The sequence below is a fragment of the Maylandia zebra genome, linkage group LG2 (genome assembly GCF_041146795.1).
Source record: "Maylandia zebra isolate NMK-2024a linkage group LG2, Mzebra_GT3a, whole genome shotgun sequence".
In the NCBI taxonomy this organism is placed as follows: Eukaryota; Metazoa; Chordata; class Actinopteri; order Cichliformes; family Cichlidae; genus Maylandia; species Maylandia zebra.
In genome coordinates, this window is record NC_135168.1 from 44,309,739 (window position 1) to 44,364,608 (window position 54,870).

A 54,870-nucleotide genomic window follows, 5' to 3' on the forward strand; every position below is an offset into this window, starting at 1 on the left:
GAGGGTGACTCCTGGGGAAAGAGAAGAGCTGAAAAGAGAGCATAGAGAGAGGACAAAACTTAATGATATGTAGTAGTAAAACCTCCTCCCAAGGAGTCTGAGCCTATACCAGCATAACTAAGGGATGCTTCAGGGTTGCTTGATCCAGCCCTAACTATAATCTTTATCAAAAAGGAAAGTTTAAAGTTTGATCTTAAAAGTAGGAATTCAACTTGGGAGTTGGTTCCAATGGAAGGCCCCCCTGCCTTCCATTGGAACCAACTCCCAAGTACTTCTAGAAACAGTAGGAACTTCAAGTAAGCCTGCTGGGATAATATGAAACTATGAGCTCTTTAAGACTTTGTATCTGATGAGGTTTTATTATCAGAGAGACATGAAAGGTACCTACCGCCCTGTGACCCTAAATTGGTTAAGAGGTTAAGAAAATGGATGGGTGGATGGTTGCATGGTATAGTATATATGCTGTGTTGGTCAAATAGCTCTTACATCTGGTCTGTGAAGGACCTGGTGCTTAGACAAAGAATTTCCACTGAAGTGAGGGTCCCACCTGGTGTCCATGTATGACAAGCATAATCTGTAACGTGGCGTTTGAGGTCTGCAATGCAGTGGGAAAAAAATCTGTCTTCTAACAAAGGCAGCAGTGTGTCAGCATCATTTGAGTCTCAGTCCAGGAATTTTCTTTCATGTGGAGCTGACGTGTTTCCCCCAAATAGCAAAAACATGAAACTCGGGCACTTTTACAGTCTAAAATATGCAAACTAGTCTAGAAACGTGTTTATTTTCACTCACCAGCACCCAAAGCTGGCAGCTTGGTTTCCAGGCTTTAGCCCTTTGTGACCTTTGACCAGAATCGGCAGGTACAGCTTAAAGAATTGAACTAATGCTGGCAAGCATAACAAATGGTTTCAGAAAGGAAAGATATATCACCACCATCTGTTTTTTTTTAACAGCTTCTTCCTTTAACTGAATATAGCGGCTGTTCCTTTTCCTAAATACTGAACCATGGACAAACTTTGAAATGTGTGCTTAACAACGATCTGCTAATCAACCACATTACCAACAGGAGACAGGTGGGACACTGGGAGGCTTTTTATACACACTGATTTATGCAGGATAACAAACTGAGTAAATTGTACCAGAGAGTTTCAGTCATGTGTAATAAATTTGAATACAGCTGAACAAATACAGGCTATAAAAGCTTTTGGGGGAAATCAGGTTTTCTACTTCCTCTGAAGGGCATATTACTCTACTGTAATTAGAGGACCACTCTCACCCCAGCAACCAACTGTTTGAACTATTACCGTCAGGCCGACGGTACAGGTCACATAAAACCAGGACAAACAGATTCAGGGATAGCTTCTTTCCCAGAGCTATCACCGTAGTAAATAAGCACAAAAACAATTGAACCTATTCCATACCGTCACTGTCATTATATTATGCTGCTATTCATACTGTCATTATATTAATGCTGCTATCCTGTATATATTGTACATACTATTGTTTGAGTACTTACGATTGTTTTTTTTTGTACTTTTTATATTTTACATTTATATTTATTATTGAAACTTGCACAATGACAATAAAGGCTATTCTATTCTATTCTATTCTATTCTATTCTAATTCTACTTTAGCTTTTGCTAACACACCTAGTAGCACACCTTTTTTCTTCAATTGAAGGATTTTTTTTTTCATATTTTGAAAGGTAAAATCACACCTTTTATCTTAGTCCACACACAGCACCTCCAAAGTTCACTGCTTGTATCACATTTATTTAATTTGCTTTAAGTGTAGAAGGTGAAAAGTTATCTGTGGAACTTCTAAAGTGGTGTAAAAATACAAACTATGATTGTTATTATTATGCTTTAGCTTTTGCAGAGATTTTGGGTAGCTGTAGAGTCTGTTGGTAGATTTTATCACTTGTGGTTAAACGATGGCCATAGTGGAGATGATACAACCTACTGACACGACCTTTGACACTGCACTCACACATTGTTTGCACACAAATTACCACCGGCTGCAGCAATCATCAAGGAGAGAAATAAAATCGTTCTTATTGAATTGCAGGAAACTGCAGAGCCAACAGTTTATATTTGATTGTGCATTCAACGTTTCATAAAAAATGCCTGATAATGTTAAATGATTGTGTATTAATTACTGCACTTAATAACAAAATTATGTACAGCTGGGCTGCATAATTACTGGTGGTTTATCTTTCTAATCATGCATGTAAACATTTGGCATGCAACATGTGCAGTGATGGTTGAAAATATAGATTTACAACAATATTATGATGGTATTTACAAGTTTTGATAGTATTTTATAGTACTTGCCTGTAATTTGCATGAAGGCCACCAACTTGTCTGCAAACAGTCACCAGCTACTCACCAAGCAGTAGTTGTGTTATTGTAGGGTCATTGCCTTACAATATAAAGCACCTTGAGGCAGCTGTTGTTATGATTTGGTGCTATATGAATAAAACTGAACTGAAATTGAACGGAAATAGTGGATCTGTAAAAAATGCTATCCGAACTGGAAACTGAGAGCATTAAAACCTGTACTGCAGTGCTACAGCCAACACATTTGAAAAAGTGCAACTTTTACTTTGAAAGAAAATGGTCTCCGTTTCCAGTTTGCATCGCATTTTTCACAGTTTCACAACCACTTGGAGAGTACTTGGGGAATGTTTGCAGAAAAGTGGGTAACTTCCGTTTGCTAGTGCCCAAAGCAATCACAGTGAGGTTTTTAAACCATCTTTGCAACCAATTTCACCTTGAAACTCCCGACAACCACTTGCCAACCAGACTGGGAGTACAGATTTGTGGTTGCCAGGGGATCACTGACTGGTCTCTAGGCCTGTCTGACTGGGGCCTGATCACTTGATAGTGTCACACGTCCAAAACAGCAGTCATAGTTATTGTTGTGTGGTTAGCAGTCATGTGACTGAACAGAAATTACCCCTTTATTCCAGTCTTTGTAGTAAGCTAAGCTAACAGGTTGGTGTCTGGAAATCAATACTTTGCAGAGGGGTGTTAATTTCCTCATCTCCGCGCTGGCAGGAAAGCAAACAGTATTTTACATAATGTTTCTGGTAACATGTGCATCTTCTGCCCTGTTTAATTTGAGCAGAATGTTTTGTGAGGAACATTGAAAAGAACAGGACGGAAAGAGAGAAATTCCAGAGAGAAACATAAGCCAAGCTGCTTGGTGCCAAACACACACATGCGAACACACAAAACTTCTTGTGCTCGCTGCCTGTAGCACAGAGACAGGCAGTGATACCATCTTGCTTACAGAAATTGCATCAACACTTCTCTAGCTTTTTGCATGCTATCTTTCTTACCATCCTTCATATCTCAGAGGGAATATACCTTACACTCAATCTGTCAGCACTATAGTTCTCCCTGAGCACCAGCTGAATGTCTAATTACAGAGATGAGGAGCGGGTTGGGTAGGTGTTCTTCTCGGGTGACATTTGCTCTGAGGACAGCAGCGACAGACAGACTTCTGTCTTTGGTGGGAGATTCTTTGGCTTCCCTGAAAGCACCGTCTCTGTGACTGGGAGCTCTGTTTTCTGCAACAAGTCGTCGAATAGTGTCACTCCAGGGCTTCCCAAATTCCACAGGTTGACAGATTCGAAAGACCTCTGGAAATCAAGGTCAGAGGACGCGGTGAACTCTGCAGCTAACATGCCCTAACAGTCGTCTGCCTGCCAGCTAGAGTGTCTGAGTGCGCTGAAGTTGGTCTTCAAATTTATCTATCTTTTGGCACGCATGAAAAGTGTGATGCCAGGAACAAGATTTTTCTTGCTATGGTGTAGCTGTGGGCTACAAAGCTCAACACCAGACACTTATTATGATATGAAAATGAACACTTATATTCTGTGACTAAGTCGGTAGAGGAGAAACAGTAATCAGGAATGGTGATTCATGGAAGTGAATGTTAAGTCTTCATGTCACAACAGAGCTACACTAAAGATATTACAGTGGGGAGAGTGTTATGGAAAGAAACAGAAAGAGTTTTTCTAATAAAGGGAATTTCCCATTCCCTCCAAAACGACATATATAAACTATATGTCCAGTGAGACTTATATAATTTCCCCCATGCAACAAACAGAATGCTCACATATTTAATACTAAGTCATATAATTACATGTATAACAAAAACTTAAAAAGTAGGCTGCTTTTATTGGCGATTTATATACAGTTATGCTTGGCAGCTCACGTGCACTCACCATGGGCATGAAGTTTGAAGACCAGACTTTAAAAAAGTGGTGACACATCAGAATAACTGGTACTGACATGTTATTTTTTAAACTGATGATCTTGAAATCTGCAGTTGTTTAGAAATGGCTCAGCGAGACCTTCCAAGCACGTGTAAATCTACAGCTCTCCTTCTTATGTCTTCACTGAGGTCCTTGGACTTTTCCATTGTTCTGAGTTTTGGTTGATACAATGAGTGCTGTCAAACAAATCCCTTTTCCTTGCTGGCAAAGAGAAGCTATCAGTTGTGTTCAATCATGATCACCAATGAGACTCTAACAGGACAAGTTTAGAGATATTGTAGAACCTTCTGCACCACTTAAAAGATTTAAATTATTGTATGTATGTGACCCTGTGTGAATGAGACACAATCTAAAATAAACGTAAACTTATGCACACATTGTTTTTTAGAGTCATTAAAGATGCATGCTGTAAAAAGCCCCAAATTACCATGACATTCACGCCCACAATGAGTGCATGCAAATGTCTGACCAGAACTGAAAGCCTTAGGAGATTTACAATATGTACTGTCGCCAATATACTGCTTGCTCAAAGGGAGTTGTTTGATTTTTGGGGTTTTTGCTCTATTATTGTATTACAATATGAAGCACCTTGAGGCAACTGTTGTTGTGATTTGGTGTTATTTAGCTACAATTGAATGAAATTGAATTGAACCGAAACTTTCTTGCTTTAAATTGAAATTTGTGGGCAGCCTGAGGAACATTCAGTAGAAAGATGATTTGTGATTTGACATTTATCATGTAAAACTTTTCATGTATTTTTTAAAAGAAGGAAAACTTTATAAACCGTTTAAAACCAGTACCATTCAGCACCATTCAGTCAAAAAGTCCGTTTAACTTTGTCTTATGATTAAACCTGTAAAACTACAGCGCGTGCTGCCCCTCGGCACCCTGGCAGGCGGGAAGTTGAGGGGCACTAGGACCGCGAGGCCAGCCGGTGCATGAAGAGAAAACACTTGTTTTCAGGCTCGAGGTTTTATTTGTGGCGCTCAGGCTGAGCAGAGCAGGTTTCACGGCACGCCCCGAGACTCGCTCCACACCTGGAGCTGCATGTGGACGCGCTGTAAAAGAGCCTATGAGATTTACCTGTCGGAGGTGGGAGAAAGTAGCTAACCTGTCAGCGCAGAGGTGGAGGACAACCTGGGGAAATGATCCCGAAGGAGTCGTCTGATGGGGAGGAGAACTTGACTGGGATGTAAACACGGACTATCGATCTGTAATCAGGAGGTAATAATGGGAGGCTTGGCTGAGAACTGCTGCTGTGTCTCTACTGGGACACATAAAGCGCTAAACTCGAGTTACATTCACATTTACGAATTATTTTTGTACGTGAACAATTTCCTGAATGAGGTGGTTGAAAGATTTTCTAAGAAGTTTTTTAAGCAAACTTTGAGCTACGGTCCATCTCACTGCAGCATATGATCTATATGGACTAGATCAGATGCTGATCGGGAAGTTTTCTGCAGGGTTTTAGATACTTGCCTTGGATGATTGTAGATATTTAAACTGTTCTAAATGACTTGTTGACCTATAATCAGCTAAACAAGTCTCTCACGAATGATAACCAGACATTTCAGGAACAAGGTAAAAGCTGAAATCAGTTTTTGGCAAGGTGATTTTTATATATGCTTTAAAAAATCTCATTGAGATTAAAAATCTTCTTTTCTGGAAAGACCTGGGGTCAGCAGAAAGGGCAACAAATATGATATAACAGCTCTATAAATATATTTTAAGTGTAAAAAAAGGAAATGGATTGTCTGTAATGTAGGACACAGCCATTTCTTTATCTTATCCTAACTGCTTACCAAAATAAGTAAAAACAAATCCAAACATCAGGACTCACTTCCTGTAAGGGCTAGACTTTGATATGCGATACAAAAACTGTTTGCACTTGGTCTGCTCAAAGACACACCATGATCTCAGGTTACTGCAGTGGCCACAAAGCCACACCTTTCCCACCATCTTTCCTCCAGATTAATGTGTCTTTTCCCGTGTTTTCATCTTTATTTATTTTCTATCAAAATAGTTCTCTAAAACATTCAACATTAAACAAAAGGCTGTGAAAAGACAACTATTTCATTTATTTTACACCCTAAAACGTGGATTACACGTCTTCCCAGGCTGTTACCACTTTGAATGTCCTCACAGCTGCCATGGAAGGATATTTGTACTTTCCCAGCTTACAGGATCCCTTTGCTGCAGCTCTACCTCCGTTACAGTGCTTTATGGGGCAGCTCATAGGTGTGTGGACAGGCCCCACCCTGTCTTTAGTTAGGAGTAATGCTCTGTTCTGCTGCCCTGCCTGGACTTGTAGCCTTTTCACTTTTTTTACACACCTGCTCTCTTCGTGCCATGAGTGCCTGGGGATCCACAGTCTTTAAAGGGGATCAAGTGTCTGCTTATCCCTGCTAATCTGCCCTGAAAGCCCGAAAGCCTTGTGTACGCTGTAACATAGTTAATGTTTAATGAAAAATACCTCCTTACATCCGAGTGCCTTTAAAAACTCTCAAGTTTGTTAAAGAAGTTTAACAAACGTGAGTTTTTTAGAGCTTTTTTTTCTGACTCTTTCACTGACTTTTCTTTGTAATTTGTCATACATTAAACCACGTCTCTGCTTCCACTGGGCTGAAATCCCATTTTCCTGGTAATCTATATTGAAGGAACAAGAGGTTCATTGTTGCCTCTCCACACCACATGAAGTTCAGGCCTGCGTTGCAACATAAAACTTTCTAAGCTGACCTCACTTGTGGTGTGATTTACAATCAATAATCATCTGAAAACAAGTGCAGATTTATGAAGGGATTAGAGTTTGTGTATTTCTGGGGCATCTTGTTTGGGAATGTTTTCCACATTTGTCGTTCCTGTCAAACGTGCAGGAATCCATGCGATCTCAGAGATGCCTGATCATTTTCTGTGTCCTTTCAGTGTTTTCCATCACCACGATGACGCCGTCTGGGAGCTCCCTCCTGACTCACCTGTTTCTTCAGCTCCCCCTCACCTTCTCTCTCCTCCACCCTCCTCCAGCCCACGTCCCCACGCTGGTCCCTCACGCTCCGACGCCTCTCGCCCGCTCCCGCTTCAGTGCTTACGCTCAGCTGGATTTCACCACTCACTGCAACGCAAGTTGCTTCCACAGAGGAGAGCAGGAAGAGCAGCTCATGGAGAAACTGGCATTCGAGACCCTGTACGCCGACGGCTCGCGCACTCTCACCACGGTAGATGTGGAGGATGACGCAGAGTCAGGAGGAGCTCACCCTTCGCCCTGGAGAGTGAAGCCCAGGCGTGTGAGACGGCAGATCTATGGAGCGGATGGCCGCTTTAACATACAAGGTGACAACTTCCTGTTGGATTACCCCTTTTCCACAGCTGTGCGGATCTCCACCGGCTGCACCGGCGTTCTCGTGTCTCAGCGGCACGTCCTTACAGCTGCACACTGTGTGCATGATGGGAAGGATTATGTCAATGGGGCGCGAAGGCTCAGGGTGGGCTTCCTGATCCCTCCATCTATCAACGGCACAAAAACACACTTCACTTCTGCCAAGAAGCCTCTGGTCCACTGGGTGCGGGTGAGACGCACCCGTGTGCCAAAGGGCTGGATCCAGGGTCCTCAGGAGGTTAGCATGGAGTTCGATTATGCCCTGCTGGAGCTGCGTTGGCCTCACCGTCGTCCCTTCATGCGTCTCTCTGTGGCTCCGTCCTCTGACGATCTGGCAGGCCATCGTATCCACTTCTCCGGTTTCGACAGCGACAGGCCCGGGCAGCTCGTGTACAGGTTTTGTCCCGTGGAAGAAGAGTCCAATGACCTGATATATCAGCACTGCGATGCCCGACCTGGAGCCAGTGGCTCTGGAGTATACGGCCGAGTGTGGGACAACAACTTAGAGCGCTGGGAAAGGAAGGTCATCGGCATCTTCTCTGGACACCAGTGGCTGGAGATAGATGGCGAGAACCGGGATTACAATGTGGCCGTGCGCATCACTCCTTTAAAGTTCGCTCAGATCTGTTACTGGGTTCATGGAAACCGGCTAGACTGTGTCCAGGACTGAGAAAGACCAAAGGCAGGAGGTTTAAAGCAGAGCATGAAAAACACAATAAAGCTCAAAATGACTTTAAAAAAACACACACAGGGTCAAATATCTGATCCATTTCAACACTGAGTTATTTCTCTCCTGTCTTTAATTTGCTCCCTGTAACCTCTGGGCCTATTAAATAAACCAGCCTGTGAGATCATCAGAACGGCATCTTTTAATATGTTTTCACTCGCAGTCAGATTAATAAGTCAGTGTTTCCACAGCATTAACAGAAGCCACTTTTAACAAGAGGGGGAAAAAAACACTGTAACTCATGTGTGTGTCAGTAGCTGCACATTATTTTCCTACTGTGGACAAATGTAATCCACCAAGGCTGTATTTGCATCTTTCCTGCTCTGGCTTTGGGGACTTGGTTTTTGGTATCTTGAGAGCAGAGACCGTTTGCTGTTCTTGGTCCGGACTGGAAACACAGAGTTTTGACTTTATTTTATTTTTAAAAAAATGCTTGGTATATTTTAATAAACAGAGATTTATAACTGTGTGTGTCCATAGTCTTGACTCTGGTTCAGGAGTGGTGCTGTGCTGCCCTCCTGTGGTCATAACACCTGCTGCCGCTGTGGAGGAGTGATGATCCAGTTAGAGGAGTCTGCAGAACTGCAGAACAGAAGAGGCCGTGCCTCAAGCGGAGGCTCAAACCTGTCTGACGGGCTTTGCAAAATGAAGGCGATGTGCATTTTGGACGGTTCTCATACCAAAGCACTCTATACTACAAACCACATTCACTCACACATTTATTTGTTTTAGTCTATGCTTTTAAGCACTTTCTAACTATCATTCTTTTGCACTGGGTTCAGTTTCTTACCCAAAGCTGGAGATCGAGAAACTCAACATGTGATCGGTAGGGGACCGACTCTACTCCACTCTACAATGAACCATTAAAGACAGAAAATTGTGGTTTTTAAAGTCAATAATCCATAAAAAGTTGCTGTTTTTCTTTTTTTTAAATTGTGGGGCAGAGTTTAGGTAATGAGCTGCCAGTTATTATGGCAGCATTTCTTTGTAATGTGCAAAAACTGAGACGTCTTACTCTTATTAAGATATCTCAGGCTAGGTGGGTGTCAGTAGTTCACATTTAGATGTTCAGATGTGAACATTTTCAAAATCTACTTAAAATTTGTTACGCTTAAATAAAGACAAGCAATTTTTTTCATTTGTTTTTTTTTTTAAGGGTTATTAAGAGATAGTTTCGCAGACTGATCCTGATTAAGACAATTTCGGCTATACGTGGCCCAGGAACTAAAAAAAGATCGGCACTCCTTGTTTTAGGCTGAGGAATCCAACACAGGAGTGTCAACATGTGACCTGGATGGCTATGCAAACTAAAGACATTAGTGTTAAATTACATGATTTTATTGTATTTATTTTATGATCCGGCTCATTTTAAGGTAAACTGAGCTGTCTACCTGGCTCAGAAACTGCAGTCCAAATTCCAGGTTAGGACACTGTAAAATGCAAATAAAAACAGAACGGTTAACAAATCTCATAAAGCCATATTTTATTTACAATAAAAAGGCTGGGCTAAATTGTGAAGATTTTTGAATATTTCATTATCTACAGTACATATTATCATCCACAGATTAAGAGAATCTGAAGATATCTGTGCGCACAAGGAACAAGGCTGAAAATGAATATTGCATGCCTGTGATGTTCGGGGACTGAGGCAGCGCTGCTTTAAAAACACCCACGATTCTGTCATGGAAATCACTGCACAGGCTCAGGAGCACTTCCAGAAATTATTGTTTGTTAAAAAAGTTCACTGTTTAGTCCACAAATTTAGCTTAAAGCTCCATCATGCAAAGATGAAGCAATGGAAGCATACATTGCTTCATCTTTGCATGATGGAGCTTCATTGAAAGCTTGCATATTTCAGCAAGACATTGCTAAATCACATACTGCTTCTATTACAACAGTATGGCTTCACAGCTGTAGAGTCCGGGTGCTGAACTGACCTGCAGCCCAGACTTGGGAGTGGCTGAAGCTCAGGAGGTAGAGCAGATCATCTGTTAATTGGCAGGTTGCCATTTTGATACCTGCTTTGAGTAGAAACGTGCTATGCAAGAACCAGTCATTCTACCGCCAACGGGAAACATTTGGAGACTCCATGAGACAAAATAAATGAGAGGCTGATGATCAGCTGGAATCTTTCCTGTGTTCTTTTGTGAATAAATTTTGTGTTTAGGATTTGGATCATTGCATTATGTGTTTGTTTTTTCATTTTGATTTTACAGCATGCCCTCAGTGGGTTTATTTTGGTATTCACCGACTGTCGTTTGCTGGCAATATGTCAGTAAAGATTTTCAACATGAATATTTCATCAAGAAATATTGTTCAGTACATTAACTGAACATAGGACACTTTCATGCAAAATGATATAGATTTTCTTGGACTGGACATGCAGGTTGTGCTTTAAATACTGGTCCCCCATGACCATGTAGCTACTAAAACTAATTCTGTGTCACACATCATCAAAAAGCCAAAACACTGTTGAGAGTAAACAAACTCAAGAGCAGCACGTGTCAGTAGTTTAGTGCTTTTTATTAGAGATAAGGAGACGATACAAAACATCCACCATTCAGTATTCAGTCTAAACTCTGACCACTGGTCTTTCATATACACATCGCTCCCCATCAGACCTTCATAACACCAAAGTTTTTAAGTTGAGGAAATCCTGGTTTTAACGAGTACAAGGAATGTCTGTTCACTACATCAAATGTCATGTTTTTTTCTCACCCGGAACTGGAAATATAAAGGAATTGCTCAAGTTTTGGAACCTTTCAAAAACAAAAAAAAGAACAATGGAATAACAAAACAAAGAAAAAAAATTATATATATTTAACCGTGTTCCCCCAGAGTGTTTTTATACAGCTCCTGCAATCAAATGAATTAGTTCATTACTACACCTACTCAACTATACACACTTACAAAACTTAACTAGAAGTTTGGCAAAAAAAACAAAACAAAACAAAACAAAACAAAAAAAACAAAACAAAAAAAAAACAAAACGTAGTTGGAACAATTATCTGTCAGGATTCAGTGGTTGGGAAACTAGAAGGTTTGCTGACCGTCTCTTTCTCTGCAGTCAGTCAAATGGAACCTGGAAAGAATGAAACCCTGTCCTTAAACACGAACTGTGTGTATTTAAGTTTTAATCATCGTCATCATTTTCCTTCTTCAGTTGTATCTTAATGTTTTCCTTTATGTTTTGTTCATAATCTTTACGTTGCATGAACTGGAATGACAGTCTGATTCGTTGTTGTTTTATTTTTGTTGTTGTCGTTTTTTAAAACTGTCACTTGACCCCAAAAACCCACCCATGATATCCCTCCCCGAGAGTCCCACGAATTGATGCTGGTTCTGCTTTTGCCCTTCTCCACACCACACTGGAATGAACAGCTAAACCCGACAGATGTGTCTGAAAGGCTTTAATCGAAGCCGGAGAAGAGGGGGAGGGATATTTATAAAGGAGCTCCTTCCAGACTGACTACCGATGAGCCACCGAGCTTTTCTGCCAGAGTGTGCCGGTCTTTAAGATCTTCAAAACCGTTCACCTGCCATTCGTGCTTAATACCTGCAAAATAGACAGGCAGAGTTATGCATCAAGGGGGGAAAAAACTCAGCAGGTGAGCTCATTTGATGAATGTACACTGACAAACAAGTTTAACAGGAGAAAATATTCACTCATCCTACAAACAATGCCTGACATTTGGAAGCGTTTCAAATCCACTTCATTTTAATACAAAATTACTTAAATAACAAACAAACAAACAAACAAAAACCTAAGGTGGACAGACACACAAAGTCCCAAATGAGCTCTTAAAGAACTCATGGTATCATATTATCCCAATACAGCAGTCCCCTCTCAGACTGCAGCCTTACTTGTGGTTCCTGAGTTTCTAAAAAGTAAAATGGGAGCCAGATTCTTCAGCTATTAGACTCCTCTCTCAGTTGGGTTCAGGGGACAAACACTCCTCTCTGCTCACAAGATCAAGCATTAAACTTTCCTTTTGATGGTTAGAGCTGTATCAGCGGACCCTGAACCACTCTCACTTACACTGCTATAGACTCAGACTGCTGATGAACTTCCCATGATGCACTGAGCCCTATTAGATGCCACTACAGCATGCCATTAATTCTTGTCTTTTCTCTCTCCTGTAGCTTGGCCCTGTTAGTTTCTCGTGTTTTCTGCTCCTCTTTTCATTTTCTTCTTTCGTCTTCATGTCAACCATCACCAAGCATTTGCTCATAGGGCAGTGGTTCTTAAACATTTTATGGCTTGCAAAAAAACAACAAACAAAGCTCCTTCTTGTGTCACAAATCTTGTTTTTAACCTTAATAAAATACTGGGACCATGATGAGTTTAAAATCATATAAAAGCTGGGTGCGACACCATCAGCAAACTTATTGATCAAAAGAAACACTTCAAGTCATGTTTCACTTCATGATCGTCTCTGGCTGACTGCAGCCCGGCAGGGGGTACCTCTTTATGGAAGTGCACTGTGAAAATGACCCTCTGTTCCCTCAATCTGAGACCTCAGTAAACACATCCCAGATGACTTTACAGACTTGACCACTAATTTCATATGTTAATTAATAAAACATGCAACTTGTGATCATTATTAGAATCAGAAAGCTCATTGGCTAATAAAATGACAATCATAAGTCTTGTGCAGTGCTGGGTTTCACAGTTATATCCACCCTCACTAAACACCACAATTGCAACAGCGTCTCTACTCACCAAAAATCTTATTTTCATCTTTAAGCTCACATGTGGCCACATTTAAAGGATCCACCCATCGCATCTATGAGCAACAACATCCAATACATAATTTCCCTATGGATCAATAAAGTATTGTGATACTGGGGACTGAGGGCTCGTCACTTATAATACTGACATTATTAAAACAATATTAAAACAATTAACTCAAAGATGCATTCATCCTTTGTGAGCTGAGGGCGACAGCAGAGTCAGGTGATACCCTCTGTTGTGTTGTCTCGAGAGCGTTTACATAATTCAGGTTTGAGTGTGGTTCAAGATCAAGTGTGAATACTTGTTTCTGATGATTCTCTGATCACAACCAGACACTCACCTTCAAATTTCCTCTTGATGGCATCTTTTGAGCTGGCATAGATCATCTTACTCTTCAAGGGAGCGCTATCTGGAGCCCTGTGACGTAAGGAAAACAATTTAACTCTAATGTCAATTTAATGAAGCTCAAAAACTTTTAAATGTGTAATAACGGTTGCTTTCACCAGAAGATAAAGACGAGGTCCTCCTTCTTTGTTTCTTTGGTCTCGTAGGTGGCGTCATACAGAGCATAGCGGCAATCGTTTGGGGGCAGCATCTTCACAAAGTGCTGGTATGGGTCCTGCACTGTGGTTCCCAAGTCGCCCACGAGGATCTCTTTGCCGTCGTCCAGAACAATGTTCTTCAGGTCCTTGCTCAGGCAGAACAGGATGGCCTTCTTCCTCTTCTTCTTCTCGTCCTCATTTGGCTGAGCCTTACGCACCTTCATGTCATTGAAGACCGTGATGACTTCATCTGTGACTTTCACACCGGAGGCCTAAGGATCGAACCATGTGTTAATACAGAGTCTCATATATCAAAATCACGACAGCTGCCCTAAAACAACTCTTGAAAATTCAAGTAATTCCCTAACATGCCTGAATAGCTTCAGTACAGTATATAACTCATAATTCACAAAATACGGAGAACAATACAAAATTAAGAACAAAATGTTATTAATGTGAACTGACTAATGCGTCTACTCATCAACAAGTCTGCAAAAAATGCCTTTAACTTTTCAAATGTGAGTATTATCCACATAATAAAAGATCGATGCAGCCACTGATGTCATCCACTAGTTTATGAAGGCTTGTTATGAAGCCTTGAACTAAGCGTCTCTGCCATCACCATCTTTTGAAACCAGATGCGAAAAGCAAGAGGCGGATCTGACAGAGAAACAGGTTATCCAGGATATTACCTCATTAGGAAAGTTGTGATAACAATGTTTTACCAAACTATCTAATACTAAAAACTAAAAAGCCATTTCCTCTAAATTTGTTTTTCATTTTGTTTAGTGTTCCAAGTTCATATACATCACTTGAGGTAGCTTTAATGTTTTTTTAAAGTATACTTTTTATTTCAATTGTTTACAATGAATTAAAAAACTTTTTGATCATTCAGAACATAAACCAAACACTAGATAGTTTACACAAATATGTTATTCAGACTGGAAAAACATCCAACAGAGAAAGTTCAAAAAAGGTTCCGAAACCTGTTTCCTCGCCCATCACTGGAATAATTATTAATTTGTTTGTCTGACTCTGCACGAGTTTCTTCAAAAAACAATGCCATGAACATTTTGGCATGTAAAACACCCACGTTCATTTTTATTATAATTGTGTCCTCCCTGATACAAACCAAGCAGAAATGGCTTCAGGTCTGCTGGAATTTCTTTTCTTCAAAAAAAAAAAAAAAAACCCTGGAATTTTTCAGCACCTCTGCATTTACTATAAAAGGTGATGGTATATTTTTACAGTAACTGTTTAACTTGGCAGGAGATGCACAGGAACTGAATGTATTTTAAGCTTGAGTCAAACAAAAGGGTGGGTTTTTGTCATTTTCTATAGTCACTGCTTCGTCAACGCGAGGCTGTGGTCTTCAACAGGCCGAACGTGACAACTACAGTAAATACAGACATCGTTAGGCTGAAGAATGGCCTGAGAGGGTGGCATGTGACCATCACACAGAGAGAGAGAGAGCAGGAACACTCCCAGTGACTGATGAAAAGGCTTGAACGCACAAAAGATGTGGTGATTACCAGATGTGGGCTGGATAAAACAAAACTGAATATTTTCACGAGTTTCAATTAAATAAACACTGATGATTTTGTCATAAAAACACAATTTCCTCAATAATATATAACAAGGGAATAGTGAAAACAAAACGGCAAACTGTGGCCAGTCTAGACTGTCCAAAGTCCACACTGAACATAAAAAAACCCTGTAAGTTCAGCTAACAGGTGTGTCTACACTTCTGTGACTATGACTGGACGAGCAGTTATAAAACATTACCCAGCTTCGGCCTTTCTCCACGCAACAGGCATCTCTGCTATAAAGATGACCACGTGGGTGAGGGTGTGGTCAGGATTTGAGCATTTCAGCGTCGCCCTTAGTCATGAACAATGAAGCTTCTGTTGAAATGTATAATACAGGCTACCCAAGTTCACTGTCACAATCATGTCTTCTGACTCTGTTTAAGGCCCCTTACAGGAAAGGAAAAAAAAAAAAAACAGATCCCCCAAGCAATGGGGGAGAAAAAAAAGACAATGAAAAGGAAATAATGGGGCAGGAAACATGGAAAACTGGGGGAGCAGCCCGGGGCAGACATTGTATGTTTGCTCAGGGCGTTAAAGGCCTGTAAGATAATGAGAATTCCAGAGTAATAATTAACCAGTGAGCAGCCCTACTTAATAAAGTAAGACTGGTACTGCACCATTTCTCCGTGCCTTTGCAGTTTGGTCAAGTTCACACACTATTTTGCACATGAGAAAGCACAGTCATCTCACTGCATTCTTCCTCGAAGGAAGGGATAAGGACTACAACCACCAAACATGGCCTGCAACTGTTAAATAATAATAAAAAGAGATGGTACTAGTTTTTTTTTTTTTTGTGGAACCGTTATGACTGCGCTCAGACCCAGCTCTAATCTTATCTAATGATAATCACTGACGCCAAGGTTCAACTGAATCAGTACAAAGGAGTCACAGTCCAAGTCTTCCTTATCAGGATTACAGGCCTCTCACCTTTATGCTGCAGGACAATTTCACTGGAAGACCACGGCAGGCTTATGTCTAGACTCTCGGGGTGATTTAGTGCACGTCTGTGAGGATAGCGAGGAAAATGGCGATAGTACTTAGATAAACATTATTTTTCCCTTTGGGGGCGGTGGGGGAAAACTATCCCTGCTTCTCTAGTGTTTCACATATGAATGAATGAATGAATAGACATCTATTTATTTTCCCCCCGACCCGCGTGAGTAAACAGCTGTATGAATTAGATGCGCAGCGCAAAATAAAAGATGCGCAGCGCCGAACGTGAAGACACAGCGGCCCCGCTAGCTTCTAGTAAGCGGCCCCTAACGCTGCCAAATTGGTGTTTCATAACGGTAATAATCCGGTCAAAGATGCGGTTCCTCCCTGAAGAAACGGAGTAAAGCTACGGGGGGGCAGTTGCGATAGGTCCAATCTAATCGCTGAGACATAAAAAATAAAAAAAATACAGCCCCAAACAAAATGGTCTTTGCACCAAATTCAGGGTGGGGCCATGAATGCAGCACACGCACATGTGAACGCTAGCTTGCTATATAAGGCAAAACTGCTCTAAAAGGGACCGGTCGTCTGTCAAATCGCACATTTATTCTCACGGCGTCCCTCCACCACAATCATGCGGTTTGTGCTTTTGCCCTCACTGTGGGATAATATAATAATAATGCTTTACGAATGCACCTGCACTTAAAACAACAGCGTCAGTATGGGAGCCGTGTACAGACAAAGAAGAAAATTTCAGCTAGCGCCAAAATGGGTGTCATTTCTGGCTGCACTGTAACGCAGCTACTCCGGCTAACAATACAGCTAGCCGGGCAGCCCCGGAGGCACGGGTGCTGCTGCACCTGCCAGCGCCGCAGCCCTGTGATGCGGGAACACGGGCGAGCACAGGTGAAATAACTGAAACATGATGCAGTGGAAACACCGGAGCAGTGTCATGGCAACGGTGCGGACGTTAACTCAGACAGGGGCCCCTTGATAAAGCGGCTTTTTGTCGGCGAAACACTTGGGAGATGAACGAAATGGCGCCAGTGGCTTTTACTTAAAAAAAAAAAAATCGTTAGTGATTAACCTAGTCTGTTATCTCCATCGTGTGAAAATTGCCGCTCGGAAAGTTCACTGAATGCGAACACTGAAAGACTACACTGCGTTACGGCATTATTAGCCATCCAGTTTCCTAGTCAGCTCCCCAGCCTAGCCAAGCGCTAGCACAGGCTCCTGCGGCATACAGCCGGCTCGAGTGACGCTAAAACACTTACAAATTAAACCCAGTTAAAATTCCCCGCGGGCTTAAACTGAGTCATTATTAGGCAGAAAAGCCATCGAGAATGCATAAAAAACACAAAAGTACGAAAAGGCTGTGTTAAACCTACCATAGCTGTAGCTCTGGATTCGTCTGCGTCTCGTAGAAATTGAAAAGGCGATTGAATCGTCGCTCTTGCTCACAAACACTGGATGCGAAGCGTGAACGCGCCCTTAAGCGCGGCCCCGGTTAGACCAAAGTGCACGAGCGGGAGTGAATGTCTGTTAACCGCGGTAGTCCGGCTGTTGTGCCTACTGGTCATTAACAAACATGACGATAACACAGAGAGGGCCTCGAATCTAATCCACGCAAAATGAAACCAGGCACTAAGTGGCGCCTGGTTTAATTGTCAACTCATTTTTAAATATATAATATTTTTAAATATATAATATGTATCGTTTCACAATTTTCCCATTGCCATCTGATATATGTATATTTCATTAGGGTGGTGGCGGCAAGTGTACGTGAACAAATCAAACATACCAAACCGATAACAGAGTGCATTATGGGAATATGTGTTTTTCTTAAAATGTGAAAAAACCTACAAATCTCGGCAAGTGAGACCTATTTAACCTTCAGTGGTACTTAATGATGAGTAAAATTAGCACGACTGCAGCGTTTATTCCAGTTGCCATTTTTAACTGCCCTTTAAAAGCCGTAATAATTATTACATAAACCGCGTGAGGGGTGTTTGATAGTTGAGACCAGTCTGTCACTGTTTAATGACCGACATTCATCTCCCAGCCGGACGCGGAGCGGGTTTCCAGAGTGGGAGGAAAATCTTCATCATCCATCCTCTCTCCTCTCCTCTCCCCTGCCCTCCCCTCCTTGCGGTTTTTGTCGAACTCACTTCCAAATATGGAAGCGAACGGTGAGCGGCGGCGGCGGTTAGTGCACGCGCCTCGCTCACAGTTTCAGGGAGGGGCCAGGCTGCGACGCTCATCACCATATAAGGAAACAAGGAACCCGAAATTCGCTGTAGCGGAGTTTTTGTACGGACGGCGTCGGCACGCAGTCAGGGAGAGAGGAAAGGACGAGGGGCGGATGTTCAGGCAGAACGAAGCCAGCGTGGAAAATGAATGACGAGAATGACACGTGAGGCGGATAGCAGAGTCCGTGCATGTATACAGGGTGTGAAATGAGGCAAAAATTTCAGTTCGTGCACGCAGACTTATGCGGAATATGGGTCGAGTTACGGCGATGCTATGTAAACACGCTGCTTGCAAACTGACCTACATTCATTACGCGGAATAAAAACAAAGATGGTGTCATGGCCTTTCATTCATTGTTTAAAAAAAGAACAACACTATATATACATTAAAGACTACAAGAGAGGGCAGCAAAGAGATGGACAGTGTTTCCTTTATCGCTGTGGATCTAAGTCATTAAAATGAAACACATGTCAACAAAGCTGTCCTTTCTTATGGCTTGTATACATCCCGAGTTCCCTCACTGGTGGGTTAATGCTTTCTATGAACATATAAAAGGAGAAGTAAGGCTTTCACTTATTCAAAAGGATTATATTGCCTATAATTTTAGGCATCTCTTTTACTGCCAGCTGGGAATGGCTCCAGGAGGAGAATTTGATATATTTTAAATACAACATAATTATTCTCATGTGATGTTAAAGTGCTACAGAAATGAGGTGCCATTAGTGGAATATCTTTCCCTTTATGTGGGGAGTAAAACTCTTGAAAGGATTAAGAATTTTTATCTTATCTGCAAGTAAAACTTACTATAAAATCCCTGCTTTCTAAGGGCCTAGACCAGGGATGTCAAACTTTTACATTATGGGCCATATTTCAAGTGGGCCAGACCATCTAAACTCCCCTTTCTGTCAGTGTAAAGAATTTTAACTACACATTAGAGTACTGTTTTTAGTAGTAAGTTCAAATTAATGAAATAAATCTGTCAGTGGGACTCTTTGGACTTAATTTGTAAGAAATAAATGTGTAAAATTACAAACAAACAAACTGTTGCCTCATTGCCTAGACTGTCCTGTAATAAACAAATTCGGGTACAAGTTAATCTTGGTTTTATCTGCCCATGCGTTTCCTGGTACATTGTTCCAAAACCTCTGCATTTCCATTCATGAAGGTGTGGCTTGAATTTAGACCTTGACAATGATACACTTACCTGCTTGAGAGCGTTCCTGACTTGGTTTGATGGTATGAAGGTGTTTTTCTGAAGCATGGAAACAATTCTGTCATCATGCACTTAAATTTTCTTGTGTGGTCTTTCCAGCCTCCTTCACCTGTACTGACATCTCCTTGGTCCCCATATTTAAAATTAAAGCCAAAGCTGTAAAATATAAATTTCACACACTGAATCAGGTTCACACAATGTTTGCTTCATTTGTGATGAAATAAGAGGGACCAGGTTTAACCTGGCCATGAAAATAATTGTCAGTCAACTGTCCAATTAATTGTTATCCTCAAATTTGGGAAAACGGGGGACTGTGTATAAAAAGTATTGTAATTTCTAACCAGTTAATGCAACACTTCAGATAAATATCTTGAATTAAAGTCTAAAATCCAATCCCATATTGATTGATTTAAAATCCACCGTGGTGGGGTACAGAGGGGAAACTATAAAAAATACAGTTAGTTTGTTGGACAAAGATGCAACACATATTAATGGAGACAGCTACAATAACTCATACAGTAGCCTACAATTTATTATTGTTCATATTGTAGCTACATACCTACCACATAGTACCCACTTTGTATTACTAGTACATATACTTTACACGCTACATGACATACTGTATTGACTCATTGTTTATGTGCATTACTCGTTCATTGGACTGAATATTACATAATGTAAACTGCTTGATTATTTGTACTGTAAACACACATGTATCCTGTACTATTACACTTTCTCTTTATCAGTGTTTTGCTCATTTGTGCAATAATCCGTGTTTAGAAGACCTACATTCACTTGAGTACTGCTTGCACTATGTAGTTTTATGAACAGCATTTTGCTAGGCTCTCGCTGCACGATGACAACAGAGTTTAATGTGATTTAATCTAATCCAATATCATTCAAAAGCAATCTGTGGCAATCAATTCTTTGGCTGCGCAGTTACATCAAATGCAATGGCGATGTAAGAGCTTTGCATAAGTAGTATTTTTGTAACTGTGCTGATTTGCTTATTCACAGAGGCAAGCCTGCTGGTGGAAAGGGCAGAGAAATGAACAGACCAGAAACGCTGGATCAACAGTTTGAGGCTCCTGTTTATTCTTTATAAAACAGCACTTCTCAAGTTAAAGCCACCATGCACCTGCAAGAGATGACTGCATTAGCTGGGACTACTTGCATGCATTTGCTCGCCTTTGGAACAAGCTGTGTACAAAAAGCACCAAAGAAGAGGGGAAGTGCAATAATAACTGCTTTTTTAAAAACAATTTAAACAGTTCCCTCCTCTTGTGGAAAGAGACAGAAATGGAAAGTGCAAAATGATGGTCAAAAATCACAAATATTCAATATCATATTCAATTTGGAAATGTTTGGCCCTTTACTATGTGGATTTGTATCATTAAGAGTAATATGGTATCACTGTGAGAATAAAGCATCACTGTACAGCTTTTTGGAGATTTTTTTTTTTTGGAATAGTTATTAAAGTGCATACTGCTGCATAGTTACAGGAGCCATCTTCATGTTATCATGCACGTTATCATATTTAGAGATGTAGGGCATAGCTACAAATAATCATCGTCCTTTAATCCACTACCTGATTTACTCTGAGCTGGCTGGAGCAGCCCCTGCTTGGCCCCACAAAGACAAACTAAAATATAATAAATCCACTGAGTGGTCCAGCTTTTTATTTCTCAGTACAACTTGCTGATTTGCTAAAGATTAAATGTTTAACTTGCTGCATGCAAACAAGAATGTAAGAATCAAGCCCATATTGATTATTTTTCTTTCGCAGTAAAAGTCAGTCATATGAAATGGTAGTTTTGAGCTGAACTGGGAGCCAGGTAACTCCAAGTTTTACCTCACACAGCTTAACAAATATTTAAACAGTCTTTTTATAGAACAAATTAATGTGAAGCAGTTTAAACATTAATTTAACTTACAGCTATTTTACCAGTGGGGCTTTTGAATAGGGTGGGGTGTCACAATGTTATTTCTCTGCTGACAGTATAGACCATTACCCGTCACTTAAAACATCACAAGATCATTTGAGGGGAAAGCATGACTAACAATATCATATGTTACATGATAATAATCCGTCTAAGTGTTGCAGCCCTCGGAAAAATGAAACACTTGTACAAAAATTCAGGATGACAGCTGTGCTACAGTTTTCTGCTCATTTCTCCTGCTTTTTTGTTCTATTCATACATTTTGCTTGCCATTAGTTTCACGTATGTCTCCAATTAAATTACTAGCATGTTTAAATGTCTTTAAAGAGACAGAATTATCTTGTTTATGCTGTGGACTGTATTATCGCTTAAACTCACTGATTTTTGACATGATTAAAATTTTACATTAGCGCTCACAACATAATGAAAGCAGTTTATTTGGTCAATCAACAGTTATCAGCATTCTAATACTGTCTTTCGTTTGGAATTTTTTATGGAGAGTATATATATATATATATATATATTTTTTTTTTTTTTTTTCATATTCCATGTGGTCTATTATTTAGTACTCAGATCAACAAAGTATAGCATATTTCCATAAAAGAACAAACAAGTGAATCTCCCATTACATACAGCCTCCATGCTGTGCTGTGTAGAGCAAAAAACTGTTTACTCTCCCCTCAAAGCCTCCCAAGAAATGCTAGTTCATGTTAAAATATGAAGCCAATCTACAAACAAGCTGGAATGTTTTAAAGTCAATGAGTGAAAACAAAGAAAACCTCACAGGAACCTGAATAAATGTATACGCTTTAAAGCTAGCATTTTAGGAAACTATTTCAAGATACACTGCAGAAACCCTGTCTTAGCAACATACGGCCAACGAAGATGCATTAAGCTTGAAGTAGAAAATAAAAGTGTTTTTAGGTTTAAGGTAAACTTTGACTTGTCTATTAAGACCAATTGTAAACTTGTAAAGTGATGGCAGTGTCAATTTAAGACATAAAATACAGTTTACGTCCCTGCCTTAGAGAATAACAGAACCGTTAACAGGCAGAATATTGTGCATAATAGAGATGCTGGTGAAGTGGCATCATCTCGCTACCCCGTGTCAGTGTTGTTGAGTTTGGGTGGCATGATAAGGCTTTGGGTGCTGACTGTGTGTTTGCTGTGGGCGCCGTTTGCTTTGCATTATGAAGAGAGTGTGGAGGTCTTTTAACGGGTTTTCTTGTGCTCCACCATGCTTGTCCCTCTCGACTTGTTCAGCATCACAGTGGCCTGAAAGGAGAAAGAACAGGAGAGAGAGAGCTGATATGAGTGCTTGCAGTGTTCACTGACTTCAGTTCTGGTTGCTGTATCCATCACCGTTTTTAAACTCTGCCAGCGATGGCACGGTTGAGGAACTTGTAAGGAAAGTGAACTCAAGATTCAAGAATGGACTTCAGACAGCCTCTGAGGGCTGGAACACTTTCATTTTCTGTTTCAGTCCTTTTTCATGTTGGATACATACATCATACATTTTTATTTCTATCTGTTCTTAATAATCACCATTGTTCAACAAAAAATATTTGTGAAAGCATTACAATAATCCACAAAGAGCACCATCAAACTGGCCTTCAGTAGTTCATTGTTGAGGCTTCGTGGGTCAGACATTTATTGCATGGTCATGGTTCAGTCTCACCTCTCTTATCAGCTCAGTTACAAGAAGTAACAGTCGAGCCACTTTCAGAAAACAAGCCCTGATAAGTCTGCTGTATGTAGGCCATCAAGCTCCAACACAGTCTGCAAATAACTGGTAAAAACTGGCATGTGTTATACAGTTGGACCACAATGTGATAACAAATATACTCCTTCAGCTTCAGCTGCTCGTCAGATGGCTCAGCAGCTTCAGACATGTCCGCCCCACACAGCAGCTCAGTGTTGGACTGCTCCAAGATGAGCTCTATAGACTCTAGCAGCTCAGGCCCAGCCACACCCAAACACACAGACAAATTAACCGTGTACACTTATATAAACAAACATGCAGGCCAATCATTCACACACGCACGCACACGCACGCACGCACACACACACACACACGCGCGCATCCCCCCTCTAGAGTGCGGGTGAACGGATGCACCCTCTGAAACAACATCCCACCCCTACACCGGGTAGGGTGCAGGAAACAGGGGTGTAGCACCCCGTCCACTCCCCTCCCACATTGGTGTCCCCAGTGTTAGACTTTCTGACATTCATGTCCACGTCATGCTGGTCTGCTGTGGTAAAGGCGTGAACGCAGCGCTGTCCATAGACTAGTAGATCTAACTCACCTATGGCCATGAGGGTAGGGACGGAAAGAATGAGATCACAGATATGAGCAGCGGAAATTAGCTTCCTCTGGAGCAGGGGTATCAACATAAGGCCTGGGGGCCAGAACTGGGCAGGCAAAGTCTCATGTCTAGCCCGCTGATGGCTTTGAAACAACTAAAGGATAGCATTAATTTTCATAAATTTCGCAGCTTTTCCAACTGATAAGGGACCTTCCCCACTGCCATGTCTTGGCAGAGAGCTACTAGAACTTTTGTAATTTTACAGATTACATGTGTACATATAGTTACACACGTAATCTGTAAATATACATTTTTATTTATTCATACTGACAGATTACTTTCATTTACTGCAGCAGCAATTTCGGGTATCTGACTAGGATGCACCCCAGGTGAGGTATTCTGAAAGGAGACCATGTAGCTGACCTAGGATGACCTATAAAAAAAATTGGCTCGAAGTCCCTCAGAAGAGCCACAGGCGAGAGTCCAGTGGGCTGGATATCCACTTCATGCTGCCACCAGCCAGGTGAATGAAGGCAAGAAAATGGGAAGGGTTTAAACTTCTCCTCTCACAATTCCTGCCTGGTGAACAACCAAAGCCAACGATGTTAATGTCTTCGTGGAGAAACCAGAAAACACATGCAGCTATCTCCATAGGTCAGTCACATTTGTGTGCAGTTTGTATCAACTACAAACAATTTTGCTTTCTCACGTGGTTAAAAATAAGAAATAGTAATTTTTTTCTAATTTATCAGCCCTAAGTTAAGAAATGTGACCACAGGAGAAGTTTAGAGGGCAAGGAAAAAAAATTCACAGCTTTTTGGTGATTATCAAGTAATGAATCAGAGTCGTTTAAACACAGTTTAACAACTTGAGGCGGTCAGCTTTCTAGCAGCCCACATAATTAACCTGTGTGGTCCCATATTCTTTTTGAAGGAATTTATAATTTTTGCACAAAAAATGATGCCTGATGTTTCTGATTCTGTCATTTTTAAAATGCATTGAATGTTTTTCCTTTCTTCACCACCTCCTTATCGATTTTCTGATTAAAATCAATTCTCGCTTGAATAACATGATATCGATTTATTAAAATCCAACTTTTAAATATAAATTTATTTTGCCAGAAACACCAGAATCTCAGGTTAAACCTCACAAAATCTCAACAACCACCAAACAACTTAAACAGTAAAAGAGAGCAGGTACAAGGATTCTGCACAAAGACGTAAACACAAAGCGCGGACCCACCGATGCATCAGAATCAGTGAGATGTGGCTTTCTCACGCCGCTGAGGCTGAAAGCCGACTGCTCACGGATTCTGATGCGTTGGCGGGTCCGCACTTTGTGTTTACCATTTTTTCGCGCTAGATTCTGAAGCTGCAGGTTGTCTCAAAACCAGCAGCAAAAGAAGACCTAAACTAAGCTTCACATTTCGCTTTACATAAACATCGTCATGAATTCCCTCTTACTTTTGCTTCCACCATGATAAAAATCACACTTCCTGCACAGCTCTCTCTCTCTCTCAGTGTTCTTCAGGAACAGTTTCCCATCTAAAAATCTGTTTTCTGCATTATTCACTTGCTTATTACGCACCAGTCTACTGTTGTTTACAGCACTGTCGCTGTTTGTTTGTTTGTTTGTTTTAATTTAAATGATTTCCAACAAGAAAGCCTAATTTCTGCTGTTCAATACTGAAGAAAGTTAAACTTTTTAAAGTTATGCGAAATTGCAAAATGCTTAGCTGAGCCTCTAATTAAACCTCTGCAAACCTTTGCTCTGCTTCACTTCAGCAGCATCAGGTAATGTTTGTGTGTTGATTCATGGTTTTCTTCCGTTTTTTGTTCTACTGCCGAATATTTTTACGGTGGTAAAAAGCCAGGCAAGGAAAATCCCCTTTGGGGTTGTGTCAGGAAGGGTCTCCAGCATAAAAACCTGACAAATCAAACATGCAGCGCTACCCGTACAGACCCCCTTGTTAATAAGCAAACAGCTGAAAGTAACTTCTACTTTTACAGGCATTTCAAACTTTCAGACTTCACGTTACCAACACTTTCCAAGATCCGCTTAGTGAGGGAGCTCCACTTAGTGTCCTCGTTGCTAAAGTTTTTCAAGTTTACTCTGAAAAGGTTTGAACGCACTTTATTCAGGCTCAGGAAAACTCCTCGGGCACAACCGCTTTAACTAGTTTGTGAACTTTCCCCAGATCCCTGAAGCATTTAAGCTTAACATAGGACAAAGCTATCTGCTCAGACACTTAAACCTCTAAACTAGCACTAAAGTGGAAATTCACACTATTCAAATGTGTTGTATAAGCCGTTTTTATTTAGAGAACCAGACTTTTTATTTTTAATCCTGGTGGTTTTGTTGCTCTCTACAACAAGCACTCCCTCTAGTGGCTGTAACTGGTGCATTACACTAAAACAGAATCCAGCAATGAAAGCTTTGAGACACAAATGCCTCTCTCCCTTTATTCTCACCTGCTCCAGAACGACGCCGGCAGCCTGGTCGATGGCTCCTCCCACATTTCGGTACCGACCCGAGTAGCGGATAAAGGCCCACGTCAGCATGGCCACCATGACCGCACCAAGAGTGCAGTCGCAAAACATGGCGAAGGTGGACAGGCCGATAAAAAGAAGCAAACCAGAGAGCACGTAGAGGAGGCACACCAGGACAAAGAGCACAGCAGGAGTCCGGAAGGCGCTGAAGAGGTTTTTGGACTTTGAATACAAAGAGAAAGAGCAAGTGATCAGGAACAAAACTGAAATTAAATCATGTTTGACCACGTTTTACCTTCATTAATTGATTTTTATACTTAGATAATAAAAGAGGGTAAAACAAACCACTCTTTACCTCGTTGTGCTTCAGGTATGACTCCCACATTTCCAATAGCTCCTTTTCCAGTTTCACCTGGTAACGGTTACAAAACTCCTGCCCGCCCATCTTCTTGGTGGATGCAAAGACGTGAAGAGCCTCCCGGAAGAAAAACTGATGTTTCTCTTCCAGGGAATCTGGAGAAACATAAGGCAGGTCTCCTCCACACACCTTAGTAAAAGCACAGAATCATAAAGAGGGAGGGTGTTTCAAATTCAACATTACAGATGATATATGTAACCCCCTTTACTCTGTAGATTACTGAGGCAACAAGCACTTTAAAGTAGTGACTAATGGGAATGATAATAATCAGGGATCACCACAGAGATTAACATGAACTCACCTTCTCCATGTTCCTGTAATACTGGTCTTTGGCTGACGCCACAGCTGCCAAGTTATTGGCCTCTGCTGTGGCCTGGTGAGACAGACACACACATGGTAAAGATGATAAAGAGTGACCTACTCAAGAGCAACACTAAGTGCCTGGTCAAACTGGCGTAAACAGTATACGTACCATGAGCATAGTCTTTGGCTGCGGTAGGTCTTCTCCCTGATAAATCTTGATATAAACCTGGTGACACAAAACAGAAAGGACTGTTCAGACACAGATATGGAGAACCCTGAGTAGAGAAATCCATGACAGCAGCTGTCTAGAGAGACAATCATCTACTTTGTAAGAGCTTACCCAGGAACCATATAATCCACTCACACACACATCTGTTCCACAGATACCGGCAAGATGGAGGTACACTTTTTCTTCTTCTTAGCATAATATAACCATAACTTGAAATAGATTAGACCTTCTTTTGTGCCTGTGAGATAAGCCACAGATGCTGACCGTGTTGGTGTAAATGTAACATACAAGGAAAAAGTTTAATAAAACTTAATTTGAGCTTTTTTAAATATCCTGGTGGCTCTTGAAATCACAATTATGGTTTTCTCCCCCCAGTGGGGACAGGCTCCAGCACCCTCGCAACCCTGAACTGGGTAACTGGAATAAGATGGGTGGGTGGACTTCCTTACTACTTACTTCCTTACATACTTGATCTTGGTAGCTTGAAACCTGTCCAGAGCCATTGTTGAGATTCCTGCTAACTGGCAAGACATGTTTCTATTTCTACAACTGCAAAGCAGAAGGAAAGTTTCTAGAAGTAGACGAGCTGTTTGAACCGTAAAATCATAGACTAATATTTAGTTACAAAAAACATGAGGATTTTGTGCCTTTTCACTGTGATCTATAAACAGTAATAGACACAGGATGGCAGTAGACTCAAAACATCTGGCAAATTTTAAAGGAAGTGGGCTAAGACATGTTTTCCATTCCCCCCATTGTTTCTTTTTTAAACCCTGTCTCTAGCTCAGGTGAACAGCTTCAAAATGAGCTTCTTTATACTCAGAGAAAAAGAAAACTTCAGAGCAGGTAAAGTAAAGGAAATATTTAACATTTCTAGCCAATGAACTAAAAAAAAGGGGGCCTGTAAATATCTGATTGTGATCTCACCTTGAAAAACTCGAGCAGGCCGCTGCATGTGACTTTGTTTCCATTTATTTCTTTCTCCACCAGACGGTCTGGATGCAGCAGTTTGGGAATCAAAATCTTCAGCTGGTCTCTGAACTCAGGACCAACATCTGACAATAAATAACAATAAATTAAGAACAAAAATCTAAACTCAGGAGTGCACTCTGCTGAAGGCCATCCAACTAAAAATATCACAAAAACCCGAAGACCTTACCGCAGAGCTGTCCCTTAAAGGCAGGACTGGTGGCAACTTTTAAACCAGGGTGAGGTAAGAGGAAGCAGGATATGCTGGTGAAGCATGAACGAATGTGCTCCCTGACTGTTTGCAGCTCCTCGTGTTGAGCCTCCTTAACCTAAAAAAAAAAACAACCAACCAAGCAAACAAAGAAATAAAAAACAAACAAACAAGCACTGCTGAAACTCATCATTTCAGATCAGTTACATAAATATTCACAGCCACAGTGCATTCATGATACTCTGCCAAATCATCAACACGTGGCTGGTACCTGTAACCGTTTATCCAGGAATTGATTCCCGCCTTTGAACCCGTAGCTGTACTCGTAGGGAAAGCTCCAGTCCCTGATCAGAAACATCAAAGACTGCAGGAGGAGAGAGAACGTGTTAGAGAACAAGAGAACAAAAAAACCCCCACAGATCACTGAATGTCGTTGTTTCTCATACCTGAAAGGGCTTCTGAAAGATCTCATCCATGGCGAGACGACCATACTCTGTGAACAGCTACAAGGATAAAGAGGAGGAGGCGATGCCCATAATGGAAAATTAACAGTGAAATTAAAAAATGTGGCACGTGACTTATGTTAGGCAGTGAAATTACTTCCATTAGATGCAGAAAAACTTCAAGTATGAAATAAAACGCATGAGCATAACAGAGTACACCAAACAAAACTGTTTAAAAGTCGATTCCTTAAAGTAGCTGCTGTGAATGAATGAATACAATATCAGAGCCAGCACCACGAGGAAAGTATTATGTGTGAGAGTCTAAGTCTAAATAGTAACTAGATTTAATCGTTTGGAGCTTAAAATCTTTGGTGGGATTTTCCAAACACCAATCCAAACTGACCTGCAACTGCTGCAGGTCGTCCTCCTGGATGTTCTGTGAGAGATTGTAGAGCTAAACAAGACAAAAACATGTTGGCACACTTTACAACAGTATCAAGAAAATACTGATTTAGTGATGCTCGGAGCAGATCGTCACCTGTATGGAGCTGGTCATAGTGCTGAGGGCAAAGATGGTGGCACAGTCCTTCACAGTGGACTGGTCGTCAAACGCTCCCTGAGTGTCCATCAACACCACAGCCACCTGCAGCAGCAGAGAGGGAGAAGATGGGGTAAATGTAGGAATCACGTGCTATGACATGTGCTCAGATTTCAGATTTTAGACTGGCTCCAGTTTCGCTCTGAAACCTCAACAAGCTCAGTGCAGTGGCATATGAAGCAGTTCTCCACCAGCTGCTGGTACAGCTTGCAGCGGTTCAGAGAGCAGAACTACCATCGCAGTTCAAGACAGTGGCGTTAGAGGGCATCTGACTGCAAGATAAGAGACTCTGCATGATATTGAGGACCTGGGCAGTGAGCCAGACAGGAGTGAAACATAGAATGAAAAGGTTTTGGACAAGCTAGTTAGCAGTAATAATAATTTACAAATAATATTGAGGGGATCTTTCACAGTAACCTGACCAAATATGGCGATGGATGAGAAATTAGACATAAAAAAAATATACTTTAACATTCCTTAGTGGACCTAGGCAGCTTGGCAAAGTTAACTCTATGTGAGCGAAACACTAAATACAAGGAGGCACAATACTCCAAACAGTAATGTGTATTAATGAGTCACTGCATCTGAACCACTGCCCAACCTTGCTTTCATTCATTCAACTTTTATACTGATCTGAGGTGTGGCAGAGAAACTGAAATATGCAGAACATGCATGCAGAAATGAGGAATGCAAGGAATTTAGAAACAAAACATGATTATAGACTCTATAATGATTATAGACATATAGAGCTTACAGATGGCTGACCTCTAACCTTGAGGTCAAGGTCATCAAGGTTGTGATTGGGTATAAAAAGTCCATCTTAGCTGCTTTCAGAAAAAGCAGCTAAAGACGCCTGTAGGCAGATGAACCGCTTGGTCTAAATTTAGAAGATTGCTTTTAAACTTTGCTGGAGGCTGACAGAAACCAGCTCATCTCTTTGTAGCAGTGACATTTGCAGCATGCAGGGATCTGTCCACTGCACTTATAAACCTTTGTTATATAAAATACAAACCTACAAAATGTGCTTTATTCTTATACAGCTAGAGTAATAAAGTCATAAGCACAGACTAAAGGTTAGAGGAAAGGCTGAGACCAGAAATTACTGTGGCACTGAAAATCTAAAACAATGAATGAACATCAACTCAATATTTCAATATGAATTCCATTAGTAAATCTGAGTGCTTACATGTTTACTCTCTTAAAACAAATAATCACACATAAATGTTCAAGTACCTCTTCACCATCGCTCTTTTGGACAAGGAAAACTTCGCTCCACAGCTGGATGCCTGATGTTTCCGGTTCTGACCCTCCTCTCCAAGAAAACCCGGTCAGAGGCTCGTCATCGTTACCCATCCATTTCTCCTCGTCCTGATACAGAAATGCAAACTTCACTTTTAAACCCCCATCACAGCAAAGCCGAGGCCTTCAGGTAAAGCTTCGGTGCTATTCACTCAGCCATAACCTAAATTATGAATGGAGATCCCAATTGTTTTGAATAATTTACATAACAAATAAGTACCCAGTGGAGTGTAAAGTGTTCAGTGACTGAAAGATGTCATAATAGTCATGTTGTGAGGCCAGACAGTGGCACTATGGTAAAAGTAATGAATAAAAGTAATAAAGTTAAGAGAGGGCATTCACAGACTCTAGTCCTTAGTGGTCATGGCAAAATTCTCATTTACTCCTAGTCAGTAAACTAGTTAGTTCACATGTTAGTTAGTCCTCATGCAATCCACACACCAGGACTAATTCTGCAGGTTATCACACTTTGAGGACAAAAATCAGTCTCTAGCATCCTGCTCTGAAGCTTAGTGAGAGTCCAGCATCTGATACTGTAAGTGCACTTCAGCTGATCTCTGAAGTGAACTTCAGCTGATCTTACAGAGATATGGTGATGAGACACGCTGAAGGATCAGGTTACAGCACAACTCACCTGTCTGTGCATGTATCGAAGCATGAAGTCGAGCACAAAGCTCTTCCCCTTCCTGAAGGCTCCGGCCACTGACACCACCACAACACGTTTGTCTCGGACCTTGGGGTTCAGCAGGATCTGACTCAAAGCATTGATCTCCAAGGTGAAAGAGTGATCGTCCTTACAGACATTGACAATCTGAACTGGGCCTGGTTCGCTCCCCATTATTCTTGATGTTCTGGTCCCTGTGCGAGATCACAAACAAAGAAACACCAAAATAAAATCAACACTAATTATTAATTTTTTTATAATTGAATGTTTTTCTTTTTTTCTTGAAAAAAAGAAAAAACAAGTTTATACTATGCCATTCTCGAACAGTAAATCAGAGAAAAACTCATGAAGCAACAGATGAAATTCACCTGTGACACTGCCACATGCAATATGACACGATACACTCCAACATATTGGGCAATAGATTGGTGCATCTTAGCTGAACATTATTATATAGCAACAATCATACTACTTGGAACATTAAATTGTTCTTGGTATTTCAGAAACTGCTGATCTACTGGGATTTTCCCACATAACCATCTGTAGGGTTTGCAGAAGATGATATGAAGGATCTTCAGGAAAAAGAGAAACTATTCAGTAAGCAGCAATGTGCTTGGTGAGGCTGGAGCAGAAAAACAAGACTGTCTGGAGATGACAGGAAGACATTAGTAATAGGCATTTGTTACGACAAAGGTATGCAGAGGAGCATCTATAAATTTATCTTGTCATCCTGCCATCACCCCAACCGGTTGCGGCAGATAAATAGGAAACAGGGGCTACAATTCACAGAGGCTCAAGAATCTTGCCGGGGCTGATGACGAGTCTCGATTTCTGCAGCAAAATTTGGATTGAAGGATCAGAATTTGGCATAAACACCAATAAAGCACAGATCCATTAACAGTTCCAGCTAGTGGCAGTGATGTAATGTTGTGGGGGATATCTTCTTGGCATAGCTGAGCACTGTTTAAATGCCACAGCCTTCCTGAGTGTTGTTGCTGACTATGTCCATCCCTTTATGACCACAGTGCAGTGCATCTTCTGATGGCCACCTCCAGCAGGATAATGCAGCATGTCACAATGCTCAAATGATCTCAAAGAAGTTTTCTAAACATGAAAATGAGTCCATATTTGGCATCTACACCATATTGAAGCCAACAGAGCACCTTTAGGATGAAACAGGAGATTCGCATTATGGATGTGCAGCCAACAAATCTGCAGTAACCGTGTGATGCCATCATGTCAACATGGACCAAAATCTCTGAGGAATGTTTCGAGTACCTTGATATGCCACAAAGATTTAAGACAGCTCTGAGACCAAAAAGTAGGTCCAACTCAGTAATAAAATGGTCAGTGAGGGTAGTAATAAACTGATTTTTAAATTCTGGGCCTCTGTATGTTTTTTGTTTTATTTTTAAATCTTCTCCTTTTTGACAGGAAAGTGGTTCAATTGTCTTTACAAATAAATAATACCTCAACTGTATTAAAGCCTTTCAGTTCTTTGTTGCACTCGTCTTGTAGAGTTTGCCCACAAAAACCTGATATACCGAGTTACAAAATCAGCCAACATATTTGTGCAATACTGATACAATCCTATGACATTTGTGCTAACAAACTAGAGAAGCTAACGAGAAAATATCTCCTATGTCTGCCTATCACCAGAAAAGAAATCATTCAAAAATGTGTTCAAGTTGGTCATGAGAAAACTATTAGGAAAGCTTCATTTATCATTAGTTAGAATTATGATGACAACAGACTTCTCCAGCTTCACTAAGACTTTACTTGTGCTTCCTGGGCTTGCTGACAGAAATCAGGCATGCACTGGTCCCTCCATCAGGGACAATATCAGGCTCTGTGTGAAGCGGACGGAGGGCTCCTCTTATGGGTGTCACGTTGCTTTGCCTGAAGCATGCTTTCCCTGCTACTCTGATGGTTTCAATACACTCCACTGTCGCTGATTTTGCGGGGTGGATGTCTTCTCCCGCGATGAGTAAGACAGGGAGGTGTCTGGATACAAGTTCATAATGCCCAGAAAGCAGGCTGCTTTCGGTTAAAGCTCACTACCTCAAAGGTGTGGCGGTGAGGAGCAGCATACCAACCATTTCTCAGCAGTGACTTTGTTCATACGCCTCGATGCTAACAAGCAGAAAAAAAATATGCAGTTCAGACAAAATCTGCTTGCACTTTGCAATCTAAACACGAGATAAACTAAGTTTACGAGACTGATCTATGACGAAGCTACATGATATTAGCGCTAAACTGACAACACTGCGAAGAGCACAGCTAAGCCGAACTGTACTGACATCGACGTGAACTTCACCGAAAAGCTAAATAACAAACTACAGCTCACAACCACTGAGCTAACATACAAGTTAACGGATGCAGCTAAATTCTTGTGTGGCTACAAGCTTTCAAACACCAGCAAAACGATGACATACGTTACCGTTGTTAGCTAAAAAAGTGGTAAAACATCTGAAACTAGCTTTTAAAAACGCTTCTGCGTTCCTTAGCTCCTGTTTAGTGATTTAATGTTACCTTTGGTGTCTCCAAACAGCTTCAGCACAGTCTTCTGAGAGTCGCCAAACCAGAGAAACGTAACTTTTTACACTGGCATGAAAATAACCATGAGAACTTTTTTCCATCAACAAACTTCCACACACTTCCTGCCTCCAGCCTGCGAAACGCCACACGGGAAATGTAGTGTTAAAACAAGTTTCCCTGCCGGCGCTCCAGTGTCTCTGTGAACTACACGTCCCAATCAGCCAAATATCCAACAGCTCTGGGAAATGTAGTTTTTACCTTCAAGTTACGAATACGGAACTACCAGACAGGTAATGTAAAACAGTGCCGGGTGTTTTGCGTTTATACAAATGATAGCCTAAGGATTTGCGCAGAGGAAACCGAACATACATAGCAGGTTTCCAAAGGGGTTTGTTTTGTTTTGTTTGCGTTGTTTTTCATTGTCATATATGTGTGTCTGCGTTAAGTAAGCCGTGGCTTTTGCGCCCTCTCACGGTGCAGCCGATCACTGTTTCTAAAGCCACCAGATAAAGCTCATCACACAGAGACACCGAAACTTATCCAGCAGCATTTTAAAGCAAACCTGAAGCCGATAGACTCAGAAAATTAACATTTAGAGCTAACAAGATTATTATTTTTAAACAAACAGTCAAACTAACTAGAAAAGAAACAAAAACCAACCACAACGACATACAGAGGGAATCGTTCCTTCCTCATACCTGTAGTTACTTTGTTTTTTACTTGCTAAGCTGCCTACTGATTTATAATCACATTTGTATTCACTGGGCTCTTTTATTTTAATTCTCCTGTTTATTCTATTTATGGATTTTTCTAGCTATTAACCCATAGCCCATTTGGGCTTTAAAATATGGACTACTGGACCCTTTATGTTATAATTTTCAGTTAAAAACAAATATTGAACTTTTAAAAAATTCGATTTGTACAGTTCAGGCATCAAAAGTGTTTCAGTCGTGGATCCTTGGTGCATCTCACCAATACCCGAAGTAGACAATTTAATAAATGATAGCATACTTCATTACTAAATACTTATTCAGTTTCCGATAAAACGTAATTTATATCAATTTAAGAAAATTTTGAAATCTAACTTTTCAAGAGTCGCACGTTTTCGTCAGTAATTTCTGTATTTATTTTAAAATCTTTGCTTTTATATAATAATTCAAGCTATTACAAAGGCAATAGTGGTAGTATTAGTGTTTTCTCAGAAAAAACCCAGATGGCATGTAATGGACTGAAAGTCAAGGATAAACGTAGTTTTTAAAAATAAAGGAACCTTTCATTTGTCCTCTTCTGGTAAATTGGGTAACATGGTTGCATTAGTTACAGTGACACATTCAATCTAATCAGAAAAGTCAAGAAAAATGCAAAAATGTCAAAGAGAAGTGACCTTTGGTCTACCCATGATGTTCATGCCACTTCCTCTTTGCCATGCCGGCTCACTGTTTTATCTCTTCCCCTTCCAGGCTACATAAGTTTCGGTCACAGGGTGGCACATATGTTGTGGGACATAACTTGCAGTTCATAATTACTGATCTTTAAAATATGTTGATCTTAAAGAAATCAGCAAAATAATTATAAGTGTAAACAAAATATTGAAACAATTATATACGAAAAGTAATTTGGTTATCAAGAAGTTGGGCCAAAAGATAAATGTCCTTTTTTGAGGTGCTGAAATAATATTTTGGAACCACTTTTTCAACAACTGGGTCTGCATTTTGTCTCAGGTGCACACAACAAATGTATGTTTAGTATTTTGTGCATGGACTATTTTCAAATTCATGGCTGGAAAAGAAAATGCCCCATAATTGTAGAATAGCTCTTAAGCTGTTTTGGGGCAAGTGCCTCATGTTTAGGCGTTAGCCCACAGAGCTACATGCCCACCACTCACATGTAGGGGTCCAGTGCGGTACACAGAGGCACTGGTGCACATATTAAAACTGTGAATACACTGGCTGCACAAAATGTTTTATTTGTCCTGTACAAATCTATTCTGAATTTCTTGAATCATAACTTTGACATTATCATTAATACTAAAGACTTATTTTAACCAAGTCAAACTAAACCAAACCAAGCAAACTCACTGAAGCGGAAAACAAACATTAAAAATAAAAATAAAAACAAAACTATAACAACCAATGCACAGCTCAGAAGAAGGGCATCACATATTTTATTTATTAGATTATAAAACCCAAAGATGTTGTAAATACATACAATTTATGAAGAGAATTTCAGTGTAACCGACATGTAAAGTGGTTAAAATGGCAGTGAGTCAATCAAACCTTTCCTGATTGAAGACATTGTGCAAATAAAATAAACTCAAGCAAAGATAATCTTGAAAATAATGGACATTAAAAACCATTAGAAATAAAATTCGAAGTACTTATTATAACGGAGGGGTGAGGTGGGGGCACTCATAAAAAGCCAGGCTATTGCCGGGTTGCCAAGGTAATGTATCTATGAAGCGCCTTGAGGCGACTTTTGTTGTGATTTGGGGCTATATAAATAAAATTGAATTAAATTGAATTGAATTGAATAGAAGTGCTTCCCTGTACTTCTTAAGTACAATCTAAAATCACAGCTACATTATAAATTATTTTTATCTATTGTCTTCAACTATCAAAGCAACAGTGTTGCTGAAAACAACAAAGACTGTCAACTACAGTTTACTTTGAATGTCCTACAGAAACTTTCTTAGAAAGAAAAGATGGTCACTGCTTAGAACAACTGAAAGAGGGTAACACATACTCATATTTTACTGGTAACGATGTGGAAGTGAGTCAATGTGCTGTTCGCTGTACATTAAACGTGAAGATTTCAACAGCGTGTTAGTCACACCTGAACTTGGGAAACCTCTCAGTCGAGAAGCAGCACTCTGTATTGAGCTCGAAGCACTCCTTCCACCCCTGAGAACGATGTTAACATGTTAAAAAATCACTGTGGAATCACTTCATTTTTAATACTTTTGTCTCAGTTCTACACCCTGAAGGCTCTGTTCAGGCTGGATGGGATGCTATGGTGATATATTCAGCTTGTGTACTGGAAGCCTGAAATTATGTGGAACGATACTCCATCAGTTAATTCGATCTATACTGTAATATCACTACAGGGCAGTAAACAGGCTATAGGGCAGTGTTGTCATCCCAGGACGGTTTCTTTGAGGATCTGAACTAATATCCACCGCCTGCGAGGTCCAGCAGTGACCCGGCGGCCTCCTGGGCCTCGGCATCAAGCTGCAGGATCTCCACAGTCTCCAGGTCGAGCTCAGTGTCGTCCGGCAGCACAAGGTACTGGTACTGCTGAGACTCGTAATAGTGCAGCTCGATGTAGCCGCTGTCAGACAGGGGGTCCTTCTCCATGTCTTCGCACACCTCCTCCTGCTGGTATTCCACAGACTCCATGGTGACGAGCTCCTCGTGATCCGGGGTCAGAAGGCACAGCGGGTTTTCGGCTAAAATCGGACTGTCGGCGGCAGACAGGAGGAGGGAGTGAGAAAGAGGATCTGCATGAGAAAGACAACGTTAACATTAATAACCCATCGTCCTGCAGCTTGGCCGAACAACCACTTGCGGGATTCTTTAGCGAGGACGTGGGCCCGTATGGCAAAGAGGCTCGGAAATAAAACAGAGGGGTGGGGAGGGGGCACTCATAAAAAGCCAGGCTATTGCTGGGTTGCCAAGGTAATGGAAGGCAGTTTCCATGAGAACAGAACACAAACACAGGAACAATGATGCATGCTGGGAAAGCTGCAAAGCTACAGACAAGCTGCAGGTGATAAAAGTGTCACACAGGGCTGTTACTCTGCAGATAAAACGACTGAAACAATTTCATACCGGGTCCAGTATGTAGGTCCTGACCTGATATTTCCATCGAATCACACACAGCAGGCATCTTGTAGCTTTCTCCCTCCAACCTGCGCACAACACACATCACAGCAAGAGAGCCATTAAAATGTAAAATTATTTAGAAACACTCCTCCACTAGACGCATATTAGATTTTACTGATGTGGTGGTTAAGGAGAGAAATATACTGTGTTAAAAGAAAAATAGCATGTACGACGACAGCTGTAGATGATATTTCATCTTACTTCTGCAATATATCAGTTAATATGTTTGCCAATTTTAAAAAAAAGGCAAAAGATAGTGAAGGAATACCCAAATATTTAGTTTAATAAAGTCAGCGTTTTGCATCACCTTCAGTTCCAGTCAGAGGAGACTCCAGTGCAATGATTCATTTACAGGTGCAAAAAGACTGCATCAGCAATGACATGGAGACCAGAGGAGTTGAGAAAGGTTTAACCTGGGACCATTGTCACTCGAAGTCACTGAATGTCATGACTTCTCTGAAAACCACATTGCTGCGAGTCACTTCCTGTGTGGAAGCCCCTTAATGTTTCACCAGCACCGTGTTAAAAACTCATTAGAAAGGCAGCAAATCCTTAAGAGAGGTCGATGCCTGTAAATGTTTGCATATTTTTCTTTTTAAAATTAAAGATCCTTTACACATCAACTACCGTATCATGCAAAAATATTGAGCCACCCTCAAATTGTTATTTTGCTTCCATGTAGCCGAATTTACTTTAATTTTTAAAATTAGTCTTGTCCAATAGTTCTCGCAGCTCTCTGAAGGTCTTTCAAAGTTTTTCTTTGGACACTGGCTGCCTTTTCAGTCACTCACACTCCAGGTTTTGTACCTGACCATTTTCAGAAGAATTTTTACATTGACCTATGAATCATTCAAGCCTTAAAAAGTACCCATATTTCCATGTATGTCTGCACATATTTCAATATATCTCTGTCTGTATTTCCCCATTTTCAGAGTAAAATATAAAGAAAATAAATGTGACTCATTTCTTGTTGAACACTTTGGATTTTCTGGCCGTTCCTCAGTATGGGGCACTAAAGCTAATTTTTACAAATCCATATTGCAGATACTCACAGTGCAGGCTTGTGTAACAGGTTGCTGTTATTGCTGTGATAACTGTGGGTCTTCCTGAGCACTTCTAGGAGCGCTGGCCGGTACTCTGGACACACACACCACAGTGATCCCTTCCCCACTGACTGCAACAAAGAAACAAATCCATGTAACAGATGTTAGTCTTCAAAAACCCTGCACGAGTCATTTTTGGGAGTTGTAACCAATGTTTTGAATTCAGACCATCTGGATTCAATGAAGAGTTCACTTAGATCAATGAGTTTGGTGCTGCTCTGTTATTTAAGCACTCACCTGGCTCTTGTCCCTCTGAATGCGTCTGAAGCTCTTGCTCAGAGACAGATTGTGTCTGACAGAGTTCCTCCAGCCACCCGTTGCCGTCCTGTAGTAGGGGAAATTGTTCACAATCCATTCGTAGATGTCCTTCACTGGAAGCCTCTTTTGTGGCGAATCTTCTATTGCCATGAAAATCAGACTGCTAAAGGAGTACGGCGGCTTGGACGAAGCAGCGGGAAGAAGCTGGGAAGCCACGGAGGGCTCCTGCTGAGGCAGCAGTGTCATTTTGGTGAGGGGCTGCAGTGGCAGCAGATCCCCTCTTTGATGAAGCCAGTTGAGACAGGTGAGGTCATCTTGGTCAGCTAGGCTTTGTCCTTCGAGGCAATGAGACACTGTAAAGTGTGAAAGAGGGGAGCAGGAGTGAACAGACTCTGCTGTTGCTGGGGAAAATGAGGCTGGGGATGGCGGGAAAGAGATAGGCGAAAGTGGCAGTGAAATGCGACCATTTGAGGAGGTATGCTGGGGTGAGGAGGACAACGGCAGAGGCCCTCTGATAGTGGCGGGAGAGGGGCACGAGAGTGGCAGTGTATGAGAGCTGTTTTCCATCTCACTCTCAGGGCGAAGCTTCCAGGGTCATGCAGCTGAAAGATGAGGTTGAAATGAATCAGAGAGAGGAGAGATGAAGTCATCAAGATACAAATTGCTTCCAGGACAGGCAGGAACAGCAAGGACTGTACCTGTATTTATGAGTTGTTGTTTATTCTTTTCAGGTATAATATACCTGACTTTAACTGCTACCTCTTCATAGATGAAAATAAAAGCCAAACATACTAGATCACCACACACACAAACAAAAATATTGAAAATGCTGGAAAATAAGAGCTCCATAGCAGGTAAATGTTTGCCACCCGTTCCCCTCTGATGAGCATCCACTAAACGTCCAAAGTCCACTCCTACTGCTCCAGTTTAATAAAGGCAAACGAAGTCAGAGAACAAGTGCAGGTCCCAGAGAAAGTTACTGCTCATCGTAATCTACTGACCATGACCAGGATTATTAAACATTTAAAAAAACAAAACAAAACGAAGGCCAATAATACACGTATAGCATGTCTAATCTACTCTTATAAGGCTCCGGAGGTTTCTGTGTGAAGCCACATGGTTCTACAAAGCAGTTCAGCGGGGAAATGGCGGAACAATATAAAGTTTCATTTAGCTATTGTAGAAAGCCGCCTTTCCCCCCTCACAGGTGACCCGCTCGGCGCTGTTAGCTAGTCTTTCAAACGTATAATATAAACTGGTTACTCACCAAATCACCAAAGCAGGGACTATGGTGGGAATTGCCTCCTCTTAAATGTCGATGTCGTTAAAAAAAAAGTTAAAGGTGAAATCCTGATGTTCAGAAGTAGACTTTCATTCGGACACCTTTCACTCCGCTCTCTGTGGCGGTCCGTGGTTTCCATGGACACCATAAGGACGCTGTGCAGGGTGCGCGTATCCGGGCGCGTTCCCACAACATTTGGTCTGACACCAGCCACAGGCGACAGACAAGGGATATTAAACATACGGTCCTGGGGCTAGAAACGGCTCGCCAAAGTGTTCAGTCCGGCCCACAGGATGGCTTTGAAACACGTGAAAATTACAGAGCAGAAGGACATACATTTTAAACTCCTGACTGTATTTTGCGGCTACAGATGAGTCATATAATAAGAGTCTGAACATCAGGAGCCAAGAGTCTGAAAAGTGGTTGTTTTACAGGTCTCTTACTGACAAAACCATCCCTTATAGCCTACCATACTACACCAATATATAACACATTAAACAGGAAATCCATCCATCCATTCGCTTCCGCTTATCAGGGTCCCAGGGGGCGCTGGAGCCCATCCCAGCTGTCTTAGGGTGAGAGGCGGGGTACACTGGTTCTTTTTTATTATTCATTTGTAGAAATCATTCTAGCTTTATGTTTTATTGACTGGTATTTTTCATTTTTCATAGTTAATAATTACAAACTCAATAAGATTGTAAACACGGGCTGTAAGATTGGATGTTAGCAACTTTGGGAGTCATGAGTACTGAAAAACAGATGAGACATCCTCAGAGATCCATCACAGCCTGTTCATGGTGGATTCACTTTACTACCATTAGCATGGAAGTACACGGTCCAACCTCTGCCAACATCTTGTGGCCAGGGGACTTGTAGTATAACTGTAAAACAAATCCAGGTGAGAGTATATGATGTAGTGTGATATGGGTGTCACTTACACATCGTCGTTTGCTTTTTGGTGATGTTACAGCAGAACTTTCTTGCCATTTATGTCTTTATTGTTGGTAACTGTGAGGTCTCTACTGTTGTGATTACATTTGATAAAAGGCACAAATGGAATTTCCAAAAGGACAAATAAATCTGAATCTAATGCCAACAATTACATTATATTACACTACTTGTCTCCATGTTCTGCACGGGCAGAATAACAGTGCTCTGGAATTTTAACATACTGAGGATATCTCAGGAATTTGTGGTTCAAACAACATTAGTTAGGTTTACTGTTATATAACATGCTAAATCTTGTGTAATTATTCATTTATGCATTAATGTCTTAGCAGCAATTTTCCAAATGCAGGTTTGGATGTTTTGAATCTGCAAATGTCAACCAAACACCCGGTTTAAGGTAAAACTAACTGCTGTACGGTTCAATTAGCACTAAATGGAAAGAGAAGGCAATTTCCTTCAGCTGCTCACTTCTTTACTGAGTGGACGCCACCGCAGCTGATACAAAATACTTGAGTACAATTCAAGTAACACCATTATAGTCAAGTGCATAATTGAGTTAATGAAGGTTAATTTAACCTCTAGTAAAATTAATGAATTCTAAATGTAGGCTATTACACCTTACATTGCCATTTATACTGTTAAGACCTGAAGCAAAAAGCAAAAAGAAGCAGTCTGAATTCAGTACACAAAGCTAAATATATTTATTTTTTCTAGAAAAATCCAAACATTGTCGTGCTTTGTCAAATGTAGATAAATAAAATAGAGGATTCAGAAGAAAGGGAGATAATGCAGCAGCATTACCGTTGAAACAAAATATGTTACTGGAATCATGTGTGCAACGTCAATACTGAAAAGCATGTTGCGAGCCTTCATACAAAAGTAGATCTGAACCATATCGGTTCTGATCAAGCAAATCTCTCAGTGAAAGCCCTTTTGTTCAAGGTTAGGTGGCAAAAAATAAGCGTCTGTCAGAGTTCTGTACAGTTACGGTGGATGAGACAATTTCCGTTTCACACTTTCTTGTTAAATCAACAACAAGCTCAGTGCACGCTGCACTCAACACCATCTATGTATGCTTTGAGTTTAATGACAAAAGAGCGTATAAAGGCAGGTATACAAACACTCACAACCACATTTTTTTTGGGGTCCACTACTCCTGGACTATAGGCTATTGAACACCTCACAGTCACCTGACCAAGTGAGAGGTTAACCAGTAAATAATGATTGGTTGAAAGAGCGCAGATGCAACAGTGATATAAAAACGGAGCTGAGGTTTGGCATTCGATCCCATTCCCATAGAGTCCGAGGACAGCGAGGGGAGGATCTTCATTTTCAGAGAGCGAACCTGTGGAAGAAGGAAAATCTTTAGAAGTACATAGATTGAAAGCAGATTCAGTCTGTGTCTAACAGCACGTCAAAGACAATACTTACCAATGTGTGATAGCAGCTTTAACCTTTATGCAAACTGATAGTATCTTTAATAAGTTTCTGCTGACTAATTCTCTGCATCAGCTGTTCCCATACTTTAAGTCTTTGCTACTACTATTACTCATTCAACTTTTGACATGAGTAGGGAATGACATGCAGCAAAAGGTCCCGGATTAGACTTGAAGGCGGCCTGCTGTATTGAGCCTTGCAGCATGCAGTCACCTGCTCAACTCAATAAGGCTAAACTGGCACCAGCTATTATTAATTCAAATATCAATACAGACCCAGAGCTTTAAAATCAGTGTGCCACTAAAGTAAACACCCCATCACATGATAAACTGGAAAAACAACAAATATCTGAAAAATGTATGGATGTGTACGCATTCTGCATGAATGTAAATGTTGGTTACTAATCTGCTTTTTCTTGCCTTTTTTGGGTATTGTTTCTTTTTTTTCCATTAATTGTAGTTTTAGTGAGTTAAATGATAAAAACATAACTTTGAAAATATTTTTTAAAAGGGGCATGATTCGTTACCATTTATCATTCTCTTTTTAAAAGTGTGAGAAAAAGAAGCTACTCCTTCTACATAGCTGGTTTCTTATTCACAGCGGTCACCATAGCGGGTAAGCACTGCATGTTTAATTTGGCAGTTTTTATGCCGGATGCCCTTCCTGATGCAACCCAATGGGATTTTTGTCTCCTCCTGGGATTGAACCGGGGCTCTTCTGCTTGTTAGGCAGTCCGCCTGGAATTTTATTCAGCCCACTGCACGGCTTTGCAAAAAGAGAAAACGGCAGGGGAGCGCACAAAATTTGAACTTTGTACTGTCTTTTGTGCCTAAGTATCGGTGAAGTAAGAGACAATTAAATAACACAGGAAAAAGGAACAAGAAATAAAATAAGGGCATTTTTTTTCTTTAAAAAAAAAAAAAGATTATCAGACAATAGATGTAGCAGTGTGACTCACTTTACAGTCTGGGCCAGGAAATCAATTAAACACAACTCATTTAGACTGACGAAATGTAAATACTCCAGTGCATCAAACTTATAAACTTTAGATTTGAAGAATGCCGTCAATACAGACTGAAAATACTCACAATGAAGAACATGAGCGCAAAGGAGGACCAGGCAAGCGCCACAAAATAGCCATCACTGCCAAACAGCAAGCCACACAACACTGTGAAGATCATCCTGGACGAAGACATAAACAGACACATTCCCTCAGTAAATTCAGCATGATTTATTTAAAAACAATACATGACTGGAAGAAGCTTTCGCAAATAATTTCTAAATAATAAAGAATCATTTTGCAAATATATGTGCATCTGTGATTTATTTACCCAACATATTTGTATCCACTGTAGGCGATGAGATCAAAGGTGGAGAGGTCGGTGTGTACTGTCAGCAGATATAAACTCAGCAACATCACCAAGACCTCGATGATGACCCACACGAGGGCAGTGCTGGCACACAGGCCGAGGACCTCTGGACTGAACCTGCACACAAAGTCAACATTTGGCTTATCTCACATACACCGATTCTCTGTGAGTCATAAAACAAATGAGTGGAAGAAAGATTAGTCACCTTTTTTGAATGCCAAGAGCCATTCCAGCAAGTAAAATGTAGGTGATAAAAGCCATCGCTAAAAGATTTGAATAACAAAAAAACAAACACTTAATATGTTACACAAACATCCCAAAACATTATGCCTGGAATGATTTTGTGTGTACATGAAACTGACTTGGTATGTAAAGGTCTGATGCATTCACATCCTGTCTTGGAGTCAGTGGAGTGTCGCGATGATAACGAACTTCCCAATCCTGCCAAGAAACACAAATACAAAACACAAATACGACATGAATCACCCCCAGAGAAGAAAAAAAATTTAGGTCCAAGTCAGCTTGTTTTAATTACAAGGAAAGCAGAGCACTGCAGCTTTTTAAAATTGACAATCGAGCAGTAGTAGGCCAGTTTTAGCTCAGCATTTGCAGCAGCAGGATGATGTCCAAAGTGAACTTTAATCCACTGTTAACCACAGACATTAAAAAGTAGAGACAATACACTCAAAGACTCCTGAATGGAAATTTTTATGGGAATGCCTTAACCTCAAAAGCCAAATCTTTTGGTTTATAACAGCCAAATTGAGACACCTTTGTGTTGTTGCAGTGAAACACCTCCCCAAAAGGTTCTAACTGTGCAAGAGACTTCTATTCTTTATCATAGTAAAGACTTCTAATCTACTGATTTATGCACATGAATAGCGTTTTCCCACCCTTGCATTTGTGCTCTTAAATACCTTTTTCATCTGTCCAGTTTCACATGTACTGACTCCTGCCCATATTTGCATTGGATGGACTGATGGAGTGCATCATTTTGCCTCTCTAAACAAAAAGTTCATTTCCAGCAATAGACATGATGGCATTTTATGTTTCCTTAGGATTATTTTTAGCACATTCTTAATTCAAAATGACGATTTATGTTTAGGATTATAAACGATTCAATTAGGTTTGTTCATGGACAACAACTTGGTTAGGTTCATAAAAAGCTCTGGGTTCAAATACAGTGGTTGCCATATCTTTTAAAACTTTTTGTGGTTGTCAGGGTGACACATAAAAGCTGATATACGTATTGAAGACACAAGCTTCTTACCAAAATATAGCAATTTCAATTCATGTTGACCATTGTGAAAAACAAACAGATGTGTGTCTGTGAACACAAACAAATGGAATTGCCAGTCTGTGTACATATGTTTTTAGAGGGTACTCTATATGGAATAACCTGAAAATGAGCTACAGTTCTTGTGTCTCGGGTGTTGGATGTTTGTGAGACTCAAAGCAGTGGTGTCCCATTTTGTCCCTATTGTTGATTTTGAGCAGCTTATAATCACTACATAGCAGTTAACTGTAAATACAATGTGATCCTGGTCTTTTAAGGAACATCTGCATCCTGCATAGGCTGCATATTATCAAGGCACATATTGTTTGGAGTGGTGTCACATTTACAATCTGAGTAAGTTACACTGTGCAGGAACTGAATGAGCTCAGTGTGTCTTTATACCCAAACAAGTAGTCAGAGCATAATAATGTTCAAAAATGAATCTGCAGAAGTGATAAAGTGTCTGATGTGTGTTTCAAAACATATCAGAGAAAATTATCATGCAGTCTTAAGTTTGATAAATGTCATGTAGTCTCCCTTATGTTGACTCTGAGAAGGCTCAGAGCTTACCTGATGTGTATAAGGGAACATGAGGATCATAAGTTTCTTCAGTACATATCTGGTGTCGACAGCAAAGAAGTATTTCAGCTTGTTCACAGACATGAATCTGCTGATCTGAAAGCCAGAGGAAATGCAAATATTAACAAAAACAGACATGAAAGGCTGCCAAAACTAATAAATACAGTGGAGTCATAATCATTTTTACAAGAGGTTGTTCCTTTTCTCAGCATTATGCATCATTCTGGCATGTTGTGCATTAAAGCTGCCAAACCAGTAAAACAACATCTTCATTATTGATATGCTGCATGTTTTTAAATTGCTCTTTCCCCCCAAATTGTTAAGACAATCATCAACTCTTATTTAATATTAAAAAGCAGAGCAGAAAATAGTGTAGTTGATGGAAAACATGTCATTTAAAATGGCAACCCCAACACATTACAGTTTCAACCGTGAAATGGCTTTGGATATGACTAACACCAGAATGTTTCAGAGTACAGGAGAGTAGCTGGAAAGCAGGACACATTACCCCTGTGTCAACAAAAATAACTCATCTCTGTGCTCGTGTGGGTTGGTGGGAAATACATTATGAACTTATGAACAACAGCAGGGACACTTTAGGGAACAAATAAACAAAACAGAACAAAAATAACCATCTACACAGGAGAGTGCATTAGTTCTGTCCCTGCTGAAAACAAAAGTGCTGTATTTAAGATACTCTAGTCCTACTTAGAACCAATATCCTAAAAGATCCCAGACATTGGGAGGTTACTGTGTTATAGATGCCAAAACACTGAACACAACCTATACCAGAAGAGCTTAAATAAAGTACAGTAATTGAATAAAATTAAATAAAATATGGCAAAACAAATAACTCAGCAGAGGTACAAAAGACAGAAGATCAAATTAATAAATAGCAAAAAAATAAAAACTACAGAGAAAAATGTGTGGCAGCTTTAAAGCTGGACCATTTACCAGTCCAGATCTTGATCTTAATTACGAGTCCCTTGGTTAGCACCCTATCTTCCATTCAGTCACATTTGGTGCTACGTATCAAGTCTCAAACAGCCCCAAATAGGAGACTCACCTCTTTGTTTACCATATCCTTCCCCTGGTTGGCTAAGGAGGAGCCGTACATCATCGCAGCATTGGCCATAGGGTCAGCAAAGAGGTTGTTCATCCCACCACCTCCTTGCATGTCATTTGAGGGTCCTCCCATATTGTACCCAGAAGTGTAATACCCCTGACTGTTCATTGCAGGAGCTGCTGAGCTAGTGTCTTCAAACAGGACGGAGTCACCTGCGGTGGGGGCTGCACGAGCTCTCGGCTTAGCTGTGGAAAAATGGACACAGGAGGGTAAACGGAGAGTATGACAACATTAATATTTAACTGACTGAAACATTCAGGCATGCCACTTATTAACCACTGACAGTGAAATCCACTATAATATGTTAATGAGATCACAATTTAGTACTTCTCAAAGCAAGAGAGGCATTTTAGTGGAGGGCAAGATAACACGTGATTAAATAATAAGAAAAGATATCCTTTCCTCATTTAAAAAAAAGAGGATTGTTTTACAACAGCCAAAACATTAAAACACAACCTATAAGAAAATAGCTTAAAATAAGAAGGGCTTAATAAAATAAAAAGTGGCAAAAAACAGCCCAATAAGATAAAAATTAGAGTCAAATTTAATAGAAAGAATGGAAATGAAATACAGTAAAAGAGTATCTAAATATAACAAAGAGCTTAATAAGCGAAAATCTATAAAAAAAAAATACAAGTGCCTGTTTAAAATATTAATATTAATTTCCCAGTGACCCTCAAAGTCCTCCAATATTTACACCTAGTTAGTAGTAAAGTACACAAGAGGAATTGGGAACATCTTTTCCCTAAGCAACATTAAAGAACAAGCCAAAAGCACTTCTGGGCATGACACCTTTAGTTGTTTTTTTATTTTTTGCTTTGTGTTAAACTCCACTAGTATCCAACCTAGATCCACAACCTCATTAGACATTTTCACACAATCCAAAAAATGTCCTTTCTGTATATTGTTAAGATCCTCTGCTCTTTTTCAGAAGGAAGTGTTTTTCTAAGTAGTAATTAACTTCCCACAACAAATGACGCACTTAGGCTGAGGCCCATTGACATGCCTGAAGCCTGACAGGTAGAGACAGGTAAGTCTTTCAGTAATTTTCAATGTCTTGAGTTGGTTTTGTGTGGTTATGCCCACACAACAAATTGATCCTTTTTGCTTTACCCGACATTTGACGTACACTAATAAACATAAATGTCCTTCATTACTTTTTCTGCAGCTCCAGTAATAATGATTTGTTGATGCAAATCTCCTGAGATACAGCAGGATTGCTTCAAGTCCCACCAGTGTTCCTCATCATTTTTCAATAGAAAATCCCACCTACAGCAATTTCCTGTTTTGGGTTTAATTTGCCTTGCATGATACTCTTACGTCAAAGCAATTATACCAGCCATTTTGTTAGGTACATCTGTTCAACTGCTCGTTAACTGAAATATTTAATCAGTTTATCAAGTAGCAGAAACTAAGAACATTTAGGCAGGTACACATGGTCAAGAAAACCTGTTAAAGTTCAAATTAGCAGAAGAATGAGGAAGAAGGGGGATTTAAGTGACTTTGACCATGTCATGGCTGTTTGTGTCAGTTGGGCTCATCTGGCTATTTCAGAAGCTGCTTATGTCTAGGGTTGACAAAGAATGGTCTGAAAAAAGGGTAAATATCCAGTTAGCAGCAATTGTCTGGGTGAAATTGCTTTGTTGATGTCAGACATGACTGGCCGAATGGCTTCATGCTGAAAGGAAGGCAACAGTAACTCAAAACACCACTTACCAAGATAAACAACCCTCCATCTATAGGTGCACAATAAGATGTGCTATTCTCATGGTAGTATCTGAATATAGTGTAAATAAAATGAACCATGGCTCCATCCTATATTGTATTAATGGTTCATGCTGGTGGGGATGATATTTTCTGAGTACACTTTGGGCTCCTTGGTGCCAACTCAACATTGTTTAAAGTAAGCATTGTTCCTGACCATAGCCATCTTTTTACAAACAGAGTGTCCTGGACGTGCACTCAACAAATCTGCACTAACTGTGTGGTGATATCATATCAACATGGAGAAAACTCTGTGAGGACCATTTCCAGCACCTTGTTTAATCTGTGCCACGCAGAATTGAGCCAGTTCAGCCAGCAAACTGCACTAGCAAAGCAGACCTAAAAAAACAGTGGCTGGTGAGTGTATACGGTAATCGTATGTAGCACTATGCGATCATATAACAGTTATAACCTACATCAAGACACGTAAGTGTACCAAATAAACTGGCATGTTTGATTACGTGACAGCAACCAGCTGAGTTTGGTGAACCCTGTGTGACCAGAAAAAAACAGGAAGTGAGGATATTTGAGAAAATTTTGCAAATACAACAATACATGGTGATTCACTTACTTTCTCGGTACCCATGATGTGGCAAGTCCATTGTAACACTCGCTGACGTTAGCTTGAAATAAAGACAATGACACGTTAGCAACAGTTCTGCTTACTTAGCATTAAATCTCTGTGCATTACGCTAACGTTAATGCTGACATTGGGTTAACACCCTAAATGTTACAAGGGACTAGCGTTTCTCTAACACCTGCTAGGTACGCTGCTAACACATACTTACTGTTGCTTCCACTTAATGTTAACCAGCTGCTACCTAGCCAAACTAGCTAAGTTAACATCATCCTCTTTTTAGCTCAAACTAGGCAGAACAAGGGAGCCGATATAAGAAGCTCTAGCAGTAGCGTTAAACATGTCCAAATAGTCTGTCTGGTCTGGGGAAAAATATATTGTTTCAATTTTTAAAGAAAATTGTGAGGATAAGAGCACTTACCTACACAGCTAACGTTGGTAGCTAGCTACGTGGCTATCAGAGACTGTAGATCCCACCCATCCACTGCGGTTGGTGGACCTCAGTGTGCCTGCGTGGCAGAAACGGTGTAAGTACAAGGCAGAGTACACAACACAGCACACAGTTCATAATAGGAGTAGTTGAGTGTTTCTTTTCCTTATGTTGAGTTACTTTCAGGAAGCAACAACTTAAAAATCGGAATAATGCAAAATAGCTAGCAAACGGAACGTGCAGTGGAGTAAAAAGTACAATACTGTGCAAAAGTCTTGAGCCATCCGTCCTTACACACACACACACACACAGTGTTGTTCAAGTTACTTGAAAAAAGTAAATAGTTACTAATTACCGATTGCTTCTCCAAAAAGCAATCCCGTTACTGATTACTAATTTTCAAAGGTAATTAGTTTCTTAGTTACTTTTTAAAAACATGATACACAAGCAGTAGACCTTTCAGCCCAATTCTATTTTTATGCATAATCCATCATATAAAATTGAATCAAATGGAAAGCCTCTTTTTGTTTTATTAGTTTTAACCTTTTAATTTTGAACACATTAAGCAAAAAATAGATTATATGCAACTGTCTTTGTCTTGAAAATTTTTTTTAACATTTAAACCTATTTTCTGCATGTTTTGTGTTTACACTCGCTCTTTCAAATAGATGCAAGCAAAACACAGCAAAATAAATAAATACAATCATAGATGCAGCGGCACTAAGTCCTGTCGCTCTTAAATCTATTTTGACCCCTTTAACTTTTTATGGAATCAAACTCAAAGTAATGTAAGTATGTCCACACTTTAACCGCTGCATGGTCGTACTCTCTCCCGCACTCCATGTCATCTATTGTTTATCTACACACGTCTGTTGCTACCACTGACGTTGCACGCGCTTACGTCATTGTCACGAGGCCCTCTCATCGCGACGGTTTAGTAAGGCAGTAACGCAGCGTGCTTACGGGAAAGTAACAGTAATCTAATGACTTTTTTTTGCAATAGTAATCCCTTACATTACTCGTTACGTGAAAAAAGTAATTGGATTACGTGTTACTGCCCAACTCTGATCTTGAGTCCAGAACCGCTGAACTAAATCTATGAAAATATATTCCAAATATATCACAGTTTGGCAGGCGTAAAACAATTTTTTGCACCAGCAAAGTGATTCCCAAAAAACTATTAGCTGAAAATGTGTCATATCTCTGCATGGTGTGCAGTGCCGTCCTTAAAATAATCTGAGGAAACTGGAGTGGAGGACAAAAGAAGAAGCAAAATAAATAAATAAATAAATATCTAGAGTAGATGAACAGTATCCAAAAGTAATGTCTTTGAGAAATAGAAAATAAAATCCAGTGAAGACCTGATACAGGACCTGAGAGATACATTTTCAGTTGAGTCATCACCAAAGCAAATGGTCTCAGTCAAAGGGTGGCTGTTAGGAGGAAATGAAACAGAGAGAAAAAGCTGAAATATGCCTGATTATACAAGAACTGGACTGAAAATTGGTACGAGCATTTCCTATGGAGTTCTGGATCCAAATCAGAACTCAGCATTATTGAAGCCGTTTGGGATCATCTTGATAGAGAAAAGAACAAAAGTCAACCGATATCTAAAGTAGAGCTTTGAATTTCCTTCAAGAAGCTGCGTTGAAGAATATAGGTTGTCACACAAAATATTGACTTTCAAGCTCATTAGATTTGTACAAACTCTATTTTTGCCTTTTATTCTGTAATTCCATCTATGTTTTTGGTGTTGAAAATAAATCGCTGCACCTATTTTATACTTTCCTAACAAAATATGATAAAATAAGGGGTGACTTAAGACCTTTGCATGATTAAATGGAAATGCAAAGAAAACCACACTCAAAACTACACATGCTGGTACAGGATGAACGAAAGAGACTGGGTAACTAAGGGAGAAACTGTATCACCCACTTTCTATTTGCATTTAATCTCATCACTTTTCCTCTGAAAGCCAAATAAAAATTTTCCATCAAAATATGTGATACTAATGACTTAATGGATTGCCAGCCACCTACACATTTGTATTCATTTGAAGATGTATTCACTTTTGTCCTGCTATCTGTTGAAATAGTGTAATAAACACAATTCAGCATAAATAAACCAAGTAAAGGGTTAACCTAATTCATCAGGGTTTATTAGGCCAGGTATTTTTATGTGTTTAGAAAATGTTGGTTGTATTTGTTTCATCTACGCTTCAGTAAGAGATATGCAAATTAGGTAAAACTATCAAATCCCAATTCATGGAGATATTAAATGCAAATAGCCTGAAATATTTTTTAAATAAATAAATAAACACTAGCCTATATAATGTGTTTAATGTACCCCAGAGCCGCCTTTCCAAGACATATTTGTTATTAACAATTATTTCAATTCAGAATGTTACCAAGCCTGGTATATTCACTGAAGAAGCCACTGACTACTATGACTAAAATGTATGTACAGGTATTTGTTATACTTCATTTCTGATGTGTCAGATGTGGTTGTTTGGTTGTTGGGAATTTTTGGAGCAGTTTCAATAGCATCACTGCTATAAACTGAGTCATTGCTTCATGGCTATTAGTTACTCACTTATTAAGATGATCTCATTAAATGCAAGCCAAACATTTGTTGGGGTTTTTCAAATTGCACTTGGGCTGATATTAAGAAAACTGTGATTCATTGTATTTTAGATTCTTCAAAGTTATTTGTTTTTAACTTTTAGTCTAACAGCTGCTGCTAACAAAATATGTGCGTTACTTTTTCTGTTAGCCTTGCTCCTTTTTTACAACCCACTTTGATCCTAAGTGGGCTGCATCACTAAAACTATCACTTAATAACCTCTTTTCTTTTTCAAAAATAACTCCAAATCATTCATCATCGAGAGGTTTGAACATGAATTATTTGAACCATTTGCTTAAGGACAAAATACAATGTAAAGTCCCAAATTTTAAGCCTTCCTCATCTGCAGTTTTCTCATTTTCTAAAAACACTAAGTGGCCTACTTTAGATCCCTTGGCAGGCCAGAGGTTTGATACTCTTCACCCAAAACTAGGCGCATCAAACTACTTAGTTCCTGGGCAGCATGTAGCCTAATTTGATCCTAAATGGGTTTGATCTCCTAATTGGCTTAAAAAAAAACCCAAATAAACTCCAAATTGTTTGTCTTACTTTTTGTGCAAAAAGGTTTAAGTGTATCATGAATTTCTAATAAACTGTTGAGTCATAGAAAATGGAAAATGAACAGAATGAAATGTCTTCATCTAATCTCAGTTACATGACAGGAACTCTTCTGTCATGTAATCCATTCCTAAGGACATAAAAACAAAAGTACAAAAGCCCTCCTTCTGTTCCAGGGCAGCATAACCGGGTTAAGGAGTTAGATATTTTTCCACTTGGATCAGCTGCACCAACATACTTTTATTTTCACTAACAGATTTTTTTTTTGCCAGTAGTCCTTAATCTTTTAATAGTTAATTATATTTGCTACATAGCCATCCATTTCATACCGCTTATCAGCTTTCTTACCACTTACTTTGTACTTTAAATATTAATCTTTTGATTTTCTATTTAAAATTTCAGGCTTACAACACAGAAAAAAAGAATATTCCTAACTATTTTCACAGCAATAAATTTGCATTAGTGTTATATTTATATCCACTCACATCTTTATTTGAGACCTGAGACAGTGGCTGGCACTGTCAATACTGTCCTGGCACACGCATGGCACGATTACTGTAAGATAATCTGCTTCATACTGCGTGATCATAAATTAAATGGGTGTGAAATGCAACATCTTTTAAATCAAATAAATTGAAGTTGCATGACAGTAGCGTTATACTTTGTGAAGCACGTATGTGGGATGTGTGTGTGGGATGTGTGTGTGGGTGGGTGGGTGTGGATATTGTTTTTTTTCAGGATGAGTAAATTGAAATGGAATCTACACTTCCCCCCTCTCCCCTCTTGCCCCTAACTTTTAGAGGGGAAAAGTTGAGTAAAACTGAAACCAACAGGCTTCACTCACACTAAGAATAAAAAATGTTACATCAAAGCACTACTTCCATTCTTTACACTGATGTTTATCTATTTCATAAATAAACCAGACTTGTCTTGATAAAATAACAAAAAACAAACAAACAAAACAAACAACTTCCAGCTGATGAATGAAGGTGTAATCAGCCAGAAAAAAGAAGTTCAGACAAGTTGTGGCATGTCCCAGCAGAGTTACTGCAGGTGTGTCATCACTGCATTCCTGAAGCTTTAGTCATGTGATGCTCACCTTTATCCTACTGTCCCATATGACACCATAAACAGTGATTTCTGTCTTTATTATTACAGGGTGTAGTTTCAAAAATCTGAAACATTACGCTCATTGAAATGTGTCATTGAGCAACAGGTATTGAATCTGTAAAATGTCTGGCTGTTTCAGCTTTTGTTCACAGACTGTTGGTAAAATGAAATTTGAATCCAAACTTCAATGTTCAGTGTCTTTCTCTCACTCTTTTCTCTTGGCCACAGAAACACACGCATACTTTTTCTTTTTTCTCCCCAAAACACACCTTTTCAAGTAGACAGCTATCTGTCTTTGTAATTAACCTCGAAAAATACTGATCCTGGAGCAAGCACTGGTAATATGAGAAACTGATGCAACAGTCAGCAGCCGGGAACTCTGTCCCCAGGGACTGCAAGGTCAGCAGCTGCTGGGACATGCTACGTTTACCAGCTCTACACCATGTATTTCTTTTTAAAATCTTTACTAGCTAGAGATCGACATAGACTTTATTTGAT

General features: G+C 40.1%; 5 protein-coding genes across 9 annotated transcripts; 1 reads left to right on the forward strand and 4 right to left on the reverse strand.

Moving 5' to 3' along the window:
* The first annotated feature begins 3,490 nt into the window (after nt 1–3,490).
* On the forward strand, nt 3,491–8,846 carry prss23 (serine protease 23). 2 transcript variants are annotated; one of them, XM_004545610.4, is made up of 2 exons: nt 3,491–3,655; nt 7,205–8,846. In XM_004545610.4, exon 2 carries the CDS (start codon nt 7,222–7,224, stop codon nt 8,323–8,325), a length of 1,104 nt encoding a protein of 367 aa, XP_004545667.1. In that variant the 5' UTR covers nt 3,491–3,655; nt 7,205–7,221; the 3' UTR covers nt 8,326–8,846. The 2 variants fall into 2 exon arrangements, with proteins under 2 accessions (XP_004545667.1, XP_004545666.1); XM_004545609.2 differs by lacking the exon at nt 3,491–3,655 and adding an exon at nt 5,260–5,506.
* A 2,040-nt stretch (nt 8,847–10,886) lies between these two features.
* Nucleotides 10,887–17,728, reverse strand: cfl1 (cofilin 1). The gene is made up of 4 exons (XM_004545611.5): nt 17,570–17,728; nt 13,621–13,931; nt 13,458–13,534; nt 10,887–11,938 (listed from the first exon to the last, which is right to left on the reverse strand). The coding sequence occupies exons 1-4, from the start codon at nt 17,570–17,572 to the stop codon at nt 11,826–11,828; spliced, it is 504 nt and encodes a 167-aa protein (XP_004545668.1). The 5' UTR covers nt 17,573–17,728; the 3' UTR covers nt 10,887–11,825.
* A 2,989-nt stretch (nt 17,729–20,717) lies between these two features.
* atl3 (atlastin 3) lies at nt 20,718–34,205 on the reverse strand. The gene is made up of 14 exons (XM_004545889.5): nt 34,046–34,205; nt 31,484–31,707; nt 30,784–30,918; nt 29,491–29,595; nt 29,356–29,406; nt 28,956–29,012; nt 28,781–28,873; nt 28,489–28,627; nt 28,257–28,384; nt 27,270–27,326; nt 27,099–27,170; nt 26,735–26,926; nt 26,362–26,601; nt 20,718–22,859 (listed from the first exon to the last, which is right to left on the reverse strand). The coding sequence occupies exons 2-14, from the start codon at nt 31,685–31,687 to the stop codon at nt 22,797–22,799; spliced, it is 1,536 nt and encodes a 511-aa protein (XP_004545946.2). The 5' UTR covers nt 31,688–31,707; nt 34,046–34,205; the 3' UTR covers nt 20,718–22,796.
* A 1,796-nt stretch (nt 34,206–36,001) lies between these two features.
* Nucleotides 36,002–40,740, reverse strand: si:ch211-145o7.3 (uncharacterized). Of its 2 annotated transcripts, none has more exons than XM_004545613.2 (5): nt 40,561–40,740; nt 39,273–39,895; nt 38,985–39,106; nt 37,903–37,958; nt 36,002–37,547 (listed from the first exon to the last, which is right to left on the reverse strand). In XM_004545613.2, the coding sequence occupies exons 2-5, from the start codon at nt 39,858–39,860 to the stop codon at nt 37,216–37,218; spliced, it is 1,098 nt and encodes a 365-aa protein (XP_004545670.2). In that variant the 5' UTR covers nt 39,861–39,895; nt 40,561–40,740; the 3' UTR covers nt 36,002–37,215. The 2 variants fall into 2 exon arrangements, with proteins under 2 accessions (XP_004545670.2, XP_004545669.2); XM_004545612.2 differs by having other exon boundaries at nt 37,879–37,958.
* Nucleotides 40,741–42,200: 1,460 nt separating this feature from the next.
* Nucleotides 42,201–50,233, reverse strand: yif1a (Yip1 interacting factor homolog A (S. cerevisiae)). 3 transcript variants are annotated; one of them, XM_004545616.6, is made up of 9 exons: nt 50,078–50,233; nt 49,647–49,698; nt 47,252–47,496; nt 46,177–46,281; nt 44,693–44,771; nt 44,536–44,593; nt 44,292–44,447; nt 44,049–44,142; nt 42,201–42,868 (listed from the first exon to the last, which is right to left on the reverse strand). In XM_004545616.6, exons 2-9 carry the CDS (start codon nt 49,675–49,677, stop codon nt 42,710–42,712), a joined length of 927 nt encoding a protein of 308 aa, XP_004545673.2. In that variant the 5' UTR covers nt 49,678–49,698; nt 50,078–50,233; the 3' UTR covers nt 42,201–42,709. The 3 variants fall into 3 exon arrangements, with proteins under 3 accessions (XP_004545673.2, XP_004545672.2, XP_023010610.2); XM_004545615.5 differs by having other exon boundaries at nt 50,074–50,232; XM_023154842.3 differs by lacking the exon at nt 50,078–50,233 and adding an exon at nt 49,864–49,950.
* Between the last annotated feature and the right edge of the window lie 4,637 nt (nt 50,234–54,870).

Bases quoted from the DNA above. Each gene is read 5' to 3' on its own strand.
- prss23 (XM_004545610.4), top strand. From the start codon at position 7,222: ATGACGCCGTCTGGGAGCTCCCTCCTGACTCACCTGTTTCTTCAGCTC.
- cfl1 (XM_004545611.5), bottom strand. The intron at 13,535-13,620 runs GTGAAAGCAACC...CTTACGTCACAG, and splicing joins GACCTCGTCTTTATCTTCTG to GGCTCCAGATAGCGCTCCCT. The intron at 11,939-13,457 runs GTGAGTGTCTGG...TCTATTTTGCAG, and splicing joins CATCAAGAGGAAATTTGAAG to GTATTAAGCACGAATGGCAG.
- atl3 (XM_004545889.5), bottom strand. From the start codon at position 31,687: ATGGGGAGCGAACCAGGCCCAGTTCAGATTGTCAATGTCTGTAAGGAC. The intron at 28,385-28,488 runs GTAAGGTCTTCG...ATTTATTGTCAG, and splicing joins CTTTAAGGGACAGCTCTGCG to ATGTTGGTCCTGAGTTCAGA. The intron at 22,860-26,361 runs GTGAGAATAAAG...TTCTCCTTTCAG, and splicing joins CCGGCGTCGTTCTGGAGCAG to GCCACTGTGATGCTGAACAA.
- si:ch211-145o7.3 (XM_004545612.2), bottom strand. From the start codon at position 39,860: ATGGAAAACAGCTCTCATACACTGCCACTCTCGTGCCCCTCTCCCGCC. The intron at 37,959-38,984 runs GTGAGTATCTGC...TGTTGTGCGCAG, and splicing joins CTGTTACACAAGCCTGCACT to GTTGGAGGGAGAAAGCTACA. The intron at 37,548-37,878 runs GTATGAAATTGT...TTTCTCATGCAG, and splicing joins GGACCTACATACTGGACCCG to ATCCTCTTTCTCACTCCCTC.
- yif1a (XM_004545616.6), bottom strand. From the start codon at position 49,677: ATGGACTTGCCACATCATGGGTACCGAGAAA. The intron at 44,772-46,176 runs GTAAGCTCTGAG...GTTTCTTGGCAG, and splicing joins TGTTCCCTTATACACATCAG to GATTGGGAAGTTCGTTATCA. The intron at 44,448-44,535 runs GTGACTAATCTT...CTTTGTGTGCAG, and splicing joins GCTCTTGGCATTCAAAAAAG to GTTCAGTCCAGAGGTCCTCG.